Source organism: Phocoena sinus, chromosome 3 (genome assembly GCF_008692025.1).
Source record: "Phocoena sinus isolate mPhoSin1 chromosome 3, mPhoSin1.pri, whole genome shotgun sequence".
In the NCBI taxonomy this organism is placed as follows: Eukaryota; Metazoa; Chordata; class Mammalia; order Artiodactyla; family Phocoenidae; genus Phocoena; species Phocoena sinus.
In genome coordinates, this window is record NC_045765.1 from 69,650,778 (window position 1) to 69,722,866 (window position 72,089).

At 39.8% G+C, this 72,089-nt stretch overlaps 1 pseudogene; it reads right to left on the reverse strand.

Annotated features, from left to right (window-relative positions):
- Positions 1-36,165: 36,165 nt before the first annotated feature.
- On the reverse strand, positions 36,166-53,563 carry LOC116751047 (annotated as a pseudogene).
- Positions 53,564-72,089: the final 18,526 nt, after the last annotated feature.

Here is a 72,089-nt window from a genome sequence, read left to right on the forward strand (position 1 = left end):
GCTGGTTTGTGAAAAAAATGATCAGCCTCCCTGATAATTAAGGAATGCAAAGTCAAAAATGTTTGCATTTTATACCTTTCCATTGCAAAGATGAAAAAAGAATGGAAAAAGTGAACTCCCACAGTTTGTTGGTAATTGTTATTAATTAAAGTACAAACTCTGTGAGAAGCAATATGACAAAATTTACTAGTAATTATTCAAGTACTTTTAAGAAAAAAGTCCCAGACCCAAGAAAGTCCCTGAAACTCCTCATCCCAGTTCAGAAACAACAGTTTCAACAGTTTCTAATTCTTTATTTCTCTGTGGTAACAGTACCTGGAGACAGGGAAGCTGATAATTTTACTTTCCTTAAGGCCTTCAAAATAAATCTTTATTCTATACTTGGTAGATGTGTTACTAAAAAATTGTATGCACACAGAATGATATGTCCCCTTGGAATTCCATTTTACTTAGAAATCTAGCATGAATGTGATTTTTATATTGCACTTCCATTAGTAATGGCTCCTAATAGTTCGTCTTGTAGTTTGCTAAACTTTCCCATAGCTGTTTAGGGTTTGACTTATTGAATATTCATATATTCAATATATTATATGAATATTCAGGCATACTTTGCAGAATGTCTCTGGCTTGTTGCCTGGTACAATGTCTCATTGTTTTCAATACCCAAACTTCACAGAACTTACGTATTTCTTAATAAAATACTTCTTAACCCATGTTTGTTTAAAAAAGTTATATTTATAAACCTAAAACTTAACAAAACATATTGAATTAAATGATGTGCTGGAATGGTCTCAAATTCTATTCCAAATTCAATTGTTAGGACATCACAATCTTGTGTAGAGTATTTAGAAAGTGTGCTAAATTACTGCACACCAACAACTTCTGGTTGACAACATTAATTTTTTTGGTGAACAGAAAGCAGGTTTTTTAGAATGCTATATCCTAACATGATAATCTGTTGCTTATGTATACAGGCAATTTGCTGTATTTTTTTTTTTTTTTTTTTTTTTTTTTGGCGGTTCGCGGGCCTCTCATTGTTTTGGCCTCTCCCGTTGCGGAGCACAGGCTCCGGACGCGCAGGCTCAGCGGCCATGGCTCACGGGCCCAGCCGCTCCGCGGCACGTGGGATCTTCCCAGACCGGGGCACGAACCCGTGTCCCCTGCATCGGCAGGCAGACTCTCAACCACTGCTCCACCAGGGAAGCCCTGCTGTATTTTAATTACCTTTTAGGTCATTAGTAGGGGGCTTTATATCAAGGTATGATGGATTATATATTTTTTTTCCATTTAAAAATAAAAGGAAATACGCTCCTGATCAGCATTTTTAGGAAACATGTCTTTTGTTTTTCTAGACCGACTTGTGTTAAGCAAGAGACGCTTATTGTATTTACTTAATGTTGGTTTTCTACCAGCTGAAAGTACGGCATTTAACACTCAGGACATGCTTATTTTCTTTAAATCACTTGCAAAGTGATGATAATATCAACCTCTTCAAAGGATAGAGCACATCAGAATTATAAATAAATTCCTTAATAAAAAGGTGTAGAGACGCCTTCTGGTTTTATTTCATCAGTTAGCAGACATTTGGTCCTATGCGAAACGTCCATAAGTCATTTGGTCCATGCCAAAAGGTCCTTGATATTTGGTCCTGTCCAAAACCATTTGGCACAGACCAAATATGCTTGAGGATGTTTGGACAGGACTAAATTTCAAGAATCTTTTGGCATGGGCCAAATGTCGTATGAACATTTTGGACAGGACCAACCAAATGTTCTGCGAGGATTTCATTGGATGTGTTATACTGGTAGACTCCATTCATGCAGATTGAAATACCCTGGGAGGAGGAACATTATAGCAAGAAAGTGGAATAAACAGTCATGAAAATAATAACAAAACACCACTAATTCATCAACTCTCAAATGGCAAGATATTATTACAGAGGGTTATTATTTACCAGTGTGGAGAGGTTAGAGTATGGAAGAACTTGAATGAGCCCATTACTATTCCAGAGAAAAAAAATATATAAAAGGTACATTCTAGGCGGAGATCAGGGAGTTTTAAGGGCAGTGAAACTATTCTGTATGATACTATAAGGGTATGTACATATCATTATACATTTCTTAAAACCCATGAAACATATAACAACAAGTTTGAATCCTAATGTAAAGTAGGATTGATAATGAACTTTGGATTATAATGAACTTTGATGATAATGATGTATCGGTGTAAGTTCATCGACTGTAACAAACACTCTGGTGTGGGATGTTGATGGGGAGGGAGGTTGTGCCTGTGTAAGGGGAGGGGTACATAGGAACTCTCTGTACTGTCCACTCAGTTGTGCTGTAAATCTAAAACTACTCTAAAAAAATAAAGTTTATGTATTTTTTAAAGGACCTATTAAAGAGGCTAACTCTCTGAGCCATACGATATGAAAATTTTTTTCTTCATTCCCTGTTTTCAACTGCTTTGTCAAATCTCCCTTGTCAAACCCATATATTAACACTACTAAGTCTGGATCAGCCTGAAACTTGACTTAAATCTCTTCTCTCTTCCCTTTAGAACAGGTAGAGCCTGGAACCCTGACAGCTTGAGTAGGTGGGATGGGGTGGGGATGGGAGATGATCTTGCCTGGAGACATCTTTCTGCCTCTTCAAGGTCTAGTTCCTCCTTGGATTGGGGCAAAGAGAAGGGAGAGATAAGAGACAGTTGTCTCGCTCTCAACAATTGACATTGCAGCTCTCTACTTGCCAGGTCTTCTTCTCATCATGTTAGAGTTTCAAGTGTGGGCTGTCTCATAGGGAGCATGTATGAATTCTACGGAGGGCCCTGTAGCGTCTTCCCATTGCACTGTTGCTTGACCTTAGAAATCCAGCCTCAGGCAACCTCTTCCTAGTCTCTCAGCTCCACCCCAGAGTCTATTGCTGTTGGGATCCCCTCACTCAGTGGGCAGGTCTCATATGGGGTAGTGGCAGGAAGGCAAATTAGGAGACACCTTCTGCAAAGCCCAGTTTAAGCTCCAGAAACACATGAATCTTGCAATTTTAGCAAAAGGCATGTGTGTAGGACAATTCTTTGCCATTTCTTTCCAGTGCTTATCTTCTGTGGTCACACAAACCCAGGGCTAGATTAGCAAGTCCATTGACTAAAAGCAGATGTCCAACCAAGAGTAGAATGCCATTTCCCAAATCCTATCATCACTCTAATCTCTACGAGTAATTCTTTTGGAGTCTCCCCCTTACTTTCTTGTCTTCAAAGTGTGGCAAAACTGGCATATCACAATGAACACAATACTCCCCATATGGCCTAGGATTCTTGACTGATTCCCCTTGTCTCTTCTCTTCAGTTTTATTTGAACTGGGGAGGGAGTGCAGGTGGGAAATTGGAGTAGAGGCTGGGAGAGCCAGGCCCAAGGTTCACATATTAATAAGCATTAAGAGAAGTATCTAACGTCCTATGTAGGTGTCTCTCTTGAGAAAGTGTTATCTTTAGAATGTGCCTGTTTGGAAAACACATTAGCCTAATCTAATCTGAAGGGAGTCAATTCCAGGGCAGCAGCAGAAGTCCCTCTAGCATCCTGTTTGACTGGTCGTGTTTTGGTTCGGTTCACTGTCAAATCTGCAGCTGTCCTCTGCTGTTGAGATTGACTTAGCATACATGATGTGTTTGCTTACTTTGGAGGGACATCTTTATATCCAGATACTTTGAACATGAGCTGGTATGAGAGGTACTCAGGTAAGAAACTATAACACAGTATAGCAAATGCTAGAAAACAGGCCTGTGAATTGCTTTTTGAACACAGAGGAGTGGAAAATTGGGATGAGGGGATGTGGATGCCCAGGAAGCCCCATAAAGGATGACATTTCAGGCTGAAATAGAATGATTCGTTCTGGGCCTTGACGAAAGACATTTTTTTTAAAAAATGGTTAAATAACCGTATTTGAAAAGAAATATAGTTATTTTAAATGTTGGTGGTGAGTGAAGTGGTTTGTTGTTGGATATTAGAGAATGGTGGGGACTGTGGAGAACTGGAGAGAAAGTGTAGTGACTAGGGATACGATCAGGTCTAAAGGGACCCAAAGGACCACCATTTCACCCCCTCCATTTAAATTTGACCAGAGTTCCCCTCTGGGAATTTGGGTGAACTGGACTTTCTTTTGAACAGTGAGCTCTTAAGTGCCTTCTGCTAAATACGTTGACTTCCCTGCCTAATGCTTTGTTCTAGTCTAGTTCAGCCTCTTTTCATTTCTTCTCTGGAGTATTCGTACAGGTTTACCCCACTTGCCCCTACTTCCTACCTTCAGCCTCCAGTTCCCAGTCTATCTCTCTACTTCATCATCTTTCCTCCAAGTCAGTCGTATTACGTCCATCTGCCCCAAATTACATTTGTTTTCATGTCAGTTTTCACGACTAATATGAAAGCTCCACAAGGGTAAAAACCATGTGTTACTTATCTTTCTATTCTACTCTCTCACCAATGTCTGTTACCCAAGGGTACTTGGTAAATAAACGAACTGGGAAGAAAATGCTCATTCAGTGTTCATTCCTATCAGAGTCTGGTTTTATGGAAGGCAGCACATAAAACCTTAGTCCAAGATTTATCTTCTACCGTCAATGGTGAAATGTTTCATCTAATGATCATCCACACTGGCATTAGGCAAACACGTGTGGGACTTTAGGAAAAACCAATTCACTTGTCAATATATTCCTGATCTCTCTTGCTACTGCTGTAGAGATACTGCTCCTTATTTCCTGGACTGTCAGTCTAGGAAGATTTGGAGGGGACGATGCTAAAACACCTCCACAGAGCACCACCTAAACCACAGTTGATGACAGTCCAGTTCATAAGGCGGTATTAGGTAGACGGACGAACCAAAGTCTAACCCTTGGAGAACGTGGCTGCTTTTGTGACCCTTCTCAGTTTCTGTATCAGGGATCACAAATTCAAAGCCGGGTAGCATGAATGAGACAAGTGGGCTGGTATGAGACATAAGGGAATGGTGGGTACTGTGGTATATTGGGAAGCAAATGCACTAATCGGGGTGGCTGCCCTGCAGCTCCAGCTGGTTGTTGCCACTTGAGAATGTGGGCCTAGTATTGGCATGTTGGCAAATGTTCAAGTGTTTCAAGGGAAGATAAAAATCTGGATTTATCTGTGCCATTTCCAGATTTTCAAAACGCAATGTGGAAGGAAAATAAAAGTAGACGGCTATTTTGCAACTTCCAAATAAAAACCAGTGTGCTAAACTGCCAGTAACTTCCCCTGATCTTATTTAGTAGTGCTTAGAACTTTGAAAGAGCATGGGAGGGTTTTCAAACCTGATTTGTAACTTTTCCTGAAAGATCTTTTCCCTTTTTCAAAATTGAAATTTTATAGATGACCATTTGAAAAGGAGTGAGAAAATGAAGCTTAATGGAAAATCAGAATTGTTTTAGTTGAGCCTCAATATCATATCCAGAAATTTGCAGAAGCATTTCTGAAGGTAATTATTCTTCAAATTTTAACAGATGCAGTCTGATTCTCAGTTGGCAAGATTGACTAACGGTTGCTTTGTTAAGATGGTTCTTGGTGTTGTAAGAGTTTTAAAGTGATCTAAGTGTCTCTTCAACTGTTGCGGGCCCCCTGTAGGGCAGATGCTTTCTCCTCTCAATGAATGAAATCTTGGTACATACTTCCCAGGTGGAGGATTCTTATTTTCTCAGTCCCCATGCCCCCAGCTATTTAATCTATACCATGCTGTACACATGTGTATTTGTGCATCTCCGCTATTTAACCCTTTCAACCTCAGTGATTTTTCTGTCACCCTGAAGCTCATCCATGAATTCAGGTCAGGACCCCCTGCCCCGGCATGAATCCATAATTAAGCAAATGGGAGGTGGGCACTGTTCTGATGTGCCAGGCACCATGCGACGTATTTTACATGTATTTTCTCATTTAATCCTCAGAATAAAAATCTCATGGAGCAGGCAATACCATTACCACCTTCTAGGTGAATAAATAGGGGTGTACATATAATAGAGAAGGAATAAACAACTCATCTAAGGGCACATGGTTCACGTGTGCCAGCAATGGGACTATCATATTCCAGTGTTGAAATTAGAAGCAGAGGCTTTGTCTTCAGATAGGACTGGGTTTGGAACCTGGCTCTGCTGAGTTACCTTGTCTGAGGCTCAGTGTTTTCTTCACGGGGCCTAGTAAGTGCCCAGCACATCATGATGGGAGTATAATGGGTACAAATATGCAAATCCCATGCTCAGGTGCAGGAAATATCCAATTATATATTTTCCCCTATAATCAAGCTAAATCTGTTGCTAACCCATATTTTGATGACTGGGCAGAAAATTCACTACTGGTCATGGGTGGGATTTCCTTCTCTTTTGCCCCAGGTTTATAGAAGTATTAAGGCTATTCTGTTTGAGCAAACATGAGTTAATGTCACCTGTAGAAAGATGGAGTATACCATCACTGAAAAAATTACACAACCGATGTATAAAGAAACCAACTCACTATAGCACCTCTAAAAGTAGTTGCAGCATTTAAAGGAGTTTACAGTTGTGAATTTGAGGGAAAAAGTCTTGACTTCCACACTGTGATTTTCTCAACATCAGTTGTAGCTTTTGAGTGAGCAATGGTTATGATCTAGCATTTCCATGACTATTTATTCCTCAGCAACTTGAGAGGCTTTATATTCTCCCATTTCCCAAGAAAATGTCATCATTTGTCATCATGAAGTAGTCCCTAATGGGCAGTTACATTTTCCTATCTTTCTATCAGTGTTTGGCTCCTTCTGGGTTCTTAGGAGTTCATCTTGCTTTCCTGCTGCTATTACGTTGTTCTGTTTCTGAAGCATTTAAAGATATATGTGTATTTTTCTGCCTTTTCGATTTGAAGGGTTGGTCTTATTGACTCACTCTCGCAATTAGTACAGCATCAAATATTCATATGAACCGGTTATACCTGCTATGTACCATCATCATTTATCATTGTCTCCAGGGTAAAGTGTCCACAGAAACCACATGCCAAGAGTTAGTCTCCAGGGTGATTCATCCACCTATGGTCCCCCTGGATTTGACGTCCACAGTGAATGGCCTTACTTTGTAAGCCATGAACTTCTAAACTTGCTTGTGCTACAACATGGTTAAGAGCCAGCATGGTCTTAGTCAAGACATGAGGTGAAATGGTGTGTTGTGTTAGTCCCTTCCTAAAAATAGGTTAGTAATCAAAGTCCTGTAGGTCTGTAATACTTATTTTGCTTGTTTTGTTTTGATAAAAGCCAGAGAACTTGGTCAATAAACTGTTTTTGCTGTCCATTGTCAAGCTTTAGGGAGGTAGTGCTATAGTAATGATGTGTATGAGAACATGCGGGTGTGTGTGTGTTCCTCCTGCTGGTGAATGATAAGATGAAGAGAAGCTGACCCACTGATTCTCATTTCCTTTATTTAAATATCGTTGCTTAAAAAACTAGAATGATAAGGAACATCTTGTAGAGAAGAGGATTTTATTTGATTTCAGACAAGAAAAGAGGACAGAAATAAGATTACATATTACAATCTTCTGTGACAGTTAATGTAAACAAATCAAAGATTTGTTTCATAAATATGAATACAGCCTTGTTAAATAATGAACTGTTAAAAACAAGCTACCCTTAATTTATAGATATACAATAGGTAAAAATATACATAACTTTTAAAGCTTCAGCAGCTTATGAAGAAAATTTAGATTTCGGTTTGTATCTAATTTAATGGTATAACCAAAGAATGAGGGACAGGGATGGTTTTTCTCTGTCCTGTCATGATTTTATGCAGAGAATACAAACTGAGCTGGGAAAAGAAATTCCAAATTTATACTGGTGAATTATAAAAGCACAAAAAACCCCGAAGATATATACAGAAAAATAATGGATGTTGTAAATTATTACTTTTATATATACTCTAAAACACATTCTTTGTATTTAAGAAATGATCACTACTCAAAAATTTGGTGTTATAGCCACACATACTTGCTTACATGCCACCTGCACTAACACACACACACACACACACACACACACACGCACACACACACCCGAGCACAAAGCTCTTACAGCACATCGAATAAGTAGGTCATAGCATTTACCTTCCAACTTCAAAACTTTCCATGCAGCAGACTGATGCTTTTGGAAAAAGCTGAAGCAGTTTTTGTATAAGTTGCGTGTTTCCATATCACCTCCCCTCCTCAAATAGAAGCATTGTGGATACCAGGAAAATTGTCAGCAAAATTTCCCCGAAGCTAAACAATTTAAACTAAAACTCTGTGCCTCCCAATTTGTTCAGATTTCTTGTCTTCTGTAGTTAAACCGAAGGGGAAAAGTGTTCAGTGAAATGTCTACTCAGTGATTCTATCAATTTAGAGGCAGGATCAAACAAGGGACTGATTCATGCAGTAAGTCTCATTCACTGGAAAATGGGTCATCTTTCTGTGAGTAGTAAGACATCTGGAACCAAACCAGGTTTAGGTGGTTGAAAATGTCATGTAAGTAGATTCTTCTAACTTGTTCCTGGAAAAAAAAAAAAAAATGTCACTGACAACTATTTGTCTTCTCAAAGACACTCCTTTCAAATATCCCACAAGCTGAAGAATATAATTCCAGAGAAAAGCCTTTCAGCGCCCTGAGAAATCCTTTTTGTTCAAAACGAATCAATTTTTGCTTTGTGCACAAAAGTAAAATACTTTGTCAAACTCTCTGCAGAAATCCTTTCAGCTATCTTAAAAAGTACATTTGGTGCAGCCCTGGCTGATTTCTGTTACATGGGCAAAAATTTACTTTGTCAAATTATATTCTTCAGAAAGCCTTTCAATGGACTTAAAAATCCATTTTGTGCAAAACAATGACCATGCATCAGCTTGGAGTGATTGCACAGTAGTTACTTAGCTTGGCAAATGGCAGCAAGATGTCAGCTGCAATGAAAGACACACAGCCCAGGGCTTATCAGGGAAAGTACAGATGATTCATGTAACATCATAAATAAATAACACCGACTTTGTGTTGAGGTAGGTTTAACAGCAGAAGTTTCTTTACCAGCCATAGTATGTTTCAAAGCAATAGTAAGGGGGGTTGGGGGCCTTACCTGGTGACAGAGACATGTGCTAAGATAAGGTATGTGTTTTCAATGCTCACATTTCAAGGTCACTTAACATTGTATTTGTGGGCGGTGAACAGGAAATGAAAGATCCTCTGCCCAATGACAGGGTGGAACTTAAAGTGTTGTCAAAGTAATGATAGTCATGAAGGGAATGAAATTTCTCAACCCAATGCCCCGAAGAGCCACATCCTTCTTTAGCGTTCTTGTCCTCTCATTGGTTAGCTCGGGTTGAAGGAGTTGCATGGAGGAAGAAAAAGGATTAGACAAGGTAAAAACAGAGATGAAGACCCCAGTCTTCACTCATGCAATACTAGTTCCTAACAGTGCCCTCCATCAGCTAACGAGGGCCATGGCATGGGACCCCATGCTCTGAGGGTCCTATGCTTGGTTTAATGTTCTGATGGTACCACCTTGAAATCCATAATATTTTGTACAAGAGACCCTGCATTTTTCATTTTCTTAAGGGCCCTGGGAATTATATAGCTGGCTACCCACAGTCCAGGATAACCAAGTCTGCCGGTGACTTCACAGGTCCTAGGCTCTTCTGCCTGTATGGGTCCCTTCCCTCATAAAAATCATATTTCACAACTGCATTGCTATAAAGATGAATTATTAGCATTTTCTTTGACCTAAAATTTCTTTTTCTTTTCTGATTTTGAAAGAAATGAAAACATTTCCATGGGTCCTAAAACTTCTGTGGGCCCAGAACTGTGCCCCCTGTGCTTAGTGGAGAGGTTGGCCCTGGGTCATGGTGCATGTAGACGGGATGTCAGTGGCCCGTTGCCAACCTTGCCATCGAGTTGATGTGTGCTGGTGGGGAACAAATGCTTCTGGACCTCAGTTTGTCACAGAAAGATGGACTCATTTGCTCTGAGCATATGTGTTATATGATACAGAAGACACATGGCCCAGGTTGCAACTAACAACCAAATAAAGAGGATGTTCATCTCAGAGAAGCTTCCAGAGCCCTCAGTCTTTTCCATAAGAATCTAAAGTGTTCGAAAAGTTCAAATCAGAATCGTATTTCCTCAGAGCTGATTCAGTTTGTGGCAACCACAGCACACACTGTAACTTCACCCAGGTAACGCTAATAATATCTGGATTGATAACCTACACACTCTTCCAACTGGTCAACTGATGCAGGAATCAGTTTTATAGCATTCCTGACCTTTCTCTGTTCTGCATTTGGATGAAAAACACTGTATTGAATAGATGTCAAATATGATCACCCTTAGGGGAGATATCCATATAGTAAAATATCTTCTGTCTCTTTGCCGCATATTACGTAACACTTGGGGCCATGGCGTGGATTTTTACTGAATTTAAAAGCTATATTTGGGATGGTTGATGAAAGTATAGGCTATTTGGTGGCTATGTGGCATGGGCACAATTTCGGGAGCCTCTGGGAGCACCTCAGATAGATCAGCACATTTTCAGAGGGGCTGAACCAAGGTGCATAATGAGAGACCTGTGTGACTGCCTTAGGTAGGACATGGAATACGTATTAAGATGCTGTGAACAGAGAAGATCGAAGCTGAATTCACAGATGAGCCTGAAATCAAAAGCCAGGTGGGAGAAACTCTTTAATGCAGTCATTGATTTGTGATTGAGCCGTTTCTCAAAAGAGCAATGTTATACAGCTTTGTTTCAGGTGTAACATTAGATGCTCAATAAATGTTTAGAGTAGGTGCTTAATAAATGCTTTTTGCTTGAATCATGGTAGATGGGCTCCTTGAGGTAAGTCAGCTACAGTTACATCTTCGTTAAATAATGACCTTTTAAAATTTGCTCCCAAAGTTAAGAGAGATTATAAAACTTCTTTTATAAATTTCACATCCATCATTTTCAAAATGTAAATGAAAAATTAAAGTTTTCCCCTTCTGCAGTTTCTTCCAGATACCCCATGTTGGAATTTTTGAATTTAAGGCATTTCAAAGAACCTCTTTTAGTACCTTGAATTTGCTGCACAGCCTGGGTTCATCCTTGCCATACTCTTAAGAATGCTCGTTTAGGTTCAAACTGTAAAAGAGTTTTAATGGTATGAAACATTTTCAACATCATGTAAAAAATGCCAAGATTATTTGCTGAAAGCCAGCTGCCCTGAGAACACCCTTTGTTTCGAATTGTGAATGTAGGCCCCATCGTGAGAGTCTGTAGTTTGGAGTTTGCATCCAGGGTCCTTTGGACTTAGTCCCAAGAGAGTAGGAATTCAGAACCGAATTTATCGAGTTAATATTCCAAGAGTAGCTCACTTTAAAGACCTCTGTCTCGTAGGTCAAGGTCTTAAATTCTTAAGCCTGTTGTCTAAGAGACCCTTGTAAGTGCAACCATCATTCCTGATGTGGTTATTCTTCTTTTTTTAATAGATTTATTTATTTTATTATTTATTTATTTATTTATTTATTTTGGCTGCATTGGGTCTTTTGTTGCTGCGCACGGGCTTTCTCTAGTTGCGGTGAGCGGGGGCTACTCTTCCTTGCAGTGCGCAGACTTCTCATTGCAGTGGCTTCTCTTGTTGCGGAGCACGGGCTCTAGGCATGCGGACTTCAGTAGTTGTGGCACATGGTCTCAGTAGTTGTGGCTCACGGACTCTAGAGCACAGGCTCAATAGTTGTGGCACACGGGCTTAGTTGCTCCGCGGCATGTGGGATCTTCCCGGACCAGGGCTCGAACCCGTGTCCCCTGCATGGGCAGGCGGATTCTTAACCACTGCACCACCAGGAAAGCCCCTGATGTGGTTATTCTTAATGATTACCAACCTCTCAGGGGCCTCTAGTTACCTCAGTACTGCCCTGAACTTTTCTTTCCCTACTCTTCTGCTGTTCCCTAACTATTGTATCTCAGCAAGGATATCCTATTGCATTTTTCAATTCTACGTTGACAATGGCTCTGATTTTACAGATACCTCAAAATAATAACAAAACTAGCTGCAGTCACCAAAATACCCCAGGTTTTCACAATTATCTGTTTATGTATATAAGGTAAAGAAAGAAAATTCATAATGCAGAGTTTCTTGATACCCACTTCCCACTCAAGTTTAGACTTTTCTGCCTAACTCCAGATCTCTATTTGCAGTATATTAGGTAGAGTCAGGTAGTTAAGACAAGAGAGGATCATGTATTTATAATATAAGACCTTATATTATACGTAAATTATATGCTCACTGTTTTTATAGTTCAAAAGAATATACTAGGGAATTTTTCATATCAGTCCACAGGCTTTATGCTTCCCCATTAGCAGGTAACAGAGAAAGAACATATTTTGGAAGCAAGAAAAAGTTTATAAACGTGTGCTTTTCTGAAGGTGGTTTGGAATATGGTATTAGGTATTTCAATTTTACTGCGCTTTGTCAGAAATAAATCACACCTTTAGTCATGGTCTGTGTCTGTACAATAGTTTTATATCTCTAAGTGTGAGTGAATTTGATTTATTTTTCCTGTGTTCACTCAAATTATTCCATCCTATTAGTATTTATGTCAGCTAGGTTGGAAAGTGTTTTATACCTGGGCCCTACACTCTTTTCAGATTCCAATTTTATTGTGGGTCTGTTAAAAGGTCACTTTAACCTCTCTGAGAAATGAAGAGCCTAAAGATGTATAGCTTTTCTGTCACTTTACCGATACACGTCAGTAAACATGCAGCTGGGCTTGTGCTCTTGGTAGTTTGTGAAAGAAAATCTGTCTCGATACAAAGGATGACATGATGAATAATCAAAATAATTCTGAGCTTCAAATCTCATCCTATAGGAAGTGTTATGATGGAGAGTCCTGGGCAAAAATCACATGATAATTTCTATGTAGAAAACAGTTGATGCTGGCTTTGCCTCCTTCCCCATGATACCATGCTGAGTAATGTCCTCCAGCTTTGGAGGCCCTCAGGTTACAGCCAAACATTGATTATTTGTCAGATAGTGCTATCAGACTTACAAAGACCTCCACAGTGTTCTTGCAAGGAAATAAATGACTCCAGCATCCTTTTTGGTAAAAAAAAAAAGAAAGAAAACACTCACTTGCAATAAGCTCTCTAAGAGTCTACAGGGGGTTGAATGTGGACTGTGTTTTGATAAAATTCTAAGTCCATCGCCGATATTATTAAAATACATTTTCCCTGTATCATGAGACACGGTTGTTGCATTTCAGAGTGCGGATAGCAGGAACTTGAAATTTGTTAAGTGGGTACCGTGTGCTGTGTGCTGTGGTTATATCAGTTCATTCAATTCTCTTAGCAACATGCAAGAATAAATATTGTCCCATAATCCAGAGGAAGAAAGTGTGATCCAGAGGTTTAATGACCTGTTCAAGGTCACGAGAAAGTAAGAAGGTTGTTGTATGCAAAAACCTGTGGTTAGTTAGCAAAAGTTGTGGTTGTACGCTTATAGAAAATTTTACTTATTTGTGGTCCTTTCAGAATATTTGGTGCCAACTGGAATTAAGACCCAGCGACTATTTTAGATCTGGAGACACATATGACACATATGTGACATATATGACACGTATGACATATATGACACATGATTTGGGGAACTTGGTTCTCTGGTACCATGAAAGACTTCCATTTGCCTCAGGCATTTAGCCCTTAGTTTCCTGGGCCACCCGCATCGTTGGGATATTCCTCTGCTTACTCCTGGTGACAAAGCACTGGGGGTGGGCCTTTGCTGTTTTGAGCTTTCCCTTCGTTTGGAGGGGTTTACTGTTATGGGAGGAGTCTGAGTAACTGATACGACTGAGGCAGGTTCTAGTACTCTACATTTACGTAGGACAGAAGAAGTATTGTAATGCCCTGTAAGAAGAAAAAAAAGTTCTTGTAAAAATAAAAAATAAATAGCAAACAGGGGTGTCTATTTATGATGAAATCTTTTCTCTTTTTAAAAGGTTGAGAATTTTCATCAGTATGAAGCGAGGTCAAGTGCACATTCTAGCTTCGCCCCTGATATTGATGTAAGAGCAGAATAAGGACAGTGATTTCCCTCCAAGCGTTAACAGGCTGCCTTTTCGGCGATGCACTTCATGTTCACTTGCTTTAACAAGATTTACACAGTCCTAACTCACTTATTAAATGCTTCAAAAGCATTTTCAGGCAAAGATCTTCAAAAGCAAAACGCATGTCTCAGCCCTCTGCCTGAAGCCGGCTGCCAGAGTTCACTGATTTAAATATGTGTGTTGGAGTTAAAAGGAAACCATTCGCTCTCTCTAATTTTTCTAGTTCTGATTTCTGCTCTATTGTTTTAATTCCTTTTATTGAATCCCCCCAGTTCTGTTAAAAAAGAGTTTTAAAAGTTTTACAGAGCACAATTTGAGAATGAACGGCTGCTGGATTTTTCGGTGCACGGCGAGGGGTGGGGCAGAAGGAGAGCGTGTGATGTGGGTGCGGTCATAGAAGAATCTGGAAAGGGATGGCTGGAGAGTTGTCCAGACTTTCAAGTAGAGGGTTAAATCTCGCCGGTAGCCCTGTAAAATGTGTTTACAGGTGGCAGAAATGAATTCCTGCGACCGACAATCTGTAAATAAGAAACTCTGAAGAGTAAGGGTAATGAAGCAAGTGAAAAATCATTTCTCTAAAGAAAAGCACTCACTAAGCTCATTTGACCGCTTAGCCGTTGCAGTCAGCCCTTTGGAGAGCCCTACACCAAGCTCTGTTTGTTTTCCCGCCAGAGAAATAGATGAGAGAATTTATACGAACTAAAAGATTTTTAAAATGTTGATCTGAAGAAATATAGGACAAGAAAAAGAATGAGCCAAAGGAAAGGGGAGTCGTCTTTTTGTCGGCACCTGACCCTTCCGCATTTCTGATTCACATTTCCGTTGTGAGAAATGTTTTCTAGAGATGAAATATACGTAGAAATGGGGAGGGGAAAGAGCCAGGACATGGATACTTTGCGTACATTTAGCTCTATTAATATCATTAGGCAGGAGAACCAGTGACACTGCAGCTGAAAGCTAGAGATGAAGTAACCAGTACTTTATCTCCCGTTGCCGAGGACTGCACGATGAACTCTTGCAGTGACCCAAATTTATTACAGAAGATTGCTCATTGCTGCTGTGTGCCAAGCACTCTGTTGCAATTACAGCACATTAGCCAGAGGGACAAATCTCAAGGGGAAATGTCTAGTCTTTTAATCAAGTAATAGAAAAGTCATGGTGCCTAAAAATCACCCCGTGAGAAATATATATATATAATATATATATATATATCTCCCATATCTGTACATGTGCATCTCTATCTGATAATCGTCCTCATTTTGCCCAGAAAATGCTTTTATTATATACAGTATCCTCACTTAATCTTCTTTACCGCAGACTGTTTTTTTCTTCTATTAAATTCTCAGTCTTCAAGAACCTAAAAGCTCAGGGAAGTTACACAAAATAAGACGAGCACTTGGAAGAATAACGTATTATATGATATTTTTGCCTCTCTTCATTTTCCCAAGAAGTGCTCCTTTCTTTTCCTTATCTATATTTTTTTTCTTTTTAAACAGTGAGTACTTCTTTGGTTTTCAGCAATTTGATTGTCTCCAGACTGACCAAATGACATCATTCTAAAGAGCGTATTTTAGTATTTAGTGGAAATAGGCAAGCTCATGCTACAAGCAGGCTGCATCTAAGTCATTGATTAGTTGTAATGGATGGAAGGGAAACTAGTATAAATACAGAGTTAGAAGACACTATTAACATGTTTTATAGGAGAAACAAGCAGTTGTTTTACACAATTCCCTGAAATATATTCCAGGAAAGGTTTTTAAGAATTATAAAGTTAGATCACAAATACATTGAGACAATGTAGTTAAAGTTTATCGAGAAACCCGGTGTAAAATAGTGGAAAGAGGAAAGGAAAGAAGAAAGAAGCCATAAGGAGAAAAGTAAACACTGGAAAAAAGATACAGGTTAGATCTGTACTCAGAAGCCATTGTAAAATAGTTTACTTGTTGTCATTGTGTATATTTGGAATAATCTGTAGCTGACAAAGTCATTTAAAAGGAGAAACTGTTTTATGTGAGGGATCAAAGCCTAAAAATAGAACATTCAAGCTATTTTAAAGTTACAGCTGTGGTAATTTTCGTGATCATAACACTTCAGAACTCCTCCTTGATATCTTTTTTATGGTAAAGGCTTTCACTACCTCAAAAAGCTAGCTAAAATATGTTCCTTGTGAGTGACCCATATTTGCATCTTGAGGAGAACGTGGCATAAATAAGGGAAATCCAGCATACCCATAGCAATGCGATTCTCAGTAACTCTTGTGGTAAACACCTGTCTTTTTGAGAAATACTCATTTTCAGTAGGAAGTGCTGTAACATGTTAAATTGTGATAAATTTGGGTTATATTGTCCTTGTGAATATCTGTGTGCCTCTCCCACACTGACCTAATAGAGAGGAGACACTCAGGAGGCCAAGCACATATGGAGGTGTATTTAAAGATTGCATTTCTTCTTACGGTCACACTGCTAGGTCCTCCAAAACGTACCTTGGGTGTTAGGACCCAACACTTTCATGGAGGGTCAGGAATGTGATTTTAAGCCCTTAAGCCAATGCAGCTCCATCAATATTTCTCTACTCCTGCCTATGGATTTCCGCTTCTCGGACCTGCAATCAGAGGGAATTTATGTCTCCCGATTTGGTCAATTTTTACTACCAACCGTGCGTGTCTGATTTTGTGAGGTACTAAACAACATATTGACAAATTACATCAGTAGAACGCCATTTTAGTAGTCAAGAGATTGGTTCTCTCTATAATTTACAAGCTCACCCTTTCCCATTTTACCCTTTCTGGAGTGTTCAATAAAGGCCTAGTGAGGTACATGGGAGAGCCGTGAAAGAAAATGAGATGTCAGAGAGGTGGACAAGTCAGGGCTGCGGAGAGAACCTAAAAAGCACAATAGATTTTTCAAAGTAAGATCTATGACAGAATAAGGGAAGGTCTGTGGAGAGCCTGAAATTCGATAAGATGGACTAACGGAGATGGAAAGATCTGCCGAAAGGAAGCCACAGCCCCAGTGACAGGGAGACAATTTTCTGATCTCAGTGGAAAGTGAGAACTGGAGACAGGGCTATTACAGTAGAAAGAGAAAGACAAATGAAGCAACAGAAAAGGACACATATATCCAAGTCTCTGTGCACAGTCCCCCAAGAAAGATAGCAAAGTCAAAACGCATTCACCAATCTATACACGCTGGAGAGGACATTGTCATTATTTAGCCTTTACGGAGTACTTTCTACTCAGAAAGCTTTTTATTTTTCTGAAGTGTAAACCAAGGAGTGAGCAGTCAATATTATTATCCAAGCAGGTGCCCTAACCTTCAGGGGGGTCCCCTGGAGCATAGCTCCATACCAGGTAGGATGTGAGTGGTGCCCCTGGGGTTATGCTAAACTTGGAGTCAGGCTGATTTTCCTAATCCTTCTTGATTATTCTTGGTACTTGTCAAAGTTCATCTAGATCTTTGCTCTTGCAGGCTCTTCAGCCTGCCCTCATTCCTGCTCGTGAAAATCTAATGGAGCCACAAAGTTTCACTCAAGTCATATCTCCTCTCTCAGGTTTTCTCACACCCTATCCACGCCCTTTCTTCTAAAATTGGACTGACCTTCCTTCCTCTGTTACACAGCAAAGGATCCACTGGAGGGTCTAGCCTTTCTACAGGGAGGGGCTTAAACTTAGGAAACTGGAAGAGAGGGCAAGGGAATGTATTAAAACTGTATTGGCATGGCAAACATTTTTCTCTTAGTGACATTGTGAGTTTTCAGGACAGGTTTTGGGATTGGTAGAGATTATGTAGAGGTTAAAGTTTCCCCATGGCACCCTTTGACAAAACCAATTATGTTTTTATACTCTAGGGTTTGTACCTATAAAACATATATAAAGGGCCTTTTCAGGATTAGGATGAGTTTTATCTTTTTAGCCTTCAGAGCGTGTAACAGAATGTATGTAATATCTTTTATTTTAGGAAGTGTTTGTTGAAAATAGAAGATAAATTTTGAGCAAATACTGAAAGCACTGATGTTCTGAAATATTAATGCTGAGTGTAAGGCATTAAGTTCAATTAAGTTTTTGGTCAAGTGAATTTTAGATCTGTTTTCTATTTTATCCTGTAATTTAAGCCAAAATAGCTTCCCCCCTCCTCTCTTTCATTTTAGCACTTTGATAAAAACTGACCCCTAAAACAATTTCTTAAGCATAACTCCCTAAATGTTTAGGACCATATTTGATTACATGGACAGAAAAAGAAACAAATGGATTGTAAAATTTTTTTTCCATTGTAATTCATGCCAAATTAAAGATAGGTAGAGACATATAAACATATTTTAAATCATGTTTAATCGTTTGTTTCATTTAATTTTGCTTTTGTTTTCTTGAGCTCTTTACAGATGAGCCCAAGCAGTTGTAATGTTGAATCCCTCCAAAGTCAGTTCGTCTTTCTGCCTCAATCTCTAGTCTGAGTTTTGGGATTCCAATAATACCCTCAAGTCAATATTTAATATTATATATTTTCATTTAACTATTCATTAAAATATAATGTCTGTAGAGATGAACTCTCACCAGTTAGGAAATTTACAATTTTCTGAAAGCTTTATATGTAGAAAATTAATCTTTGACCATCTGTTTGCATAGGAGATATAAAGTCTAGAGCCTATATACAAATATTACTAATAACTGCTGAGTTAACCGGGTTAGAAGATATGGGTTTTTACATGAAAATAAAACGCATATCCTATCAAATACCTGCCCAGTCTATTTGTCATACATGGTAGTCTCTCTGCTGCTGATGCAGGGAATTGCCACTTATTACACCAGCTATATTAAAATTCTCCAGAGAAACAGAACCAGTAAGACATACAGAGATACATAAAAAGAGACTTATAATGAGGGATTGGTTCACATGACTATGGGGGTGCAGAAGTCCCACAATCTGCCCTCTGCAGGCTGGAGGCCCAGGAAAGCTGGTGGGTGGTGTGGTTCTAGTTCAAGGCCAAAAGTCTGAGAACCAGGGGAGCCAATGGTGTAAGTCCCAGTCTGAGTTCAAAGGCCTGGAAACCAGGAGTGTTGATATCTGAGGGTAGATAGTGGCAGTCCCAGCTTAAGCAGAGAGAGCAACTTCACCCTCCCTCCACCTTTTTGTTCTATTTGGGCCCTAAATGGATTGGATGATGCCAACCCAAGTTGGTGAGAGGGGATCTTTGCTCAGTCTACTTATTCAAATGTTAATCTTTCAGAAACACCCTCACAAACACACCCAGAAATATTGTTTTATAAGCTATCTGAGCTCTGTTAGCTCAGTTGAGTTGACACACAAAATTAGCTATCACACCAGCCCAAGAAATGAATCAAATGTGTGGAGCCAGGGTTGAACTTGCAGTTAGAAATTCCAGCCGAGTGCTAGCTGCCATCACCATAAGCAAATGAGGCATGCCTCTTTCATATCTGAATCCTCAGGATATAATCTCTTGATCCAATAGTTATAAAATGCCAGGCTCCTGCTCTTTACTCATCTCCTTAAGTGGTAGAGATGTGTTTACCCCAGATCCCAGATCTATGTGAACTGGAGCAGAAAATCAAATGGCAACTCTTTGGAGTAGGAACTTTTGTTGGCTTACTTTGCCTGCTCTCTAAGTAGCATTTGCTGTCCCAGTGTTGCCTTTTATATTTTTCAACTGCAATTAGACTCATAACATGCTCAGTGGTGATCAAAGGGTAGCAGCCATGTTGTACCCCTCCTCACCCTCATTCTGTTAAATGTTCTTCTTGTACTTGGCTTCCTGAGTTACTCACCCACTTGGTGTCATATATCTAAGATCCTATCCATATCCTTATCTTTGTCCCAATCTCTTACCAGATGTCTTAGCTTCCTTCTAGGACCTGGCCTAGTATTTGTCATTCTTATCTCTGGATGCTGGAGTCCTCTCTTTGTACATTGGCCCCAGAGCCCCATCACTATATTTTATGTCACTTGTTTATAGTTTCTTTCTTGTACTCATGCATTTCTTGATAATTCCTTGTTTATTTGTTTCTTGCCTGTCTTCCCCCCAACTAACATGTAAGTATCATGGATCTTTGGGCCTTATTTGTCTTGCTTTTTCTCCTGTCACCAGTTCCTAGAACAACGTGGCTCAGGAACTGTTTAGTGACTGAATAAACCACGTAATAGGAAAACAGTCAAGATGCTCCCTGTCCTTCTGCCTGGACTTTTGAGTTTTGACTTTCTGGGTACCTTGGGTTACTGGACTTCATGGACTTGTGGTGCTAACAGCTTGTGTGAACATTGCCTGGAGAGTTTAGTACCCATAAATGCCAAGACAAGTCAGCTTAGCCTCAGCTAACTGAGCAGCTCTTGTTCTGGGTGCCTTTCTAGTAGGGAACAACTAGTCCAGGGTTAGCAATTAAATGACATTGATGCCATTACCTCATGGTGACTCTGTTATCAGATGACTCATGGAATCGCTCAGATGCAGGGAAATTGAGAAACAAGTGCTTCAGAGACCTCCAGGTCCAGTTCAAAGTCCTAATTTTGAGTTCCTGAGCCCTCAGTATCTTGGTCGGGGTTACTTTCAGGTATGACTATCAATTTATGGCATATGGGCACAAGATGCCTATGAATAGCTTTATTATTCCTTCAAATATTGTTCTTACTTGCTTGCCTAAAATATCTGAGTAAGAGTTACATTCTTTCGCATCAAAGGTCTATTCTGTTGCATGCAAATATGTTTGTGAGAAAACACACTCCAGCAATTATCAAGCATTTTTACCTTATTTTAAGGAGAGTCAGATTAACATTTGATAGAGGGGAGCGTGAAGGGACTAAGCTCTTAAGTGGGAAGGAAGACTGCCTATTATGGAAGAAAAATGGGGCTGACTGGAATTAAGAAGTTAGTGTGGACCAGGCAACCAATTTTCTTCACCTTCGGGCCTAGGACTATGCACAGATCTTGTCCATTAATTAACTTAGATTTGGGTTCCCCAAAGTGTATTCCAAAAGAATACTGTTCCTGCAAGATTTGCCTCAGAAAAAGGGACTATGAAGGGAAATAAGTTTGGGAAACATGGATTCTAGAAAAACAGACAATTTGTTAAACCAGATTTAAATCCATGTTTACTCAATGATTCACCTTGGTAGGAAAGGAGAGCGGTTGGCTAATGTTTAGTAACATTCCATGGGTTTTGTGTTCTCTGGAATGCACTGTGGAAAGCACTGTTTACTCAACTTCATAGAAATATAAATCAGCTGGAGAGCTCCAGCTAACAGTCATCACATTTCATCCGTAAAGAACTCAAGAAGAAATTAGATTTCTGTGGAAGGACCTTGTGTGTGGGATTCTTTGTTCATCATGGTTTGGTCCAACCCTTGTCTAATAACCTTCTACAAGCAGAACTGTAAAGAACTGAAAGACACATCTCTTTACATTGACATCTTATTTATTTTAATATATGCCAGTCGTTGCTCTACTTTTTATGCATTCTGATTGTCATCCCTTTGAACTTTGGCCCTGAGGCAGTTTAATCATGATTGGTTCAATTGTGTAAATTCAATAAACAAATCTTGGCCAGGGTCCCTTGGAGGTATTATCCTGACATTTATCTGAGTGTGTTTACAAAGCTTTTTTTACCCAGTCTTAGAACCATAGCCTCTGCCATGTGTTCTTTAATTCAGAGAAACCTACTACTTTACAGAAAAAGCATCTTAGATCACTTAAAGTTCCTTCATTCCTAAAAAGAACACATTTTTGATTGACTTCAAGTCTCTAATTTCCTTTGTATTTTTACCTTCAAACCAGTCTCAGCAAAGGCATAGCCACAAGGAGTCAGTTGCTACAACTACACCCAGCCCTTAGTGGAAATAAGACTATCAAACATCATTTTTTATATCTCTTTTCCAAAGAGTAATTTCCACGTCTTTTACAATATCTAAGTGTAGCCTAGACTAGAAGAGTATTTTCTACTACCTTTAAATAGTTACTCTTATTTAAATATACAGGTGTTCTTTTTTTTTTTAGCTGATGCTACCACTGGCCAAAATGCTAAGTACTGCTCAAAATTGATCTTCCACAATAGATATGCAAACTAAATGACAGTGGCGTTATTATGTATCACCCCAGGGTACTATAAAAGCACAATTTGGGAGCTATATCTAAGATATACCTCTCCCCCTATCTTTCCTAGGAATTGTTAATAGGTGGGAGACTTTATTTTATTAATTAAGAAACTTGAGGAAATGATCATTTTAATAGCTCTTGTCTTCCTTTTGAAAGGGAGAAAAATGGGCCACTTACGTGAACATAATTTCATTTCTCCAAGCTGTTTAAAATAGTTATTTCATGTGGAATATTCACATCGGCTTGTAAACGGATATATGAGAATTTAAGTTAAAATGTTTCCACTCCATATACTAATGTTTAGATCTGGTATTCATCCAAGAATTGGGCTCCTCACAATTATAGCATCTGTTTTTGTTTGGTTAATTTTATAATCTCAGATGTTTCCATAAATCCTGAATTAAAGAGAAAACTGCTGGGACCAATTTGTGTGGGTAGGCTAAATGTAATAGTCTACCATCACTGTGCAAGGATGTTTTGCTTTCTTTTCCCCTGTGGCTTGTCATTACAGATATCACATTTCAGCAAATGCTTCCATGCTTAGAAAAAAAAAAAAGGAAAAGTGATACTGCACAGAAAATGGTCCATTTCATCTTGTCTCAGTTAGATTACGATATTTATGATTTGGGCCATTTGTGCCATTGAGAAGATGGTAACAAATGGGTTAGTCACTTTTTGCTCTATCATAAAATTTTCTATAGAATTCATAGATGTTTCTAGTTCCTTAAATTAGTTCAACACACAAGGACAAATACTTCTCTAGTAGTGAAAAAACAGGGTCAATGAAAAGGATGACCAGGGACACAGAAATACCATATTGTTTCCTTCCTTACAGTCACTTCAAAGAAAAATAGTAACAATAAAAATGTGGAACGGTTATAAAGCAAAAACTAACCCACCACTGTAAAGCAATTATGCTCCAATAAAGATGTTAAAAAAAAATGTGGAACACTGTAAATAGGTCACCATTTTGTGTCTTTCCATATTACTGGTCAGATTCTCACATACTGAGTAATTAAGGACCTGCACGGTATCTTTATAGATTTCTTTCCAACAACACAATGATAAAGGGAGAGTTCTTTTTATTCTTTATTTGCTTTATGAAGAACTGAGCAGGCAGTGACTTTTCAAGCAGCTGTAAGATTGCACTGAAATTAGGAAAACCTAAAGTACATGGAGAATATGTTCATTGTTTTAGGGTTCCCTCAGCTTGTAGGGCACAAGACAGTACCTGGAACTTTTAACAACTTAAATATTTATTCAAACATTGTTAGGGTATTTTTAAAAAATCTCATTTAAAAAAAAATCTCATTTTCACTGAAGACAATGGAATCACAAATAAAAAGAAGCATTTCTGTCAGCTACTGCTCCTTTGCTCTCTCGATGAAATCCTCTTTGAGTTCTGCTCATCTGTAGATGAATGATTCGGGGGACTCCACTGGAGGATTGATATTTTTAATTGAAGGTGAGAAAGCCTGCTAGTTCTATCTCTCAGATCATAATAATTTTTCTCAATAAAATGAAGTTATTTATCTAATTTTCATTTAGAAGACAATTGAACTTTTTCAAAATGGTTCTAGTTCTTTCATAAAAATTAATTGATAGCATTCATTTAAGTCTAACTTCTGAATTTTTAATTTTGGAACTAATTTTATGTGCTTTGGAGAACATAGTTTCCTCTTTATTGAGAAATGTAATATAATTTCATTTATCATTATAGCTCTGAGGGATGCCCTTAAAATAATAAGTTATCCTTTATTAAGCTTTCCCCTACAAATTATTTGAATTTTGGTTATTTTAGATAATAACTTGCCATTTTATTTAGGGAAAGCTTTGTGGTCAGTTATTAGCCATAGTGGAGAAAGGTATAAAATATACTGTAGGAGAAAGTAGCAAATCTGATTCCTAAACACTATAAAGTAAGAAAGGGATGGTACAAAGTTAGAACTCTGTAGTATGAGACCTTCCATAAGGTAGTTAATATCTCTGAGCTCAATTATGAATAATAATAGTAATGCTGAAGGGGTACTGCAACGATTAAGTGAAAAACTAGTGTAACATGCCTAGCACAGTGTCTGGGATAAATACTATACATCTAAGATTTATGTCTAGATCTATACAGAGATAGACATATAATTGAAAACATATCATGTTAAATATGAATGGTTTCAAGTCATAGATAATGCCAAAACCTTCCACAAATTTTCAAACCTGTCTTTGCTGAAACTTGCATTATTTAGATATGACTAAACAGGAAAATGCCAAAGAAAATGAAATCCTTCCTGTTTTATGTTATAGTATGCCTTTCAAGTCTATCTAGACGTTAACATATACTTATTTAAGCAATTATAGAAAGGAAGGTGAAAAGGGTCAATAATATTCTAGTTAATATTTACATTTCATCTAGCATAAAATCCTAAGGTTGGTTCTAATAAAAGACCTAAATTAGTGTCAGAAAATAATTTATTATTAATAATTTAGAAATTCACAAGTATTCAAAATTCTTTTCCTGAAGGATTCAAAATAATTTTAGTGTTATTTAAATAAACACATTTTATTAAAACAAAATATGTTAAATGTTTCCTTTAAATTTTCTTTTGTCTATATTTTAAAAATTAACTTCCCTGGTTCTACCAAACAAGAGCATATAAATAACAATTTAGAAACCTTAGTATTTTGAAACTCTCTATACTTTTTTAAACTATATATACAAACAATATATTTTAATTAGAGAAAAGCAGGACAAATAAACTAAAAATGATATTTAATCTCAGCACCTGTAGAATTAGTTTTAACATTTCATGTCCTTCTGAGTTTCCCTAGAAGCCAAGCCTGCAATCGTGTGCACAGGTTTAATAGAGAGAGGGCTCTCAGGGCAAGGGAAGCAGTGGGATAAGGTGGGGGGAGGAGCCAAGGAAGTCTGCGGAGTCAGCTCAAGCCTCAGGTTGCAATCTCAGGTGGAACTCACAGCATGGACTGCACCACACTGTTGGTTACCACTTGAGACAATGGGCCCAGGCAGTTGTATTCTGTGTAATTCAGTCATTGATAGTGGGATGCCCCCAGAGGCTCAAGCAAGGCAGTTCCTATTTAGTGAAGGATACCTCTTCAGAGGAAGGAGGCAGTGGTGAGCTGTCAGCAGGCTATGCTCATAGCAGCTTGGTGTGGATGCACTGACCCAGTAAAAGTGACAGATATAGAAGAGGCACCTACAGCATCCACTACCCTCTCCTTCTAGACTTAAACGAATATGTATTATTTTACCTACATAGTAAAATTACATAGTATGCATTATTTTAATTGCTTTTAAAAACATTAGCAATATATGATGAATATTTTTCCATGTTAACAAATACATTTCTATAACAGATGCATAATGTATTATAAGTATAGATATACCTATTCATTATTTTCCGATCTCTCTCTCTTTTGAATGGAAAATATACTTTTATTTATATATTTGTCTCAGAAGGTAGAAACATTGAACTGTTATTTTATCTTTCATACATTTCCACATGTTATAGTTATGTACCTCCCCTTGCCCTCACCCCGAAATAAATAATTTCTATATTACTCTTTCTGAGATAATTCTTTTCCAGTTAGTTTTCATCTCTCAGTCAAGGCCAAGATAGCGAAAAGCTAATTATGTCTTTTTATTGGTGATGATTGAAAGCAAAAACTTAAATTAGATTTACTTCTGCTTTAATTAGGAAGAAAATAAAGTTACTCCTGTTTTGGAGAAATTGAATAGAGAAATTTTGCCCAGTGAAACTGGTGTCCTCAGAGACACCAGTTTTTTTTGTTTGTTGGTTTCTTTTACATGTTTTGGAAAATCTTCTGGTTTCTCACTTTCATCCAATAACTTCATGATGGATAACTGTGTGCTGGAGAAATTTTGTGTCTACTGTGATTAAAACGTGTCAGGGCTGACATATATTGAAAGGTTCTCAAATTTTCCTTTGAGTCCATATTTTTCTTGTTTAATATAAGTAAATCACATTTTTTCATCATTTTTATATAAAGTTTGAAAAGTTTTTCACCTTCTGCATATCTCATTTTGGTTGCTAGTACACACAATCAGCCAAAATTTGTTAAGCATATTTGTGTAAATCACTGGACCAGAGTCCAGGAAATTGAAAAATATTCCTGGTCCCTGACATCAAGGAGCTTAAAAATCTAGGTGTGGGGCTTCCCTGGTGGTGCAGTGTGGCTGGGCCCGTGAGCCATGGCCGCTGAGCCTGTGCATCCGGAGCCTGTGCTCCGCAATGGGAGAGGCCACAACAGTGAGAGGCCTGCGTACCGCAAAAAAAAAAAAAAAAAAAATCTAGGTGTGGGGTTAAATAACCATGTAGGAGCAAATAACCACACAGAGTTGAGGTCACAAGACAATCTATTGACTGGCATAGGAGTTGTAAGAAAGTACTTTTTATACTTTCACATGAGAACCCAGCATGATTTAGAAAAGTTTCACTGAACAGTAGAACTTAAACTGCTTTTTTTTTTTTTTTAAAGATTTTTTTTTTTTTGGGGGGGATGTGGACCATTTTTAAAGTCTTTATTGAATTTGTTACAGCATTGTTTCTGTTTTATGTGTTGGTATTTTGGCCAAAAGGCACGTGGGATCTTAGCTCCCCGACCAGGGATCAAATCCGTACTCCCTGCATTGGAAGATGAAGTCTTAACCACTGGACTGCCAGGGAAGTCCCTTAAAATGCTTTTGAAAGATGTGGAAAGTTTGGCAGACCAGAGAAGAAGAAATAGACATTCTGCAAAGAGAGTAAGAGTTTGAACCAAGGTGGGAAGGGTAGAAAGCTCAAGCAGAGGTTTGAGTAATTTTTTAGGAGGCTGGTATGAATCATTGAATTAAATCAAATCAATACCTTGGAAGAAAAAAGGAAGAAGAAAGGAAGAAAAGAGTGAAAAAAGAGAGAGGGAGAGTGGTGGAAGAAAAATTATAGTTGCCTGTAGTAACTTTTAAAGGAGTTTCACATTTTTTTTTTTTTTTTTTCTGTAGGCGGGCCTCTCACTGTTGTGACCTCTCCCGTTGCGGAGCACAGGCTCCGGACGCACAGGCTCAGCGGCCATGGCTCACGGGCCCAGCCGCTCCAAGGCATGTGGGATCTTCCCAGACCGGGGCACGAGCCCATGTCCCCTGCATCGGCAGGCGGACTCTCAACCACTGCACCACCAGGGAAGCCCTTGTGTAGTGTTTTTAAAGTTTATTCCAACTTGAAGGGTATCAGTTACCATGAATGAAGGGCAAGCCATCTCTTTTATTTTTAAATATATGATCTGAGTGAGACTTTGTAATTTTGTTGGTCTTCACAAATCACATTCTTTTTTTCTTTTGAATTTTATTTTATTTTATTTTTTTATGCAGCAGGTTCTTATTAGTTATCTATTTTATACATATTGGTGTATATATGTCAATCCCAATCTCCCAATTCATCCCCCCCACCCCTGCTTTCCCCCCTTGGTGTCCATATGTTTGTTCTCTACATCTGTGTCTCTATTTCTGCCTTGCTGACCGGTTCATCTGTACCATTTTTCTAGATTCCACATACATGTGTTAATATATGATATTTGTTTTTCTGTTTCTGACTTACTTCACTCTGTATGACAGTCTCCAGGTCCATCCATGTCTCTACAAATGACCCATTTTCATTCCTTTTTATGGCTGAGTAATATTCCATTGTATATATGTACCACATCTTCTTTATCCATTCATTTGTTGATGGGCATTTAGGTTGCTTCCATGACCTGACTATTGTAAATAGTGCTGCAGTGAACATTGCGGCGCCTGTGTCTTTTTGAATTATGGTTTTCTCTAGGTATATGCCCAGCAGTGGGATTGCTGGGTCATATGGTAATTCTATTTTTAGCTTTTTAAGGAACCTCCATACTGTTCTGCATAGTGGCTGTATCAGTTTACATTCCCACCAACAGTGTAAGAGGGTTCCCTTTTCTCCACACCCTCTCCAGCATTTGTTGTTTGTAGATTTTCTGATGCCCATTCTAACTGGTATGAGGTGATACCTCACTGCAGTTTTGATTTGCATTTCTCTAATAATTAGTGATGTCGAGTAGCTTTTCATGTACCTCTTGGCCATCTGTATGTCATCTTTGGAGAAATGTCTATTTAGGTCTTCTGCCCATTTTTGGATTGGGTTGTTTGTTTTTTTAATATTGAGCTGCATGAGCTGTTTATATATTTTGGAGATTAATCCTTTGTCCGTTGATTCATTTGCAAATATTTTCTCCCATTCTGAGGGCTGTCTTTTTGTCTTGTTTATGGTTTCCTTTGCTGTGCAAAAGCTTTTACGTTTCATTAGGTCCCATTTGTTTATTTTTGTTTTTATTTCCATCACTCTAGGAGGTGGGTGAAAAAAGACCTTGCTGCAAATCACATTATTTCTAAACTACAGCTGACCCTTGAACTACATGGGTTTGAACTACATGGTCCACTTACATGTGGATTTCTAGTACTACAGTACTACAAGATCCATGGTTAGTGGATTTGTGGATGCAGAACCATGGATAGAAGGGCCAAGTGTAAAGTTATACACGGATTCTTGACCACATGGGGTTGGCACCCTAACCCCCATGTTGTTCAAGGGTCAACTCTATGGCATACAGAGTGGAAATTCAAAAAAAAAAATGTAAAAAATTTTCAGCTTCATTTTCCTGCATGAAAACAATTAAAAAAAAAAAGAAGGATGAGAAACACAGAGGAAACTCTGTAATTTAACTTCAACAAAAATTAAAATATTGCCTCAATTCCTACCTCAAACTATGCAGGACAGCTGCTGAATGTGCTATTTCTATCAAATCAAGAGAGGATATTAAGGGAGATCTCATAGCATTACAGATTTGGGGCAGTATATAGAATAATCCAGAAGTAGGTGGCATGGCCCTGAGACACTCAAGCAGCAATCCCTTATTTGGGATTGCAGCTGTGGACCAAGTCTGTTAGCAGGAACATTCCCAGTCACATTTGACCCAGCAGTATGGAGTGGGGGTATCTGGCTTGGATGAGAGTTGTTCATTCTCTCACCCATTTCTCTTTTCAGGAAGGGTGGAGTAGTGTGTGTACATCAGCTTTGCAGCTGCTGATAATAATGGCTAAAGAGAAAGAAATAAATACCAAATGATCACACAAAACACTTGTATATATCACAACTGAGGCTTTGCCTGTCAGCCCACAGGGAGAAACCAGGATAACCAGAGCCCTGGTGAAGTGTACCCTCATGATAGAGTGTGAGACAGACTTGCTGAGCAGCAACATTGGGGCAACATATTTAAATTGGCATTCCACATACACTTTCCCAGCACCTTACTGTTCTGTTCCACAACGAGTGGCTCACCCAGAGGAAAAGGCCCCCATTAAAAGATGAGTAATAATAAAAAGGAAACAGTCAGCAATATTACCAGAAAAAGAGGAGGCAAGAAATACAATAAAACGCGACAAATGAAACTGCACATCAGAAGAAAAATTATGGCAGAAAGTCAAACATTTCTTTATTGTTATATCAGGCATTAAAAGATAAACTTTTTGAAACAATCGTTAAAAAATAGATTCAGAGTATCCTATTCAGAAGGAAGAGATGGAAGGGGAGCTGGAAAACAATAAAAGGAACATATAACACAATCACAGGGAAAAAACAATAACAGGGAAGTAACAAAATGTGAAATGGATATATTACAAACACAATCATAGACATATAGGAAGGGATCGAAAAGCATAGCAAAATAAAATGTCAAAGAATAAAGATTGATAATTAGAAAAATAATGCACAGAAGACAGGTAAAGAAAAGCCAATAAATGCACAACTGGAATTCCTGAGGAAACTGGGGGGTGGGGAGGGGTTTCAAAAATATAAAAGAAGACCTATAATAAAATAACTCAATCTTTGTCATACTTATATTAAAGTCTTACCTCTGATAATGACCTCAATTTACTTAAGAAAAAAATGTCTAAAAATTAACTGGAGGGCAAACACTGGAACCGTATTTAGCATTAACAAGCAGTTAATGCAGGTTCACTACAAGGATACATAGCAATATCTTAGGTACCTAAACTCTGAGAATTTCTCAGATTCTGGATTTCCCACTGAAAACTTTCATGGGAGAGCTTCCAAGAAATATTAGGTAGAGAGCCCAGGAACTGAAGTATTGTTAGTACTGTATTATTCCCAAAGAGTCTAAGGCCATGTCCAATTGGGACATTTCACTCCTCCCTATTGCAAATATCCAAGAGAGAGAGAATTTGGGCAAGTCTTTCTTCCTTCCTTCCTTCCTTCCTTCCTTCCTTCCTTCCTTCCTTCCTTCCTTCCTTCCTTCCTTCCTCCCTCCCTCCCTCCCTCCCTCCCTTCCTCCCTTCCTTCCTTCCTTCCTCTCTTTCATTCTTTCAACACCATTCTGGAAGTCAGTGACACTACCTAGCTCCTCTTTTGCCTCTGGATAAAGCCATATACTCCTTCTCTTTCTAGAACTAAGTAAAAGAACAGATTTAAGAGACATAAAATAATATAGCATTTCTTAGTCACAAGAAATATTCCTTCACAGCTTATTACGTTGGAAGACAGCTTAATTTAGTACAAAAACTGTATAGATTATTCATGTATTCATTATATAATTATACTGATGAATTTATACAAATGACTTAAGCATTTCCACATACATAGTTGAACATATTTACACAAATGGAAAGGTCACACATTTCATTTTGAACTTTTAATAAGTCCTGGTCAGCTGTTGGCACAGAGAGTGCATTGTTAGGAAAAAAATGGTACACTAATTGTGAAATGGTGGCTATTTCTGTATTTGTGTTGAGAGCAAGTAATGACTCAGAGGGCAGAGCCAAGACTCCAGTGTGCAAGACAAGAGCTAAGAGAAGAGTGAATCAGGAAATTATTCCCAGGGGGCAGAGCTGGTCCCTAATCAAAGAGCATTCTCTGTTTCCAGAGTAGCAGCCCTGAAAATATGTACCTGACCAGATTTCAGAATTGCTATGGATCAGTGGCTCTACACACCTTCCATTTCCTCTTTTTTGAACAGGAGCGTCTATTATAGTTATCGTATCCCTCTTTCACTATTGCATTTTGCATGTATGTGTGAAGGTGAGGTGGGGAGGGAAGATAACTTGTCATTTTAGTTCACAAATCAAGAAGAGCCACACTTGAGCAACTGCATCTGAGTCTCTGAACCTGTGGAAACTTGTCCCCACCTGGACCATGTTTAATGATGAAATCCTGGACTTAGAGCTAATAGTGTAATTGAATAAGACTTTTGGGGTATTGGGAGGGGGATGGTGTATTTTGCATGTGCAAGGGATCTGCACTGTTGTAGCCAGAGACTGAATGGTAGTTGTTTTTCTTCAAAGATGACTCTCCAAAAATTCTTATCATCTCACTATTTGCATGCCTCTTCCATGAAGAAGTGCAGACCATTTTGAATCTGGGCTGGCCTGGTAACATACTTTGATCAACAGAATGCTACGGAAATGGTGTGGTATATTTGAGAAGCTGGATTTTAAGAGGCCTGGCAGCTTCTGTCTTTGTTCATTTGGTATACTCTTGCTGCTATTGAAGGAATTCTAGCCTAATGACAAGAGACTATGAGGGAAGAGGGGCCCAATCATCCCAGTGCCACTGCTGAGTCTAGTCCCCAGTCAGCTCAGCTGACTTCAGCTGAGTAGTTCCAGAAGACCAGCAAAACTTCCACCCAGACGACCTATAGAACAGTGAAAACCAAAACATCGTTATTGTTCTAGGTCACTAAATTTTGGAGCAGTGTGTTACACAGCAATGAGTAGCTAGAGCATTAAGTACTCCCAACTGGATTTCAGACATTTCTAGGCAAGTGTGGGAAACGTGAAATATGCCAGACAGAATGCCATTTTAAAAATACTTTTTGGTTAAAGGAAAATGAGACAAGTGTTTGCATATATGGGGGAAAGCAAAGGGACAGGCTGGAAAGAATGGGAAATACAGCATTGCCTGCTTCAGACTTTGGGCTGTAAGCCTGGACTCCTGACAGGGTCCTGCAGGAAGAGACACAGGGCACTTAGAAATACAGCTTGCTGCCCGTGTAACAAAGAGGGACTTGGAAATTGTGCCAGTGTAACAGGCATTCTCTCTCTTTGTGTGTGGAGCAGGAACACAGCCCCACTCTGGCTCTTTGGACACTGACCACTTTGTGGGTCCTAGAGGATGGTGCCCAGATGCAGATGTTCTTGCCGTGAGCGGGTGGGCTGTGAAGCGTCAGCAAGAGCACTTCTGCTGGTTTCTTGAAAGTGTTAGTGAGTGAGAGAGCGTGGAACCTGAGCAGATGCACTATGAGCTCCTAAAACTCCACTCCCCTTCGCTCTCCTACAACAAGCTGGGTCATATTTTGAGGTGGCTTCATTAGGTTGTGAGCAATGGAGTAGAGAAATTTAGTTATTATTGTTAACATGACCTTATTTGAAGCCATAAGTTGGTAACTCCTAGAATAATTCAGCTCATATAATGATACTTGTATTTATATACACAATTATATTTAATATGTTATAATATATAATTATATATATTATTAAATATAATACCTTTTTGCAATATCATGTTTCTTTCATACACATTATCTCTTTTAAAAGCCTCCTGACCACCCTGTGAAGTATGTAGGTCAAATATTATTTTCTCCATTTTTAACTGAGAAGTAAACTCATCTTAAATAAGAGATTAAAGGACTTTCCCAAGATTACAAAATAAAAGTGATAGAACCAGGACTTGAATTTAGCTCTCCTAATTCTAGTAATCAGTGGAAGATCTGTGCTTCCCTGCCAGATTGGATGTAATTTATATGACATATAATACAAACTTTGGAATATTTCATCTATATGCATATCAGTATATACATACATACATTTGTGCATTCATCTACACCTGTAAATTTATTCTGAAGACGTCTTCTTACATCTTAGCACAGATGTAAAGAAAAAATATATAAAAACAAAATATTATTGGGATATAAATTACTATTTTGTCATAAGAAATATACCCCCACACAATCTCCTGTAATAAATATATGCTAACACAATATTTCAAAAATACTTTTTCTTACTCTTATGTACTCATTTCTTAAAAATTATTCTTGCAAACACATTTCTAGCATCTAGCATAATTTTTTAGGTATAGTCACTACTGATACAATGTTGTCTAGCAAAAAGGTTACGCATCAACCATTTCCACTGAAATAAGCTGTCATCAGCACATTTCCTTATGAAATAATATTCATTAAAAATAGGATATTCTCTTAGCTAAAGTGACAGCTCATCACCTTGTCAATTTTCTATAATAATATACACTTTACAATACGGTGCTAACAAGACACAGGGTAGCATTTCAGTCATCTACTAGAGTGTCAAAATGGAGACTAGATATACTACATTCAAAGAAAAGGTGACAATTAAATGTATTCTGTCTACAGTCAGTGCTCCAGTATCATACAATAATGTGATCTGTATCCTTGTTATCCGATACTAGATACTAGTCTTCCACCACATTCAGTTTCTCTCTCTCTCTCTCTCTCTCTCTCCATTTTCTATTAACCCCAAGCATATTTTCATAACCATTACAAGACTTGGCAGGGGGATTACCAAATCAGGGAATGCTGAGATCAAGAGCCTTGGCAGAGGCACAGAAGTGGAGGAAAAAAGCAGAACACTTATAATACGGGAGGAAGTACAATGCTTAAGGTGAATATGATTACAGTCTGTCACAATTAAATTGTAATCTTTACCACTGGTTAGCCATCTGACTTTACACAAATAATGAACTTTTCCAACCCTCAATTTCTTTTTATTAAAATGGGATTCTTTTTTTTTTTTTTTTTTTTTTTTTGTGGTACGTGGGCCTCTCACTGTTGTGGCCTCTCCCGTTGCGGAGCATAGGCTCCGGACGCGCAGGCCCAGCAGCCATGGCTCACGGACCTAGCCACTCCGTGGCACGTGGGATCTTCCCGGACCTGGGCACGAACCCGTGTCCCCTGCATCGGCAGGCAGACTCTCAACCACTGCGCCACCAGGGAAGCCCTAAAATGGGGTTCTTAATTCTACCTCATTGGGAGGGTGTGAGGACTAAATGCTACCATGTTTGTAAAGGGTTTAGCCCAGAGCCTGACATATAATAGAAGCCTAATAAATGCCAGCTCTATTCACAGGCCTCACTTTAAAGATGTCATTCCATTGAGAAGTCAGTTCTGTCTCATTGTTGCACCTCTGAATGCTTTTAAGGGGTTTTTGTCTTTGTTTTTCAACAGTTGAACTAGATATACCTCATTTTGTTTTCCTTTGTATTCAAAAGAAATGCTTGCAATTCATTTTATTAACCGAATATGTGGCTTGAAGTCTTTCATCTACTTCGAAAAATTCTCAAAAATGATGTTTTAAAAAATAGCATCTAGCCAATTCTTTTTCTTCTTTGCTTCTACAACTCCAATTATACCTATGTTAGCCTTTATCCCTGAGACTGGTATCACTTATGCTCCTTTCTGTATTTTCCATTCTTTTTAAAATTTTGTGCTGCAGCCTGATTAAACTTCTATGTCTAATTTTCTGGTTAACTCCTTTATTACATTCTTTTTTCTGTAACATTTTATTATAAAAATATTCAAGCACACAGAAAAGTTGAAAGAATTTTACATTGAACAGCCATATGTCCACCAACTAGATTCTGCCATTAATATTATACTATACTTGCATTATCACATATCTACCTAACCATCTAACTATAGTCATCAATCCATCTTACTCTTTAATGCATTTCAAATTAAAATGCAGACCTCACTACACTTCCTTCTAAACACCTCAGCATGCATACCATTAGCTAGAGTTCAGTATTTGTTTATAGTAGTTTTTATTTTGAGGTAGAATTTATATACAATGAAATACACAAATCTTAGGTATTCATTTGCTGAGTTTTGATAAATGCAAACACTGGTGTACCCAATCCCCTACCAAGATATAGAACATAGTCATCCCCCTAGAAAGTTTCTTCATGCCTCTTCCCAGCCAGTCCCAACTTCCTCACCCATAAGCAATCACTGTTATGATTTTTTTCCACCATAGGTTAGTTTTGCCTGTTCTAGAACTTCATATAAAGTGAATCATACAGTAAGTATCTTTTATGTAAGATTTTTTTACATAATATAATGCTTTTGAGAATTCATCCATGTTGTTAACTATACTAGTAGTTGTATTGATTTCCTAGGGTGACTGTAAAAATGTATCAAAAGTTGAGTGGCTTAAGACAACAGCAATTGTGTCACAGTTCTGGAGACTAGAAGTCTGAAATCAAGGCGCTGGCAGAGCCATGCTTTCTCTGATGGCTCTGGGGGAGAATCCTTCTTTGTTTCTGGCTTTTGATGTTTGCCAGCCATCTTTGGCATTCCTTGGCTTGTAGCTTCATCACTACAGTCACATGGCTGTTGTTTTTCTGTGTATCTTCATATCATCTTCCCTCTATGTGTCTGCCTCTGTGTCCAACTTTCCACAGGGAGTGAGGGGCAAATCCAGCCCTAGAGGGAAATGCTTTGCTTCTCAGAGTCCAGTGGAGAAAGGAGACTCCTGTTCCTGAATGCTGCTCCCTCACCTGCAGGGAGAAGCTGCTGGAAGCTAAAACTTCAAACAAAAACCCCTCTTGCAATTGCATCACAGGTGTTGATCCTAGTCTCTAGTTGTATTGGTTTGTTTAAACTTTGTTTCTGGAAGCTACTCACATCACCCAGGTCCACCACTCAGATTTGGGAGACAAACTCAGGAAAGTCTTTATTTCAGTACTTCTTTTAAAGAATCTTTAAAAAGCAACCAGAAACCTTCCAAACATGTATTTCTTTACAGGAAAACCCTCTTAGAACACAGGCAGCATGCCCTCCGCAGTTTCAGAGCTGGTGTGGACAGCACACCTCGAAGGGGCTCAGCCTAGCACAGCTGTCAACTGCCCGGAGCCCTGACTGGGCACAGAGTGCGAAGTTTTTTTCCTGCTAAAACGTAGTTCCCCTTTAACTAAAAGAGAAAAAGAACAGAACAGGGAAAAAGGCTCCTCTGAGATGAGGGTCTTCCTCGCTCTGGCCTGGTGGCAGACCCAGGTGTGGACATTGTGGGCGCTGGGCCTTGTTGGCAGCAGGGATGGTGAAGCTTGATGGTGGGTGGTCTTCCGTGGTGGAGCCCACCTCTCATTCCCCCTCCTCCTCCCCACCAAGCACCGGCATTGGGCACTTGCTCTGACTTAAGCTCCTCTCTCCCTTGGGTGTTCCTCTCCCTCTCGTGTTGCTCAAAATGATGCTTCAGTTTCAGCAGTGGAAAACAGGTATCCATTTATTTTTACTTTGTCGTTTGTTTGCGGTACGCGGGCCTCTCACTGCCGTGGCCTCTCCCGTTGCGGAGCACAGGCTCCGGAGGCGCAGGCTCAGCGGCCATGGCTCACGGGCCCAGCCGCTCCGCGGCATGTGGGATTTTCCCGGACCGGGGCACGAACCCATGTCCCCTGCATCGGCAGGCGGACTCTCAACCACCGCGCCACCAGGGAAGCCCTATTTTTACTTTTTTAACCCAGAATAAGATGCTAGTGGAGGAGACCACCTTCTAGTACTGGGCCAGCCCCATCACTCTGCTGGGCTGCTATGCTTGCTGCCCCTGGTACATGGAGTATATGGAGTCTTGTGACAGTGTCATGCTGCCAAGACAACTGTCTTACAACAGCTTGGGCTGGGAGAGGTGGGCCTGACTCACCTGGAAGGTGCACCTGGAGATGCAGCCTGTCCGCAGGGCACCCTGTGAGACAGATTTGATGGCACATGCCTGGCTGTTGAGGAGATTCCTCTGGCTGGCCCAGGAGGCCCAAAGCTGTTCTTCTAGAATCCCCCATGACCAGTCTTGCCTTTTGGGGTACCCCACCTGTGGGTGGCCTGTTAGCTTGTCCAAAATACCCCGGTGGCAGCATGGGTGGCATGACCAGGTTGGAGGCGATGGGGACTGTGGAGGCTGGGGTAGGCACTGATCATGCTGATCTGGTCATGGGTCTGGAAGCACATGTTCAAAGGCTGGCCCTGGCTGCTCTGATCATAGATTGATCCCGGGATAATGGCTTTCCGGGGTCACACATGGATGTTGTCATGAAGTGGGCTCCAAGGTTGATGGTGATGACTAGCTTCCTGGGCTTGCTGAGCCGCATGAGGCTCTCCTGCAGATTGTTCAGTGGCCCCGCCCCCAGCAGTTGGTTGTAGTTCAGCAGGTGGTTCCAGAGCAGCTGCATGGACAGGGCCCCTGGGTTGCCCATAATGTGCTTTGGTCAGGGCCACATTAAGTGCCTGGGGTTGGTTAAAAATCCAATGCTTTGGTGCTTACCTGCCCACATGCAGAAGATGATAAAATTGTTCCTGAGCCCCTGAAATACATCCACGCTGCCATTCGCCACCTCTTGGTAGGGCTTGGTGTGCAGGGAGTTACTGAGCTGCATGTACTGCGCTGGTAGGAGCATTGGCCCTCATAGGACATGATGACGGACACGATGATGGCAATCTGGTCCAGCTTGGCAGCTGTCTTCATTAGCTTTGTGGTGATCTTTTCTATGTTTGCAGCTTCTGGCCTGTTAGGTAGGAGGTACCTGACCTGATGATCTCCTGGCCCTGGGTCGCACAGAGCATCTTCACATGACCTGCTGCTGTTCTGACAAGGGTCCTTGCAGAAGATGTTGGACAGGAAGGCGCTGAGTGCAGGGTACCTCTGATCCTGGACCTGGAGGCGGATGATGCAGATGGGAAAGGTGCCCAGCACCACCAGGTACTCAAGGAGTGACTGGGACAGCCCAGCCTTGGCTGCCTTCTTGCATATCACCATGAGGCCCAGCTGGCAGTGGTCATCCACAAGGATCAGCTGCTTGGCTCTGAGGACACAGGGACCATGCACTCCAGGGCTCAGTGGCCTGGCTCCCTGTGAAACTGCATCTTGGCAAGCTTCGGTCACCCACATGTACAGCAGGTGACATCTGTGTTCACAAGCAGTTCCCTCTCAGGAGTCTGCTTCAGGGCCAAGTACCGCTTCTGGTCTGCAGAGGACAGCTCCCAGGTCTTGTCCTTCAGCAACTGCAGCTTCTGGAGCTCTGGCATGCTACCTGCGTTCCTGATCTGCTGGTGCAGGGCCAGGATGCACAATGGGGAGCCGAGGACACTGGCGCAGAGCTGCATGACTTTCAGCCTGGTCAGTGGATCTTCTTGGTCAGCTGATCCTTGGCTATGTTAGTTGGGGCACAGAGTAGCACGGGCCCACTGAGCCAGATGGTAGATGATGGTGGCTGAGGTCACATCTTCCCTGTGCCTAGTGGTCCCTGGATCCAGCTCAGTGGTCTCTACAGCACCATCCTCGGAAAGCCAACCTGAGTGTGGTGGAGGTCTTGGAACTCTTGTGCTGTGAAGTACTTGGGCAGCTGGCACTCTCTGATCACGCCTAGCAGTTTACGGTAGATGTAGCCCAACACGGAGCTCTCCTCCACAGCAGATGTTTTCAACACTCTGCATTCTGTCTAACGAGGCTGACTTCCACATGAAATCCACCTGGAAGTTATGAGTTACCTCCAAGGTACGCCCACAACCACTCTGCAGCTCAATGGCCATCTCATTGCCATAATTATCAGGAGCCTTGATGACGTGGCCGATCCCTTTCCACAGGGGCACCGGGTCCCCTTTGTACCACAGACAAATCTTGTTCCCCTGCATGAGCTGCATGTCTCCTAACCAAATTATTACTAAAGCCTGATTATCAAAGTCAGTCTTGGGCAAAGTGAAGTAGGCAATTCTCTTCTTGTTAAGGCCCAGGTGCCACCTGACAGTGATGTTACCTTGACTCTGGGACTCTTTCAGTTTCTTAGAGTAGTTGGTCTCCAGCTTGACCAGAGGGCCAAATATGTTCTGGTACTGGTAAGAGTCCTCCTACCTGGGGATGATATGCTGGGGCCCTGTCTCCACCCCTGGCTTCTCCAGGTCCTCCAAGGTGGTGGAAGGATTTTCCTTGCAGAGCTACTCCAGCTGGCTCATCTACTCCCTGGTGATCTGTGAGCCCACAGCTGTTCCTGCTCAGAAGGGATTGTGATCAGCCAGGACAGGAAGTAGTGGTCCTGGATCCGGGGTTTCCACTGTGAACTCTCTCATCTGGTTTTCTTGAGGCTGCTCTGAGTGGCTTAGGGTTGGCTGCACAGTTGCCCCATGACCCAGGTGGCTTTGGTAAGAATGATGCCAAGGAGGAAGGCCTTGCTGCTGACACAGTCATAACACTCCAGAACCGTCTCCCCCGGGGCCCATCCTTGTGCAGAGTCATCTCTTTGCATTTTGCCCTCAGAGGTGACTTAGAATGTGGCTGCCAGAAGCATTTCCGTGATCTACTGAACCACTCTTGCTGGTATCACAGTAAACCATGCAGTCGGGATCGGGTATTCCCCAGTAGCTGCAGGCATGTATGAGACACCCTTCCTCTAACAAGTATCGTCTTCATCTTCTTTGAAGTTAAACTTGGCCAACTGGCTGGTCTTGCCCACGTTCTCATTCTCGCCTGGTTCTGCAGGATGCGCACGGGTCAGCCCACCTGCGAGTCCACCTGTCCGGCTGCAGCTTCTACACGGACCCGACCTCTAGTGCTGCCACCTTGGGAGGCGCGTCTGTGTCTGGCTGGGGAAGGCGATCTCGGTGCATTCAAACTCCTAGCCCTGCGTGTGGAAGCCTGGGAGGTTGGCTTTCTGCGCATCCAGGAAGGTGCGCATGTGCGGGCTGGGCGGAAACGCCTCCAAGCTCAAGCGGCTGCCTTTTCGCCGCGCGGAGCCCTCAGCCACGCCGAGGTCTAGGCCGCTGCGTAGCTGGGCAGTATCCAAAGGGTCGCAACCGCGCGAGCCGCGCGCCCAGAGCTGCCCTCGCTGCCCTCGCTGCCCTCGCTGCCCTCGGAGAGACCCGCAGCTCACAGCGACTGCAGGAACCGCCGTCACCACGGCCTGTTGTGAGTACGTTGCTTTAATTTTACCTATTCTGTCGGATGTGAGGTGGTCTCCATTGCATCCTTGATTTCTGATATTATTTTTTGTTTTAGGAGTTCCATTTTATTCTTTTGATATAAATTCTAGTTTTCTAGTTGATTTCTCTGTCTTGTCGTCCATTTTACAGTCATTTAAAATCTTTTTCTGAAAACCAGTATCTGGATCACCTGTGCATCAGTTTCTATCGCCTCCCCCACCCCCTTATTTTTTATTTTGTATACCTGGTAAAGTCTTTATTGAATTACTAAAATTATGTGTAAAAATTACAGGGATTCTTGAAATGTTATCTTTCTCTAAAGGGGATTTCTTTAGCTTCTGGCAGGCAATTAGAGTTGGCGTGGATTACTTTAATTCAAACAGGCTGAGCTGATTCACAGCTGGGTTCAAGTCTGTAAGGCTGGTCTATTTCTGGCTTAACCTCAGCATAGACTGTAGCCCTTGTGGTGTCCAATTGAATACTTGGGGGTTTTATCAGAACCCCATCCTTTTGGTGGTTCTTTAATCCCATTTTTAAAATCTCCGCAGAGCCATGAAACTGAGAAAAATCCTGCATAGTTTCTCGAACTCATAGCAGCTAGTTTCTGTGCCGCTTCTGTGCTTCTCAGCCTATACTACTTACAAACTGGCAAGTGCCTCAAGAGGAAAAACGGCTTAGACTATTGGGCTCAGTTCTTTGAACTCTTCTCTCTATAATCTTGGCCTTTTAGGTTCTGGCTGTCTTGATGCCCTTGAAGTCTAATTTTAGTCGTTTTAGGCTCATGACATTGCTGAAGTTCTTTAAAAGACTCTTGACTGTTTAAAGCACAAAACAGTAATAATGGGTATGGGGTTTATAGAATATGTTGAATTAAAACATATGGCTAATATACAAGGAATTGAGTGGGGATTAAGTGAAATTATACCATTGTATAGTTATTGTATTGTTCTTTAATATCTTATGAATTGAGACTGTGGTAAGTTAAGTGTGTGTATTACTATCTATAGGGTAACCATTACAACACATAGGTGGACGCACACAAAGAAGTATTGCTAAAAAATCAATTACATTGATAAAATTGGATAAAAATTATTCTGTAAGCACAGAAGACAATAGAAATAAATGAACAATAGAACACATAACAGATGGGACAGATAGAAAACAAATACCAAGGTAGTAGAATTAAACTGATCTGAACAAAACCATAATTCCATTAAATGTAAGTGGACTAAATGCTCCAATAGAGAGAAGGAAATTACAAGACTGGATAAAAAGCAAGACCTATCTACATGTTGTTTACAGGATATATTTTATAATATCTAAAAACACAAATAAATTCAGTTTGAGGAGTGGAAAAAGATATATAAAGTGAGTACATCTATGACACAGAAATTCCATTTCTAGGTATTAAGCCAAGAGAAATGAAAACATATGTCTATGAAAATGTGTATAAGAGAATATTCATAGCAGGTCTGTACAAAGTAATAGCCAGAGTTTGAAAACAATCCAAGAGGCCCATCAATACGAAAATGGGTAAAGAAATTGTAGTATATTTATACAATGGAATACTTAACAGTTAAAAAGAACGAACTTTTGATTGATGAAACGACATGGATAAATCTTAAAAATAGTATCTGACTGAATGAATCTAGACGCAAAAGAGTACTTATATATGACTTCATTTTATATAAGTTCCAAGAACAGGCAGTTCTATACCATGTTAGTAGAAATGAGAAACTGGTTACCTCTGGGGAAAGCAGACTAACTGGAAAGGGGGAATGAGGGAAATTTTGGGAGTGATAGAAATGTTCTGTATATTAATTTCAGTGGTTGTTACCCAGTCATTGTCAAAATCATTGAACTGTATTATTAAGACATACGCATTTTATTTTTTGTGATTTATACCTCAACAAAAAGTATAAAGTGAAGCATTGCTTAAAAACAAATCTGGACTAAGACATTATTTTGTTCGTTTCTTAATAACAGAAGACAATAGGTGCATACAACTTGTAAAAAAATAATGAGGAAAATTGTGTTTCCAAAAATAGAGCTGGGTTTTTTGCCATCTTATTTTAGTGGATCAGTTAGTAACATATAACCAAATATGAGGCTGAAGCCCTTGAAAAATACAGTAGATCAATGAATTCCTTCTTCCAATGATATGGTTTTCACAGAACTCTTGAATTTAGGTCCAGTGCATATGTCATAGTATGTGTCCAAAATATTGAATAAACAGGGGAAGGAAAGGGTTTGGGTTTAAAGTGAACAGTGTTTGTGCTTTGAGCTGTACGTTGAAAGTAAATAAAACATTAAATAAGGAAGTCTACTCCCTTATTTAAATGACACATACAATTGTTTTATAATTTGAACCGAAAGAAGATTTAACTGGAGCCTTCTGTTCAAAAAGAATTTAAGACAGTATTATAAATATTTTCAAAGCTTTAAGGTAAAGATGGATATAATGGATGAACAGATAGAGGTTCATAATAGAAAAATGGAAACTAAAAAGGGGTCAAATGGAAATTTGAGAAGTGAGATGAAATGAGGTCATAACAACAGACTGGACAATGAGAAAAGATCAGTGAACTTGCAAATCAATAGAAATAAACCAAACAAAAGCCCAGAGTGAAAAAAAATAAAAAGAGCAGTATTGACCTCTTTATTGTAGGACAACATTGGTATTGAACACACATGGAATTGGATTCATGGAATGGAAGAAAAATTGCATTAGAGAAAAATATTTGGAGGAAAAATGGTGAAACCTTTTCTAAGTTAAAACACATTTTGAAAGCTTAATTACTTATTGAATACGTAAGCTCTGTGTGACTTGCAAAGTAAATTTTTCTTATCCAGCAAACTGATATGCCGTTTGAGTTATGATTTTAAGCTTTACTGAGATATAGTTGAAAAAAATCAACTACACATATTTAAAGTGTACAATTTGGTAAGTTTTGACATATGAATATACCTCCCACATTTACTTATGCTCATTTGTAATTCCTCTTGCTTATCCTCTCCCTGGTCCCCAGACAACCAGTGCTCTGAGTTCTGTCAGCAAGGGTTAGTTGGATTTTTTTGGAATTTTATATAAATGGAATGATGCATTATATACTACTTTTGTGTATGGTTTTTCTTTCACCCAGCTTAGTGATTTGGAGGTTCATCCATGTTGTATCTGTAATTAGTTCATTCTTTTTTTATTGCTAAGTAGTAATATAATTCTATTCAATGAATTTTTTTATTGATTCAAAATCAAATCTTTATTAAGTCTCCATTGCATCAGAAGTCTTTCCCACTCTTCATTTCTTTTTTTTTTTAACATCTTCATTGGAGTATAATTGCTTTACAGTGGTGTGTTAGTTTCTGCTATATAACAGTGAATCAGATATACATATACATATGTTCCCTTATCTCTTCCCTCTTGCATCTCCCTCCCTCCCACCCTCCCTATCCCACCCCTCTAGGTGGTCACAAAGCACCGAGCTGATCTCCCTGTGCTATGCGGCTGCTTCCCACTAGCTATCTATTTTACATTTGGTAGTGTATATATGTCCATGCCACTCTCTCACTTTGTCACAGCTTACCCTTCCCCCTCCCCATATCCTCAAGTCCATGCTTCAGTAGGTCTGTGTCTTTATTCCCGTCTTACCCCTAGGATTTCCATGACCCTTTTTTTTTTTTCTTAGATTCCATATATATGTGTTAGCATACAGTATTTGTTTTTCTCTTTCTGACTTACTTCACTCTGTATGACAGACTCTAGGTCCATCCACTTCACTACAAATAACTCAATTTTGTTTCTTTTTATGGCTGAGTAATATTCCATTGTATATATATGCCACATCTTCTTTATCCATTCATCTGTTGATGGACACTTAGGTTGCTTCTATGTCCTGGCTGTTGTAAATAGAGCTGCAATGAACATTTTGGTACATGACTCTTTTTGAATTATGGTTTTCTCAGGGTATATGCCCAGTAGTGGGATTGCTGGGTCATATGGTAGTTCTATTTGTAGTTTTTTTAAGGAACCTCCATACTGTTCTCCATAGTGGCTGTATCAATTTACATTCCCACCAACAGTGCAAGAGGGTTCCCTTTTCTCCACACCCTCTCCAGCATATATTGTTTCTAGATTTTTTGATGATGGCCATTCTGACCATTGTGAAATGATATCGCATTGTAGTTTTGATTTGCATTTCTCTAATGATTAATGATGTTGAGCATTCTTTCATGTGTTTGTTGGCAATCTGTACATCTTCTTTGGAGAAATGTCTATTTAGGTCTTCTGCCCGTTTTTGGATTGGGTTGTTTGTTTTTTGTTATTGAGCTGCATGAACTGCTTGTAAATTTTGGAGATTAATCCTTTGTCAGTTGCTTCATTTGCAAATATTTTCTCCCATTCTGAGGGTTGTCTTTTGGTCTTGTTTATGGTTTCCTTTGCTGTGCAAAAACTTTTAAGTTTCATTAGGTCCCATTTGTTTATTTTTGTTTTTATTTCCATTTCTCTAGGAGGTGGGTCAAAAAGGATCTTGCTGTGATTTATGTCATAGAGTGTTCTGCCTATGTTTTCCTCTAAGAGTTTGATAGTGTCTGGCCTTACATTTAGGTCTTTAATCCATTTTGAGTTTATTTTTGTAGCTCAGCTGGTAGAGCGGAGGGCTGTAGGTGTTTGATTATCAATGAGTTTTTAAAACTGATAATACTAAGCTATGGTGATGATTGCCTCAAGCAGAAGGTGAAGAGATTGATTGGGAAAGGCCTAGAGGGAAGTTTCTGTAGTATGGGTGCTGTTTATAGGGTGTACACATATTTTAAACCCCATTGGACTATATTCTTAAGATATGTGCAGTTCACTGATTGTAATTTATACCTCATGAAAAGAAAAGAGAAGGCAGTGTATGAAAAATAACCAGGTATACTGCCTGATTGCCATAATAGTTGATTGATATTATCATGTGCTTAGGTCAGTTATCTATTTTTAATGTTTTTGGTTATCCACAAGGACTATCTTTAGATAGTTTTTTAAAGCATTTTCCTGTGATTTACCTCTTCTGTGAATGCTAATTTAAGAAAAGTGTACTTTATGATAGCTTTTATCAAAATACTTTTACTCCCCCCAAGTTGTCTTTATGGAAATAAAATTTATGCCCCAAATTGACTATACCTATGATAATTCCCAATATATTAGAATGGAATTGCTAATGTTAAAGCCTCATTTTTAAAATTTTTTCTTTATCAATAAAGTATAATAAAATACCAAGCATCCCTTATATCAGATAGACTTAAATTCTGTCATAAAAATTGAGATGTAGGGGCTTCCCTGGTGGTGCAGTGGTTAGGAATCTGCCTGCCAGTGCAGGGGCCACAGTTTCAAGCCCTGTTCCGGGAAGATCCCACATGCCATGGAGCAACTAAGCCCATGTGCCACAACTACTGACTGTGCACTCTAGAGCCCCTGAGCCACAACTGCTGAAGCGTGCATGCCATAACTACTGAAGCCCACGCACCTAGAGCCCGTGCTCCACGAGAAGCCACCACAGTGAGAAGCCTGCACACTGCGACAAAGAGTAGCCCCCATACGCAGCAACAAAGACCCAACACAGTCAAAAGTAAACATAAATAAATAAATTAAAAAAAATTGAGATGTTATTCAAACTAACTTGTAAATCAGATAATCTCAATTAAATAGCATATTTTTATTGAATGACAAGTGATTGAAATCTAAGCATTCATTTATTCATTTGAACATTTGTTAGCTACTTACTGTAAGAGTAGATGTACAGTTTTATGTGCTTTACCTACCGTAGGATATCTTTGGTCTTCTCAATATTAAATATTAGCTTCTATAGAAAAGTGATCACATTTTTTATATGGTCTGGTATATATAGCTCAATATTAAACTGTATATAATTAAGCTATATTCAGTATTAGAGTATTATTGAATATACCGAATATTGCACTCAATATTATACTCTATATTAAGCTATATGTAACCTAAGTAAAGGGTGTTCTGTTTATCAGAGCCTCCTGGTGCCTGGACCACCTCTTGTAAACAGTCTTTTCTGTTCCATCTTCAGTTTTGTTTAAATGTCATTCATTATGGCAGAGCAAAAATGTATACTGTAGTGTCCAAGTGTCTTTGAAAAATAATTGCTCATCCAGATAAATCTATAGTGCCCCAGCTTGAGTGTTGCTTCTGTAGGGTTTGGATTATTATGACTTTCCAATTAGAACCTCAGTACTATAATTACCATTTAATTATAATTTATCTCAGTACTTACTCTTCTTACCTCAATATCCCATCATCTGATGCTCTGATGGCAGCCAAAATGGGACCAGGAGCCTCAGTGCTGAGCTATTCTTGTGCTATGAGAACTCTAACATTACTCTTCTGAATGGAAGGAGCTCTCCAGAGGTTTCTGTTTGGCCCTAAAAAAGATTCAAACTACTTGGCTTATCAGGCCTTCTGAAGAGTGGCCTCTTTTGGTTCCCTGACCTTGCTTCTGCCTCTCTCCCCCTTTGCTCATCACTCCAGTTGCTCAGGCCTTCCCTCTGACCGCAGTGACTGACAAACTCATTCCTGTGCTTGGGTACTTAGAACATTCTTCCTCAGATCTTCACAAGCCTGGTTCTTTCTTTCCTTTTCTTTTTGTCTTTAAATCAAAGTATAGTTGACTTATTATTTTAGCATCAGGTGTACAGCATAGTGATTTGATATTTTTATATATTATCTGTATGTCTTCTTTGGAACAATGTCTGTTCAGGTCTCCTGCCCATTTTTAATTGGATTTTTTTTTGATATTGAGTTGTATGAGTTCTTTCTCTATTTTGATTATTAGTCTCTTATTACATATATCATTTACAAATATTTTCTCCCATTCAGTAGGTTGTATTTTCCTTTTGTTGATGGTTTTCTTCACTGTGCAGAAGCTTTTAAGTTTGATTAGGTCCCATTTATTTATTTTTTGCTTTTGCTTTCCTTGCCTGAGGAGATAGATCCAAAAGTATATAGCTGAGACCTATGCCAAAGAGTGTGCTTCCTATGCTTTCTTCTAGGAGTTTTATACATTTAGGTCTTTAGTCCATTTTGAGTTTACTTTTGTATATGGTTTGAAAAATTGTTTTAATTTTATTAGTTTACATGTAGTTGTCCAGTTTTCTGAACACCACTTATTAAAGAGACTGTCTTCCCCATTGTATATTCTTGCCTCCTTCATCGTAGATTAATTGACCACATGTGCATGGGTTTATTTCTGGTCTCTTTATGTTTTTCCATTGGTCTATATGTCTTTTTTTTGTGCCAGTACCGTGCTCTTTTGATTGCTGTAACTTTGTAGTATAGTCTGAAGTCAGGGAGCATAATACCTCAAGCTTTGTTCTTTTTACTCAAGATTATTTTGGCCATTTGGGGTTTTTGTGGTTCCATACAAATTTTAGGATTATTTGTTCTAGTTCTGTGGAAAATGTCATGAATATTTTGATAGAGATTGCATTAAATCTGTAGATTGCTTTGGGTAGTGTGGACATTTTAACAATATTAATACTTCCAGTTGATGAACATGGGATATCTTTACATTTACGTGAATCATCTTCAGTTTTATTCATCAGTGTGTTACGGTTTTAAGAGTATGTGCCTTTCACCGCCTTGGTTAAATTTACTCTTAGGTATCTTATTTATTTATTTATTTTGACTGCATTGGGTCTTAGTTGTGGCACATGGGATATTCGTTGAGGCATGCAGGATCTTTCGTTACAGTACACAGTCTCTTTGTTGCGGCGCTTGGGCTTCCCTCTAGTTGCAGCGCTTGGGCTTCTCTCTAGTTGTGGCATGCAGGTTTTCTCTCTCTAGTTGTGGCACGTGGGCTCCAGTGCATTTGGGCTCTGTAGTTTTGAGGCATGGGGGCTGTCTCGTTGAGGCATGCAAGCTCAACGTAGTTGTGGCACATGGGCTTAGTTGCCCCACAGCGTGTGGGATCTTAGTTCCTTGACCAGGGATCAAACCCGCATCTGCTGCATTGGAAGGTGGATTCTTTACCACTGTACCACCAGGGAAGTCCCAAGGTATCTCATTCTTTTGATTCAATTATAAAGGGGATTGTTCTCTTACTTTTTCTTTCTAATACTTTATTATTAGCATATAGAAAAACAGCAGATATCTGTATACTAATCTTGTATTCTACAACTTTACTGATTCATTTTTTACTTCTAATAGTCTTTTAATGGAGACTTTAGAGTTTTCTGTATGTATAATAGTATCATGTCATCTGCAAATAGTGACAGTTTTGCTCTGCCCTTCCAATTGGGATGCCTTTTATTTCTTTTTCTTGTCTGATTGCTGTGGCTAGGACATCCAGTTCAATGTTAAATATAAATGGTGAGAGTGGATATCCTTGTCTTGTTCCGGATCTTTCAGCTTTTCATGGTTCAGTGTGATGTTAGCTATGGGTATGTCGTAAATGGCCTTTATTATGTTGAGATCTGTTCTGTCTGTACCAACTTTGTTGAGAGTTTTTTTTAATCATGAATGGATGTTAAATTTTGTCAAATGCTTTTTCTGAATCTTTTGAGATGATCATGTGATTTTTATTCTTTGTTTTGTTAATGTGCTGTATCATCACATTGATTGATTTGCAGATATTGAACCATCTTTGCATCCTGGGATATGTCCTATTTGATTATGGTGTATGATGCTTTTTATGTATTGAATTTGGCTTGCTAATATTTTGTTGAGTATTTTATCTATATTCATCAGAGATGTTGGCCTGGGATTTTCTTTTTTGCAGTGTCATTGTCTGGCTTTGGCATCAGGGTAATATTGGCCTCATAGAATGATTTTAGGAGTGTTGCCTTCTCTTCAGATTTTTGAAATAGTTTGAGAAGGATAGGTATTAATTCTTCTTTATATGTGGTAGAATTTCCCTTTGAAGACATGTGGTCCTGAACTTCTGTTTTTTGGGAGCTTTTTGATTACTGATTCAATTTCAGTACTAGTAATCAGTCTGTTCAGGTTATCTATTTCTTGCTGATTCAATCTTGGAAGCTTGTATGTTTCAATTTCTTCTAAGTTGTCCAATATGTTGGCATATAACTGTAGTATTCTGTTATGATTGTTTGCATTTCTGTGATACCAGTTTTAACTTTTCCTCTTTCATTTCTAATTTTGTTTATTTGGGTCCTCTCTCTTTTTTTCTTAATGAACCGGGATAAAGACTTATCAATTTAGTTTATCTTTTCAAAAAGTAGCTCTTGTTTTCATTGATATTTCTAGGGTTTTTTGTTTTTTTGGTTTCTATTTATTTCACTCTGATCTTTATTATTTTCTTTCTTCTGCTGACTTTGGGCTTTGTTTGTTTTTCTTTTTCTAATTCCTTTTGATGGTTGTTTATTTGATATTTTTCTTGTTTCTTTAGGTAGATCTATATTGCTATACACTTCCCCCTTAGAATTGCTTTTGCAATGTTCCATAGATTTTGGAAAGTTGTGTTTTTACTTTCATTTGTCTTAGGGATTTTCTGATTTCCTCTTTGGTTTATCTGTTGATACATTTTTTAAAAATAGCGTGTTATTTAGTCTCCATGCATTTGTGTTTTTTCTATTTTTCTTCCTGTAATTGATTTCTAACTTCATACTGTTGTGGTCAGAAAAGATGCTTGATATAAATTATGTCCTCTTAAATTTACTGAGTAATGTTTTGTGGCCTAGCATGTCATCTATCCTGGAGAACGTTCCGTGTGCACTGAAAAAGAATGTGTATTCTGTTCTTTTTGTATGGAATGTCCTATAAATATCTATTAAGTTCATCTGGTCTAAAGTGTCATTTAAGGTCTCTGTCTCCTATTGATTTTCTGTCTGGATGGTCTATCCATTGATGTAAGTGGAGTGTTACATCTCCTACTATTACTGTATTCCTGGCAGTTTCTCTCTTTATGTTTTTAATATTTGCTCTATATATTTAGGTGCTCTTATATTAGGTGCATGTGTATTTAACATGTTATATTCTCTTCTTGTATTGACCCAGTTATCATTATATAATGCCCTTCCTCATTTTTTCATATAGACTTTTTTTTAAAGTCTACTTTGTGTTATATGAGTGTTGCTCTCCTGGGTTTCTTTTCACTTCCATTTGCATGGATATCTTTTTCCATCCTCTTACTTTCAGTTTGTGTGTGTCTTTAGCTCTGAAGTTGGTCTCTTGTAGGCAGTATATAGATAGATCTTGCCTTTTTATCTAGTTAGGTACCTTACATGTTTTGGTTGGGGCATTTAGTTCATTGACATTTAAAGTGATTATTGATTGGTATGTAATGGTTGCCATTTTGTTACTTGTTTTTTATTTATTTTGTAGTTCTATTTTTTTTCTTCTTTTAGTCTGTTCCCTTGTGGTTTGATGATTTTCTTTAGTGTTAATGTTTGTATCCCTTTCTCTCTAATTTTTGTGCATCTGTTGTAGGTTTTTGATTTGTGGCTACCACGGAGTTCATGTGTATTGACCTATAATTGTACTACTTGTTTTAAACTGATAATTATTTGAGTTCAAATCCATTCTAAAAGATCTGCATTTTTACTCCTCCCCCACGTTTTATGTTTTGATGTCATATTTTATATATTCATGCCTATCTCTTTACTGTCTATTGTAGTTATAGTTGACTTAAAGAGTTCTCTATTTTAACCTTTGTACTAGCTTATTTAAATTGTTGATGCACTGCTTTTCTATATATTTGCCTTTACCAATGACTTTTTCCCTACCTCCATTTTCTTATTTCTTGTTGTAGCCTTTTCTTTTTCTCTTAAAGGAGAACTTTGAACATTTCTTGTAAGGTTGGGTTAGTAGTCATTAATTCAGTTTTTGCTTGTCTGGGGAACTCTTTATCTGTCCTTCAATTCTGAATGATTACCTTGCTGGGAAGAGTATCCTAGGTTGTAGGTTTTTTCCTTTCAGTAATTTAAATATATCATGCCACTCCCTTTTGGGCTGCAAAGTTTCTGCTAAAAAAATCAGGTGATAGCCTTATGGGCATGCCCTTGTATGTGATTATTTTTCTCTTGCTGCCTTTAAAGTTCTTCATTTCTAACTTTTGCTATTTTAATTATGAGGTGTCTTGGTGTGAGTCTCTGGGTTCATCTTGTTTGGGTCTGTCTGTGCTTCCTGAACCTAGATATTTGTTTCCTCCTTCAGGTTAGTGAAGTTTTCAGCCATAATTTCATCAAATACATTTTTGGTCCCCTTCTCTCTCTCTTTTTCTTCTGGGACCCCTGTAATGAGAATGTTAGTATACTTGACGTTGTCCCAAATGTTCCTTAACCTATCCTCACTTTTAACGATTTGTTTTTCTTTTTGCTGTTTTGATTAGGTGATTTCCACTTTTCTATCTCCCAATCCCGTACGCATTCTTCTGTATTGCCTAATCTATTGTTGATTCCTTCAAGTGTATTTTTCATTTCAGTTATTAAATTCTTCATCTCTAACTGGTTCTTTTTTATATTTTCTAGTTCTTTGTTGAAGTGCTGATTGTGTTCATCTATTCTTTTCCCAAGTTAGGTTAGCATTTTTATTACTATTGCTTTGAATTCTTTATCAGGTGAATTATCTTTGTTTCATTAGGAATTTTTTCAGGGGTTTTATCTTTCATTTGCAACATGTTCTGTTTTCTTATTTTGCTTAACTTTCCCTCTTTGTTTCTAAGAAATTAGGTGAAACAGTTACTTATCGCGGTCTTGATGGTATGTCCTTTTGTGAGAGTGTCCCTGTGTGTTCTGCATGTGCCTAGTGGCTTTGGTGAGACAGCTGGATCTGAAGTCATCCTGGACCACGACTTCCCTGGGGTGCGATGGCAGCCGCTGCCTTGGTGGGAATTTGGTAGTGTTTGAGTTGGAGGGGCTACAGCAGAAGCCATTTGAAAGCTGAGATTTCCCCTAGGCTGAATGGTAGTCACTGCCCTATTGGGGTTGAGGCCAGTGCCCATGCTGCTGGAACAGGAGCTCTGAGGGAGGTGATGGCAGACTCTACCTTGGTTGGGGGGCATGTCCAGTGCCCAAGGGCTTGGGGTTGCACTTGTGAGCTGGTTCCAGTTTTTCCCTGGTTTACTCGCCTTGGTTAGAGGCTGGGTTGGGGCTGCAGGCATTTGACCCACACTACTGAACTTGCTCTTCTCCTTGCCAAGTGCTCATAAGTGGGCACATGCTGGCAGTGGCAGTCTCTGCCCTGACCCATGGCAGGCCCCGGCCAAGCTGGTTCACCTCCTTCCTAAGTGTGCACAGGCACATGTGCTGGCAGTGGCTGTGGGTCTTGACTAAATTGCTTCTCTGCCCCTCCTCTCAGACTCCCTGTGGCTCTTTCTTTACAGCCTTAGTTGTAGAAGAGCTGTTCTGGTGGTCTTCAGATGGTTCTCAGCAAGGGTTGAGATATCACCACTCCCTGGGATGATCAGCCCTCGGTGGCAGGTGATTACATTGGATAAATTTGGCCATTGAAGGAGCAATGTTTTGTTCCTTCTGGGAGAGGCACTTACTCTAGATGTAGGTTTGCCTTTCCTGCATGCAGTGCGTCTTCAGTCAAAACTACCATCTGAGGACTCACAGATAAGGCCTGGGTCGGGGAACTGTTGGGACCTCCTGGGGGTGAGGAGTGGGACAGGGGGCTGGTCCTCTGTCTTTCCTCACATGGAGACCCTCCTTTGCCTCCACTTCCATCCAGGCCCTGCCTCATGTCCCAACTGGGTTTAAATAGCTCCTCCTCCAGGAAGCTGTCCTTGATGTCAGCCCCTACCCCCACCCATTAATGGGATGGCTCTTTCCTGTTTTGTGTATCAAACTCTCCCAACAAGTGTAAGATCCAAGGGTTAGAGCCAGAGAGGGTCCTGCCCATTGGGACCCCTGATTTCTACACTTCCCTACAGTGAGACCACAGCTGCTCACCTCTCTCCTTTTCAGAAAGTTGATCACCTTGCTTTGGAAGGCAGACAGCCAAAGTCTGTCAGAAACAGACCTCTGAGCCCATAACTAGCCCCCATCAACACCCCTTCTCATACCGCACTACTGCCAGGGCCCAGCAGGGGACACACACGCCCAGAAGCAGGAGTTGGACCTGGGCTTGGCTCTGGGCTCCAGAGATGGGGCAACAGGGGAACTGAGGCCAGAGACCTTCTAACTCAACTTTCTCTGATGACAAACGGGCCGACTCAGACCTTAGGCAGGAAGGGACTCCCTCCTTTCTAACCACAGGATCCCCCCCCACCCCACGCCCAGGCTCACTCACCTCCAGATAATCCTCCATCACAGTGGTCAGCTGCAGCAGGTAACAGGAATGTGTTGAGGAAGGGGATGCAGTCCTCTGCCATCAGGGTGGGGTTGGTAATGAGCGCCCCCTCTCAGGTGCTGCAATGGACCCTCCACTGATAGCCCTCACCCTCAGTCTCCTGGCCCAACCTAGACTCCCACATGGAGCAGCTGGGACCCTTAGTAGCCTCCTCCAAATCTCCCTCCCGTCCCCTGCCAGAACACCAAACTTCCTCTAGTCGCCTCTCAGGGCTGGCTTTTGGCACATTCCAGGCTATATGGTTCCTGACTCCTGCCCACCCCGAAACCATCCTGTACCTAGCTCTTCCAGACCCTCCTTCTGGTCACTTCCAGAGCAGTCAGTTCAGGTTCTCTGGCACCAGGATGAGGGCTGGAGAAGGTAGGGAGAAGTAGGTCCACACATCCACAGATTGAGCTGGACCTACAATGGAGATAAGTTTCCAGGGGATGGTACAGCCCAGCCTCCGCTCTTGTCCCCAGGGTCCTGGGACCTTACCCACAGTTCTTTTTCACTACTTTCCTCCTGGAGTGGAAGCCACAAGGCCTCGCTTTTCCATGGGAATCAAAAGATGTGTGAGATCCAGCGTTTTGCCGGTCCCAACCCTCTTGTACTGTCCCACCCTGTTCTGTAGAGGCAAGAGGCCCTCCTTCCACACCCAGAGGCCACTCACTGTTTCAGTAAGTCCTGTGGTTCATCATCCTCATCAGAAAATAGGAAGATGCCTCCAGATGTGTAGAAGCCTATGATGGCATCACATGTGATGTACGTGGACAGGAGCTGTGTATGGTATCTAGTGTGCATGTCCAACTCTCTGTCTAGTATTGAGGCCCGGGGATTGTGTCTGCTTCATTCACTGAGTTATGTTAAGTATCTCAAAAACTGGCTGCATGTAGTAGGTGCTTGATCTGCATTTTTGAATGAATGATCTCCAAGCACAAGCATCCCAGATATCTGGGTGGTCCTGGGGCCCCTCTGCTGCTTCCAGAGATCCCTCATCTGGCAACACCAAGGACAAGGATCAGATCAGCTAGAAGAAATCTCAGTCTCCTTGACAAATGGAAAAACGGGGTGCTTTCCACGTGCTTTTCCACACTGAGAAGGGCCAGAGGTTATTGAGGCGTGAGGCGGATGTGTTTTAATGGGGGAGGGAGAAAAAATAAAGATGGACAACCATAAACATGGATGGACCTAGGGGGTTTCACATATATGTGGAGTCTAAAAAACAAAACAAATAAGAAAACATACAAAACAGAAACAGAGTCACAGATACAGAGGACAAGTATGTCGTTGCCAGAGGGGAGAAAAGTGGAGGGAGAAGTAGGTGAGGGCAGTTAAGAGGTACAGACTTCCAGTTGCAAAATAAATGAGTCACGGGTATGAAATGTACAGTGTGGGGAATAAAGTCAATAACTATGTAATATCTTTGTATGGTGACAGATCTTAATAGGCTTGTGATAATTTTGAAATGTGTAAAAATGCCAAATCGCTACATTGTGTAACAGGAACTAACATAGTATTGTAGGCCATTTATACTTCAAAAACAAATGAACAAACTTATAGAAGAAGAGATTAGGTTTGTGGTTACCAGAGGTGAGGGTTGGGGAGGGGAAATTGGATGGAGGCAATCAAAAAGTAGGAACTTCTAGTTATAAGATAAATAAGGATGAGGATCTGTATATTTTGTATCTGTATCAGGTGATAGATGTTCACTAAACTTTGGTAGTCTTTTCATGATGTATGTAAGTCAGATCATTATGGTGTGGACCTTAAATTTAAACAGTCCTGTATGGCAATTATATCTCAGTAAAACTGGGGGAAAAAAGATGAATAACCATAGTGTGACTGGAAGCCCTTTCTGAGAGCTAGGTACCAGGTGAGCACCTGCCATGGGTGATCCATTAATGCCCACAAGAACCCTTTGAAGTTTATCCTTTACCATCCACTTTTTAGAGGAGCAAACTAAGGCTCCGATACATATGGTGACATTCCCAAAACATACAGTCGGCAGTGGGCAGAACCACTACTGTGCCAAAGAGGCTGGGGACGCTCACCTCGTGAGCAGCTGGTCTAGGACCTGTTGGCCTGTGGTGAAGGCCGGCTATGTGAAAAGGAAGGTGGTGATGGAGATACTTCTACCTGGAAAGGCTGGTACCATGGACCCTGGCAGCTTCTCCATTGCACCTTCCTGGGGGGTGCTTACATCCTGTAGGCATTCTTTAGGTTAAAAGTGAACTCATCTTCATACTGGATGGGGCAAGGAGGGACATACAGTCAGTAGCATCACCTTGAACTCCTAGGGAGGATTGGGGTCTGGAGCTCACCCAGGAGATCCCAGCCCCTCAGGGCCATGTGCAATGGGAGGGACAGGAGTGCCCTCGCTGAAGAAAGTTCTGGCCTTTAAAAGTACAATGTGAGTTTGGTGGTGGGGATGGGGGTGCATGCTTAGACACTTGTTACTATCTGGGCATGTTTTTAGCTGTGGAACACCTGACCTCCCTGTATTAATAGTCTTTATTAAGAGAATTATCCCAGTGAGTTCTCAACAAGCATCCCCATTATAGGGATGAAAACACAGAGGCTTAGGCATGTCAGATGGCTGCTCAAGGTCATGCAGGTCAGAACCCAGAACCTTCCAAGTCTAGGGCTGCATGAAATTTTATCTAAGCTACAGTGGTTTGATCTGCCCCTCACCCAGAGGGAATGGGTCTGGGGAAAACTTACTCCTCCCAAGTTTGGAAACAGTGTGCAGGGCAGACAGACTATGAGAGCCCTGCTTACTTCAAAAAGAAGACACTGAGTTTTCTTTCTTTCTTTTCTCTTTCTTTTTGCATTAAACGGAGTTTTGGGAACCTCATTTTGGAGATCCCAGATTTAGCAAAAGGACAAAATACAAAGATACTCATTGACTAGTGTAAAGTGGGAACAAATTGTCTCTAATTGCCTAGTGTATAGTGGAGACACATTTTTTTCTGTAACACCCTGTGGCTATGTGAAGAGTGACTCTCTCCCCTCTGATGCAGCTGGTGGGGTGAGTGGAGGTCCAGATTTCCTTTGGGAGTGGGACTGTGGGCCACTCTAGTGGGAAGACTCTGGGAGGGCCCTGGGGGGAGAGGGGTTCTGAGATGAGATTCTGCGATACCCAGTCTTTTCGGGCTCTCGGGTGTTGGGACCCCTCTGTGCTGAGTCTGACCTCAGACCTGCCCTGGTCATTGTTGGTGGCCTGATGCATCTGCCCCCTGCCAGTGAAATGGAGAAGGTAAACCCATTGACCAGCTCCTCAACAATCTCCTGGGTGGAACTCTGTGAAGGCAGTGCTCAAGTAGCCAGGCCAAGAGGCATCATGGACCTGCCTGGACCTTGCTAGAGGGGGAAAGCTGTGGAGAATTCCAACCTTCATACATTGCTGGTGGGGAGGTAAAGTGATGGAGCACGTATGGAAAACAGCTCAGTAGTTCCTCAAAACTTAAACATGGAGTTACTCTATGACCCTACAATACTCTTACGTATATGCCGAAGAGAACTGAAAACATAAGTTTACATAAAAACTTGTACAGTCATGATCATAACAGCATTATTAATAACAGCTAAAAAGGGGAGACAACCCAGTGTCTATCAATGGATGGGCAGATAAACAAAAAGTGGAATAGCTGTATGATGGAACATTATTCAGTCATAAAAAGGAATGAAGTACTGATACATGCTACCACGTGGATGAATCTTGAAAACATTATGATAAGTGATAGAAGTCAGTCCCCAAAGACCACGTAGTGTACGATTCCATTTATACGAAAATATCCAGGATAGGCAGATTCACAGAGATTCAGTCATTATTGATTGCTAGGGACTGGGGTGAGGGAAGAATGAGGAGTGACTGCTCATGGGTACGAGATTTCTTTTTGGGGTCATGGAAGTGTTCCACCATTAGATAGTGGCCTGGTGGCACCACTCTATGAATATGCCACTGAATTACACACGTCAAAAGTACATTGTACGGTATGTGAATCATATCCCAATAGGTATGTACAATATTTAAATTGCCTTGTGTGGTTAGTGGCTACATTGTTGGACAGCACGGTTAGACTGCTGGGTTCTAAGTCAGCTAGTTGTAACTCCCCATCTTCCACGCATCCTACCTTCAGTAGCTGATGTCTTTGGATATGAATGCTACACTATATTCCATGGCTCCCAGCACCAGGCACCTCCATGTCTGCTGAGGTTTACACAGGCTCTCTTCAGTATCTAAGCCAGTTGTGCTCACTGGTTTAGGAACAAGCTGGTTTTTAGGCAACAGCTGTATATTCCTAGGGCTCTCTTCCATAATAGCTAGGAACTGAGAGACTATGGCATGTGGACACTTTACTTAACAGACAATGGAAGTCTCCAGAGTGATTAGACCCTGCACTGGAACTTATCTGAATGCTAAAACTTGACAGTAAGAAAAATGACTCTTGATATTGCTGTTTGAGAAGGGCTAGTTGAGTTGAAAGACAGGTTGTTTCCTTGGTGAGAATCCCTAGTCCAGTGGCATCAAAGAATTTTTAGCCACTGAGCACACTTCCTCATCTATTGATACTTTTTCTTGTTTCACCGAGCACTAGCCTAGGTATGTACAGCAGAGTATACCCTGTTCCAGGGTATGGCTTAGCTATGTGGCCCTGGGCTAGGTACTGACCCTCTCTGTACCTTTTATTTTGTAAAATGGGAATAAGAACCTGTCTTCATGAATTGTTACAAAAAGTCACTCTCTGACTACCCGGTGTCCATAGGTCAGTCACTACATGGGAACAGAGTGAACACAGAACTCCATTCTTACTGAATCCTCAATACTTCCCTTGTTCCGCTGGTGTTTGGTGGTGCTTGGTTGGGCTGTGTCCTGGGAATAGAGTAAGTTGGCAACAGCGCATTTCAGCTGGATGTGCAGGGGGGCTGGGACTGCTTATTTCTTTGTCTCATGTCTCTACTTCTAGAGTACAGAGGTATCAAAATCCCTGTCAGGGAAAGACTTTAACAAGTCATTTCAGCCAGTCTACTTACCCCTGGCAATGTGGCCTGGGCTGGGTTTTTTAAGTGGGCTACAGAAGACCCTCCATCTGCCTGTACACCTTGAATTCTTTCATGTCTGTCTGTCCAACTCTCCACCAAGCATTAAGAGAGTTCACTAGGATGTGAGGAGGAGACTGCACCTTTCTGGGGCATAGCTGTCAAGTGCAGGCTCTGACCTCCCCATCCCTTCTCCACGTAGCCCCCAAAGGATGAGCTTTCTAAAGCAGTACTTTGAGTGTGTCGTGTTCCTCCACAAACCATTTCGGTGCCCGAGAAAGTCCCTGCTCACATCTTTAGCCACGGCTGTCACCTCTCCCATGTCAAAGTGTATGCTCCAGCCACACCAGACTTCTTACAGCTTCCCCAAATATGCCTTGTTTTCTCTGTCTTTTCCATTAGAGACACATGCAGCACAACTCCCTATCTCTTCCTTTAGTTAAGGTCCTGTTCTTCAGAGCTCAGTTTCTTCTTCATTTCCTCCAGAAAACTTTCCAAACCAGGATTGTGTACCCCTCCGTGGGGTTCCCACAGGCTCTTGAAATTCTCTTATGTAGCAATTATCACAGTATATCATTAGTGCCTATTTACTTTCATGAAGTATTTCTTGAATGAATGAATCAATCAATGGATGACTCATAACTAGGGGCCTAAGACGTAAACCCAGATTCCTTCACATTTTGGGTTGGAAAAAAATTGCCAGGTAAAATTAACCACTCCCACGAATGAAATTACTGCTCACTGCATGACCACAGGCCCACTGCTTCCCTTTCTGAGCTTCTAGCCTAGGCAGCTAGGGCGCCGAAACTGCATTTTCTCTTCCTGCCTTCTGTTGGATAACATACTACCATGGGTCATCAACATGGGCTTTCAGAAAGCACCCTTTTTTTTTTTTCCTCCAGAGCCTTTGTCCATTACACTGCTACCCAGAAGCCCCATCCTTCTTTGTAGACCAATCTTTTTTGGCCATGAACCTTGTCTTCACCCCACGTCATGCTTGTAACATGCACGTCCACCATGTAGTCAGTGGCACCCAGTCAGTAGGATGGACGTTCAGAGCCTTGTCTAGAAACACTTGCTTTACCACTATGGGGTCCAGATTGAAAGAGAATAGTGCCTTGATGATGACCAACATGGAGCCCAAACTAAGTACAGAGAAGATGGAAACTCAGCCAGCACCATCTCCTGAGTTCCTGCCTTACAGAGCCAAAGACCTAGGGGAAAGCAGTGAGGAATTACCTGGTTGCTTCTCCTTGCAGGTTAGAGAAGAGACTCTGACAAAAAAGGGAAGGCTTCTGGGAGTTGGGAATAGAAGCAGGAACCTGGATGTATTTTCACCATTATCATCCTGGTGTGTAAGAGAAACTCAGTGATTACTTTTTTTTTTTTTTTTTTTTTTTTTAGTGATTACTTTTTAAAAAAAACTTAACTGAAGTATAGTTGATTTACAATGTTGTGTTAATTTCTGCTATACAGCAAAGTGATTCAGTTATACATATACATATATTCTTTTCCATTGTGGTTTATCAGAGGATATTGAATATAGTTCTCTGTGCTATACAGTAGGACCTTGTTGTTTATCCATTCTATATATACCAGTTTGCATCTGCTAATCCCAAACTCCCAATCCAACCCTCTCCCACTTTGACAATCATGTTTGTTCTCTATGTCTGTGAGTCTGTTTCCGTTTTGTAGAGAAGTTTGTTTGTGTCATATTTTAGATTCCACGTATAAGTGATGTCGTATGGTATTTGTCTTTCTCTTTCTGACTTCCTTCACTTAGTATGATAATCCCTAGGTCCATGTTGCTGCAAATGGCATTATTTCATTCTTTTCTATGGCTGCGTAGTATTCCATTGTATATATGTACCACATCTTTATCCATTCATTTGTCAGTGGACATTTAGCTCATTTCCATGTCCTAGCTATTGTAAATAGTGCTGCTATGAACATTGGGGTGCATGTGTCTTTTTTAATTATAGTATTGTCTGGGTATATGCCCAGGAGTGGGATTGCTGGATCGTATGGCAACTCTAGTTTTAGTTTTTTGAGGAACCTCCATGCTGTTTTCCATAGCATCTGCTCTTACATTCCCACCAACAGTGTAGGAGGGTTCCCTTTTCTCCACACCCTCTCCAGCATTTGTTATTTGTGGACTTTTTAATGATAGTCATTCCGACCATGTCAATGACCTCTGATTCAAGGATGTGCCACGGGAGGGAGCTCAGAGCCACAAGCCACCAGCTCAGCCATGCTTCCAATCTCCTTAATTTAGGCTAAGTCGGTGACAAGCCTGGAGCAAAATATGTCCGTCTTGTAGCTGACTGCCTTTGTAGACTTTAATGACCTAGAATAAAATGTAAGGAAAGTGGATTACATAGCAGTGCCTTAGAGCTGGAGGGGGCCACTGAAGCCAGTGAAAGAATATAGGCATGGAGCATGAGAGACCGGAGTTCAAATCCTGGCTCTGCCCTTATCTCACTGTGTGACCATAGGCACACTGCTTCCCTTCCTGAGCTTCTAGCCTAGGCAGCTAGGGCACTGAAACTGGAGTCTGAGAGAACTCTGAACATGTAGGTAATGTGAAGAGTTGAAACAATCATTTAATAGAGGGAAGTCATATGGAGAAATGAGAGGGGTACCCAGGGCAAGGAAAGATGGGATGATTCCCTTTTTTCCACACCTCTCCAGCATTAAAAAAAATTTTTTTATTTTATATGGGGGAATAGTTGATTAACAATTGTTGTTAGTTTCAGGTGTACAGCAAATGATTCAGTTTTACATATACATGTATCTATTTTTTTTCAAATTCTTTCATACCCACTCCAGCATTGGTTATTTGTAGACTTCTTAATTATGGCCATTCTGACCAGTGTGAGGTGGTACCTCATTGTAGTTTTTTTTTTTTTTTTTGCGGTACGCGGGCCTCTCACTGTTGTGGCCTCTCCCGTTGTGGAGCACAGGTTCTGGATGCGCAGGCTCAGTAGCCATGGCTCACGGGCCCAGCCGCTCCGCGACACGTGGGATCTTCCCGGACCGGGGCACGAACCCGTGTCCCCTGCTTTGGCAGGCGGACTCTCAACCACTGTGCCACCAGGGAAGCCCCTCATTGTAGTTTTGATTCGCATTTCTCTAATAATTAGTGATGATCACATGGCAACTCTAGTTTTTTTGAGGAACATCCATACCATTTTCTGTAGTGGCTGCACCAGTTTACATTCCCACCAGTTTACCTTCTTGTCTTAGATGTCCTTCATGTTGACTGAAAAAAAAAAATGCACAACATATGAGCTGTGAGGTGAGTTTTTTCAGGGTGTTACTGAGGACTGTGGCCCAGGAGACAGCCTCTCAGATAGCTCTGAGGAACTGCTCTGAAGAGGTAGCAGAGGAGCCAGGATATATATATATGAATTTTGGCTAAGGGATGCCTGCAGTCAAGATCTTGGTGAAAAGTTACTGCTAGTCATTACAGGGTTTCCTGGGAATGCAAAGTTTGGTCCATGAACTAGAACATAATAGGTATGCAACAAAATTTATTTTTGCTTTTGTTTCCCTTGCCTGAGGGGACAGATCCAAAAATATATTGCTGAGACCTTTGTCAAAGAGTGTACTGCCTACATTTTCTTCTAGGATTTTTATGGTTTCAGCTCTTACATTTAGGTCTTTAATCCATTCTGAATTTGTTTTTTGTATACGGTGCGAGAAAATTTCTAAGTTCATTCTTTTACCTCTAACTGTCCAGTTTTCCCAATACCACTTAATAAAGAGACTGTCTTTTCCCCATTGTATTTTCTTGCTTCCTTTGTCATAGATTATTTACTGTATGTCCATGGGTTTATTTCTGGCCTCTCTATTCTGTTCCATTGATTTATGTGTCTGTTTTTGTGTCAGGACCATACTATTTTGCTTAGCATAGCTTCATAGTATAATCTGAAGTCAGGGAGCATAATACCTCTGGCTTTGTTCTTTTTTTCTCAAAATTTCTCTGGCTATTTAGGGTTTTTGTGGTTCCATACAAATTTTAGGATCATTTGTTCTAGTTCTGTGAAAAATGTCGTGGCTATTTTCATAGAAATTGCATTAAATCTGTAGATTGCTTTGGGCACTATGAACATTTTAACAATATTAATTCTTCCAATCTGTGAACATAGGATATTTTTCCATATATTTGCATCGTCTTCAGTTTCCTTCATCAGTGTCTTAGAGTTGTCAGAGTATGTGTATTTCACTCCTTTGGCTAAATTTATTCCTTTTTGGTGTGATTATAAATGAGATCTTTTTTGTGATTTCTCTTTCTGATAGTTCATTATTAGTGTATGGAAATGCATCATATTTCTGTATATTAATCTTTTATCTTCCAACTTAACTGAATCCAGTACTAGTACTTTATTTAACTTATTAATTTATTTGATAATAAGTTTATAAAAATAAATAAATTAAAATTAAATATAAAATTTAAAATTATTTAATAATAAATTTATATTTAATAATTAATTTATTTGTTCAATAAAGTACTATTACTTTATTAGTATGAACAGTTTTTTTGTGGCATGTTTAGGGTTTTCTACATATAGTATCATGTCATCTGCAAATAGTGACAGTTTTACTTCTTCTCTTCCAATTTAGATGCCTTTTGTTTTTTTCTTGTCTGACTGTCACAGCTAGGACTTCTAGTACTATGTTAAATAGAAATGGTGAGACTGGGCATTCTTGCTTTGTTCCTGATCTTAGAGAAAAAGCTTTTAGCTTTTCACCATTGAGTATGATGTTAGCTCTTGCTTTTTCATGAATAGCCTTTATTGCGTTGAGATATGTTCTGTTCATACCAACTTTGTTGAGAGTTTTTATCATGAATGGAAGTTGAATTTTGTCAAATGACCTCTGTGTCTGTTGAGATGATCATGTGATTTTAGTCCTTCATTTTGTTAATGTGGTGTATCACATTGATAGATTAGTGAATATTGAACCATCCTTGCATCCCTGGAATAGAAATCCAACTTGATCATGGTGTGTGATCCTTTTTATGTATTATTGAATTTGGTTTGCTAATATCTTGTTGAGGATTTTTGCATCTATATTCATCAGAGATATTGGCCTGAAATTTTCTTTCTTTGTAATGTCTTTGTCTGGTTTTGGTGAGACCTTCCCTGAAATCCCCATATATGGCTCTTCTTCCTACACACAATCAGTCTGTGTTTTTCTTATCTAACTCGTGGTTCTGATCTAAATTATGTGTTAGCTTACTTGTACATTTTCTGTCTCCCTGTATGTATTAGAGTAGAAGCAGGCTGTGCATTGCACAGTTCAGGTGGCCTTGTTGCATTGTGGTCTCTGTGAACGGTGCCTTCCTAGTCCCCAAAATGGTGCCTGGCATAGAGCGAGTGCTCCAAAAATATTTTTTGAAAAAAATAACTCTTTAATATAATTGTATTAAGAGGCTAAGGAAGCTAGTGAATTTTATTTTAGCCATAATCCTTTCCATTTCTATTGCTTTGCTCATTTCTTGGAATTAGAACACAGCTCTACATTGAAAACACAGTGGAAATTTCTAATATAAGTTACAAAGAAAAAAATCAATCATTTAACTAAATTGCTTAAGAATGATGTGCTCTTGTTACTGATGTTTTAGTTTAATATTAATGATTACAGTCAGAATGTATTTCTTTATTTTTGCCATTAACATTTGGATCTGTTCTTGTGTATTAATCATAAATAACTAATGTGCTACCAGTATGGGATATTACCCATCTTTATAAATCTTTTGGGATAAGACCACTTTGCTAGGTGGATTAGATTTCATAATAATTTATATGAGTCTTTGAACTGAAAAATATTTCTCCTTGTCGAACACTAATATGTTGATGAAAAGTAATACCACATTTTATTTAAAAGGAAGTTGAACCTTTTCTTCCAAAGTTTCAAGCAAACAAAATAATATAGGTAAATGAAGAAAATCTGGATCTGCAAACAATTTTAAAAGACCAACATTATGAAATTTAAGATATATTCTCTATCATGTAGTATATATTTATTCAATCTTAGCATAAAGATCCTGCATAAAATCATTTCATTTTCAATTTTCTAAATGCTACAGGGTTTTTAAAAAATTTTTTTTCTGACCCATCTTTGGATTCAGGGATGAATAGACATGAGTGTTTTGGTCAAATTAGGTTAACTTGCCCTATCTGATTAGTAGTTGATTCTATGTATGTACATTTTGTTCCCTGGAATTGATAAGAACCACACACACACAAAAAAAAGCCAACCCCTTTTCCTTCCAAACCCATCTACAAAATACAAATGCTGCAGTTAGTGTATTTTTAAAAAGAAGACATTATATTACACCACAGCATTTCCTTTTTTTTCTCTGTGGTATCATTTGAAGTCTGCTTTTTAAAACAGAAGTTGAACAAATGAATCCTTCTGTCCTCACTTTCAGTTGTCAGCAGTGCTTCAGTGTGAGATGAAATAAATTGCCAAGCCCTTTCATCTTCTATAATCAGCACTGCACAGCTGAGTACACCCACAGCCCTGCATGCTGCCTCTGCCAGCGCTTATTCTATGTGAAATGGGAAGTCTTTGTTAGTGCCACATTTTCAACGCTCGACACAGGAGAGGGTTTATTTTGGTTCTCTCTTTCCTTTCTTGCTTCCTTGTGTCTTCCACCTCCTTTCTCTCTGCATGCACAACTAACGTGCAGTCCATTTTCTGTCGGTAAAAGGTTTTTAGTGAGTAACATTATTTTTTAAAAGATGTATCTAACGTAGTTTTTTTTTTTTCCCACCCTGCCACACAATCATGGTTAGCATCATTTCTGGAGTGGTATTTATAGCGATGAAATTTACAAATCGAAAATTGCTTGGAGGAGCCTTAAACCATACCTTTACCATGTAAACGTTCTATGTTTTTAAAAAGCACAGCAGCAACATATTATAACACCAAGGCAGGACATGCACGAGGATTTACTCGCTGAAGTCTAGACGGTATCTTACAGCACCCAAACTATGTGGGAGTCTATTGGGGAACAGAGCAGAGGCTAACAGCTTGATGGAGGGACTAGAGACAAATACCTTCCAGTTTTGGGGGATTATTTGTTTGTTTTGCCTTGAACCAGTTCCTTTTTTTTTTTTTTAACATGTTTTATTAGAGTGTAATTGCTTTACAATGGTGTGTTAGTTTCTGCTTTATAACAAAGTGAATCAGCTATACATATACATATATCCCCATATCTCCTCCCTCTTGCGTCTGCCTCCCACCCTCCCTATCCTTTTAAGACTGTTCTTCCTCTACTCCATATGCTTCTGCTGGCGTCATCAGTAGCTGATTCCTGCTTCTTCTTCTCTTCCTCCTCCTCTTCCTGCCACTTGGCAGCAGTGCTGATGCTTGCTGAGTGGTTACTAGACATCAGGCACTGTTCTAAATGCCTTCTATTCTTACGCATTTGTTACATGTATTAATTTAGCTATTTGCGCAACAAAATGATGATAGGGACACTTAATCGGCTTCATTCTCTGGATGAGGAAACCGAGGCACAGGTTGACTAAACAATTTGTCTAATGTCACTCACCTGTTAAGTGGTGGAACTGAGATCCAAACCTGGGTAATGTGTTGCCAGACTTTGGCTTTTATCTGCTACACTCTAGTGCAGCTCTCAGGGTGGGCAGATGACTTGTACTCCAGCCCCCTGGACACAGAGATTAGTTCAGGGCTGGGCGTACAGCCCAAGAGAAGGGAAATGGTGCAGATAGAGAGGTGCGCATGCTGTCTTCCTGCAGCAGTTACACAGCCAGCAGGATGGGCCTCTTGGCCTGATAGGAGACATCACACATGCCAAGATGGAACTCTAATGATGCTTACTGAATTCTGGTCCAGCTGCCCCTGAATTCAATTTACCTCAGGATGTTTTTGTTCTTGGCTTTAATGGGAGCCAAGAAATTTCTTTTGTTTGTGCAAGCCAACTACATTTGGATTTCTCTCGCCAAGAGAACAAAGGTTATTGAGATACAGAGGGAAAAAGCAGAATTTCCAAAAATTCCCAAGTAATGCTGGATGTTCCCCATCTACCTGCTGTGGCCCCCCAGGGTCATTTCAAATCCAAATAGACTCTTAAAAACAGTAGGGGTCCACTCAGCCAAGCCACTCAATTCTTAAAAAGAGGCTTTTTAAAATAAGAGGATATGCTGGTCTGGAAATGTGTATTGATCTTTTAATTTGACCTTATAAATTTAAATTTTATCTCAAGTGGAAAAGAATTAATGTTTTCTGATAAGAGAGACCAACAATACTGTGAAAACCAATTAAAACAGCAACAGGTCAGACAAAGCAATTCCCAGGGAACATCTTTCTCTGGAGGGCTGGTGGACATCAACAGAAGGAAAGTTATTTCTCCTTGGGCTTTCATTCAAATTAGCTCTTTTCTCAAGACCAAACTCGCCCTATTTTTTAGTAACTCTATCAGTATGCCAATGAGGTATGTTGGAAGTTTGAAATGGAGGTCTCTCATGGTTTCCTCTTAGTATTCCACCTCAGAATGCTCCCAGTTGGAATTACGGAGCAGGCCAGAATGATGACTTGTTAGCCGGAGCTTTGCAGAACTGCCTTGTTTTATGAGAAGAGACTGTTGTATTCATGCCTTATTCCAGCACCAAACATAGTGCCTTGTACACCTCAGCAGCTAACACTGATGTGATGATTAATTTTGTGTGTCAACTTGAATAAGGCATGGGGTGCCCAGATTAAACATTATTTCTGGGTGTGTCTGGGAAGGTGTTTCTGGATGAGATTAGCATTTGAATTGGTGGATTTAGTAAAGTAGATGGCCCTTTCCAAAGTGTGTGGGTATCATCCAATCCATTGAGGGCCTGAATAGATCAAAAGGTGGAGGAAGGAGGAATCTACCCGTTTTTTCCTGCCTCACTGCTTGAACTAGGTATCTCATCTTATCCTGCCCTTGGACTGTGGTTTATACCATCGGCTCCCCTGGTTATCAGTCCTCAGCCTTGTACTGAATCACACCATTGGCTTTCTTAGGTTCCCAGCTTGCAGATGGCAGATCATGGAACTTCTCAGCTTCCGTAATCACATGAGCCTTCATAATAAATCTCCATTGCTCTCTCTCTCCCTCTCTCCCTATATATATCTAAATGGATATCTATAGCTATAGTTTTTTTTTCTCTTGAGAGTCCAGACTAATATAATTTATTAGGCACTTCCTACATCAGGAATTTTTAAAGAACTTCATGCACATCATTTTGTTTAAACTTATTTTATCCTTTGAGTGGGTACTGTTATTATCATCCCCATTTTGCAGATGCGGAAACTGAGGCACAGAGCTGTTCAGTAACTTTAACAGGCACCCAGGTGTGAAGTGGTAAAGCGAGGATTCAACCCAGCAGGTAGCTCCCAAGGTCACACTGTTAACCTTTGTGTGATGCTGACTCCTCTTGTAGAACGTGCTTAATAAATGTTTGTGGAATTGAACTGGAATTGTTGAATTTACCATGTGCCTTGCTTAGTAGGAAAACAGGCTTTTTGTGTTATGAAAAATAAATTGCAACCCCAGGTTATAAGAAGTAGCCACAGTCACAATTCCTCAGTCCTCCTGAGGCTTTGATTACCTTAAGATAACTCCAATCTGCAGAATTACTTTACTGTCTTCAGCGTACACAATTAAATATTTATTAGGAAAATTAATATATTTAAATTTGTTTAAAATTAAGCTGACCACTAATAGCTCTGCTCATCAGTAAAGGCATTGTATTTTATGCTACAGCTTAAGAACATTTTAATGGCCGATGAAATTGCAAGTTACCAAATGCCTACTATTGACCTGTAAATTGTCTAGCTGATCTTTACATTAGAGGAAAATAATAAGTAGAACTTCCCCGGAGGTAAATTATTTACAGGGCAGGTATACTTTATACACTTATGTATATATTTAAGACATAGGTTGCTGTAGAATGAAAACCAATTTGAATTTAACTAAGTTTATGTATTTAGCTGAGTTTGAAGGAAGGGATCAAAAGATTTCACTATCTTAAAGCTGATTACAATAATGGTATTATGTAAGTGTTTCCCTATATAAATTGATTTTTATCAAGTTTTCGAAATATTTGTATCTATTTCTATTTTCTTAATATATCTATTTAGGGACAGATGTTTAATTATGCATTCCTATCACTAAAATGTGGTAGAACGGTAGGCCTTTGAATAGATCTCTGATCATTTGGAGATTAAGCATCTATTAAGACTGTTTATCTAAACTCAAATTATTCCATCAAACACTTCCTAGCTATGAGTCAAAATGGAAGAATTGCAAAAAGAAGACAGTGATTGTAAAAAGACATTATGGTCTCTGTATATAGTTATAAAGTAATATATGGTATATTCCAAACACTCAGGGTGAAGAAGATGGCGCTCTTGAATCATGAATTTCAGATACATTTAAATATAGCAACAGCACTGTGTAGTCGGCATTAGCTGAACTTCCAATCCAGGTAGATCCATGCTGAAATTGGGTAAATCTAATATCTACTTCTGTGGATGTTTCTATGAATTTTAAAAATCAGACAAAATATGCGTTATTTTAATCTGGCTAAGTGTATTTGCTCTGGAAATTCTGTGATCATTTGTATAACTCTTTTAAACCCAATTGACTAGACGTTATAAAATGGCAGTTCTGTGCAAGATCATGTGCTTTGTGCTGTGGATGGTAGAACGATCATCAGATATGAACCTTATCTTTAGGGGCTTAATCAAAGGGGACAGACAGGCAAAACCTTAACCATGAAATATGTATGTGCTATCAAAGAGGTCAGAAGTCTATTACGAATAAAGCAGAGGCAGAGAGTAATTCTTCTGATTGTGTGGAGGAAGTATGGCTTCAGGAAAGTAGCTGAATTTGGGGTAGACATAAGTTTTGACATGGAAAGGGATGGTGGTGAAGACTTACCGTGAATGTGACATTTTTTCATGTGAACTCCCCAAATCTTCTAGAGATGAGGGGACACGTAGTGTACAGAATAATAAGAGTCTGGACTATTGTAGGAGGCTCATATACCAGCAATTTCTGTTTGTGTGACCTTCCCATATTTACTATGTGGCTTCTTTCTATGACTTCTTTAAATCATAGTAAATACATTTTGTTTTACTTGGCTTCCCAGTGCCTCTGAGCTTCCTCTTCTGATTTACAACATGGATGTGAAACACTTAGTCAATATCACAGAGAAACAGCCTGCCATTATTAACTCACAGCCTAGGCTTTACTCTCCTATCAAGGCTTGGCTTGACTTGGCTTTCCTGGCAGACATAACTCAATAAGGCAGGGGCCACTTGTGGCTTACTTGTTAACACCATAGAAGTAGCTAGTATTGGAGGCTCACAGATTGAGACCCAAGCTGGATACGGTCCAAGCTCCCAAAACCAGGATTATTCCCTTCAGACTCACCAGCTCTTCTCCCCTAACTGGCTGTGGTATGTTAGTGAGTCAGCGGATAAAGGGGTGTTGGAGGTATAATCCACTCTGACGCTGAAAGGACACACTGTGACCGTATCCACTTTCTCCTTTTGCTGAAGATGTGCTCCATTACAACAGTGTATTTTGATTCAGCTGTTTTTTAAAGATGGCCTTTGTCTATTAGTAGCATCTACACCATCTCTTGGTTTAGTAGACCAGGGAGCCCAACATTTGTATTTAACCTACAGTTATTAACCTACAGCTGTAAATACCTATTAGGTCATTACAGTGCTAATTTAATTTCTTATGAATGAGAAACTCTGAGTATGAAAATTGAAATTATTTCTAGAAGGTTGGCCAGGTGCAGCCACATTCCTTGATCTTGGTTATTTCCACCTCCCTGGCCCTTTAGTCCTCACAGTTTTAGGTCCATAAAAGCTCAGTAATCTTTGAAGACTTTTCTGACAGAAAATTTGTTCTGTTAGAATTGTGTTATTAAATTTCTCACATAAACAAATATTACATTATAAGAACAGTTGTTTCCAGTGACAAATTAGGGGGGTTCAGGCTTATGATCACTACATTTTTTTCCACTGTGATGCCTTCAATAATTATTTTGTTCACTAGAAGTGAATTTTGTTATCGCCATCTAAAAGTAATATTTTTGTTCCTCAAAACAGACAACACACACACCCAGAAGCTTCCTCATTTATCCTTCATACCACTTCTTGGAAGTCGCTGGGTTTTCTCGGTCATCTTTGAATTTGACCTTATAGTTCTGCTTGTAGCTCAGTTCAACACAGAGATAAACAGAAGAATAAGATAAGTTGTTGACAACAAAGCAGTCTGCAGTAAAACAAGGTGGTAGTGTGTTCTAAATGTCATGAAATATATTTTGCTACTCAAGTGGGGCTAGATCCAAATGGGGAAAACTGTAGCATTCAAATCTCGGTATACATAAGAATCATTAGGATGTTTGTCAAGCATGAAGATTCCTTCTCTCATCTCTAATGTATCCAGTCCAGTAGATTTGGGTGGGAGGCAGGAGGCTGCACTTGAATTTTTTACAACTTTCCCAGATGGTTCTGGTACAGTTGGTTTGCAGAACACTTTGAGGAAAAACTGCAGAAGTGCCTACTCATAATTAACCAGCCTCTTAATATCCAGTTTGAGTTTTTGTTAAATTAATGCTATAGGAGAAGAGACTGTTGACTTTTGTCACTTGTAACATAGATCTAAACCTGCAGTTGAGAAAAAACACTTAAGTGCCGACCGTGTCCTATGATTTGTCCTTTCGATGCATTTATGAATCAACTGGAAGCCCTTTGAAAATTTCCAATAGGCTGTGGACCACACACTTTAAGAATCACTTTTCTCAGCTGTCTTAAAATTATGGCAGGATGCCCAGAAGCTGATATTTAACAACCATGGAAATATATCTACTTGAAGTCTTACAAGTAAAAACAACTTTGGGAAGCCAGTTCCCACTTTGGTATTTGGCACTGGATGAAAGTTTCACATCCACGTTGGAGATCCTCATTCACAGACAGAGACACTTCAATATTCACATTAATTTCACTTACTAAAAATAACAGCCAAAGAATGTGCAGCTGAAGTTGATCCCTGGCGGCATTTAGTTTGTTTATGCTCTGTCTTGGCTTTGCCCATTTTCCATGTCTACAGCCTTTGCACATACTTAGAGGAGCCACAGAGATTATAATCTAATTATAGGGAAGTATAAAAACAAATATCTCTGCAAGAAAATACAGAAATATTTTAAAGTCAACAAAAGCTGTAATTGCTCAAAAAAACAGCAAGTGAGTAAGCAAATACATATAAAAGTATACAATTATGTGACCTCTGATGATTTCTGTATTTCATTTTTATAGTCTTAAAACATTTTGTATTGCAGAATTGACATACAAAAACTGTACAAATTTAAAGTATTTAAGTTTGTAAGTTTTGACATATGTGTACACCTGTGACACTACTGCCACAATTAAAGTAATAAGCATTTCCATCATTTCCATAAGTTTCTTTGTGCCCTTTTGTAATCTCCCCAGCTTCCTCC